This window comes from Vicia villosa, linkage group LG5, assembly GCF_029867415.1.
Source record: "Vicia villosa cultivar HV-30 ecotype Madison, WI linkage group LG5, Vvil1.0, whole genome shotgun sequence".
Taxonomy (NCBI): Eukaryota; Viridiplantae; Streptophyta; class Magnoliopsida; order Fabales; family Fabaceae; genus Vicia; species Vicia villosa.
Window position 1 is genome coordinate 140,087,398 of NC_081184.1, and position 56,629 is coordinate 140,144,026.

Here is a 56,629-nt window from a genome sequence, read left to right on the forward strand (position 1 = left end):
ATACGGTTTATTTTGGATCGGTTTTTGAATATCCAAAATTAGTCCGAAATCTGGTCCGAATAGTTTTTATAAAATAACATCCAAACACATCCAATAATATTCAGTTTTTTGCAGTTTTTAATTTTTTAGATAGATTTATCTTTTATTTAGATCGGTTTAAATTTAAACACCCACTACGCTACAAAGACAATGTGCATCGATGTGACAACCCTTATAATATATAATTAGGGTGGGTTTAGTCGTGAAAAGATTTAGTTATACATTTTTGGTTAAAAATGTAGCATTTTTGTTACAAAAAATATCTATGACATTTGAAGACACAATGATACGGCTAGCAACAAGGGATTAAAATAATTTATAGGTTAGAAATTCAAATTTAATGCCTACACATGAAATGCCTCTAAATAAAGAACACGATTGTGAAAGTCATTCAAATGATGATGAAGGCTATCATTTTGACCAATTGAGAACTTCAATTAGGACCGATGACATTGATGAAGGATGTGAAAACTAGTATTTCCACAATTTAATGAAGTTGTTGGATTTGATAATGTATATCTAGAACTTGGAATAAAATTCAGCACAATGCAAATGTTTTAATCTGCTGGGTGATTATACGACTCACTAGATGAAACACAATAGCGCGAAATGGAATAGAATATAACATAGCGAAACCGAATAGAATATATATTTCATCCAATTGTTTAGTTATTTTATTAAAAATATTTCATTATGAACAAAAAATTAAAAATTGGATAGAATGAGATTGAATTGACTACATCATGTTCCATTCCATTCTATCTATTATTTACAAATCTAAACAATGGAATCTCATTAGTTATCATGATGTTATAATGAATGGACAAACTAATTTCAATATTTGGCTTTAACATAATATTAAAATAAATCTCCATTTAATTTTCACACTAACTAATAAATAAACAAATCATAATTCATAAATAATCCTACTAAATACATAATTTCTACACAATATACAGTCAAAACTTAAGGTGGAGTATCTCTCTTCCTAATCAACATATCTACTGTAGGACATTTTCTCTTCACCCCTCCCCTTGGCCTTGACCTGAAGTCTTCATCAGCTTCTTCAAAATCACCCTATATATCAAGTAAATCTTGATCAGCATTTCAATCCAAACAATAATTCATTACAAATTCGTAAACAACGAGAACAAGCAACAGAACTTACAAGGGTAAAAAGATGTTTTGCCGTCTTTTCATGATTGTCTCTCACGTGTTTATAAGCAAATCTCATGCCACAGTTAGGAAATTCACACACAAAAGGCCTTACTTCAAAGTGTACTGCCTTCTCATGCTTTTGAAGATTAGATTTCTGCTTAAGCAAACCCACAATTAGATAGTCAGAGTTAATAAAATATGACACAAAAATAATTAGAATTAAGGTAGCATGTATGCAACGACAATGGAGGCATCTTACAGTTGAGAATGTGCAGTCACAATCCTTAAATTCACATTTAAAGGGTTCTGATGAAGTGCCGGTTTCGTGTGTACGGAGATGCCTTTTCATGTTCTTCTTCAGTTGCTTAGTCCCACAAGTGTCACAGGTTACATATTGATGGTAGGACTTAACATGAGCCTTAAGGCACTCGGAATTGGGGAAATGTTTCAAGCAACCCGGTTCTAAGCACACCACGTCAACTGTATCCAGCTTAACTGCATAATAATAAACACTTCATTCAAAATTGTGCCAACATATTTCAGAAAATCCAAACATTCCATGGAAAAAGAGCTAATTCATATAGAAAAAACAAAAGAAAGAAAACATACCATGAGAATCTTCATGCTTTTGTAGCTGTGATGCATATCGAAAAACCTTTCCGCAACCCATTTCAGGACATACAAAACGCTTCTGATTATCACCATCCCTAGCAGGTGTAGAATTTTCATCATGAATCTCGTCAAGATGTCTTTTCAAATTGCTTTGCAAAGAGAAATCACTTTTACAATTCTCAATAGGACATTTGAAATTTTTCCCTTGATGCTGTAGAAGGTGACGATTCAAATGGTCCTTTCTTCTGTAACTTGCATTGCAATCCTCAAGTGTACATACATATGGCCTCTGTAACCAACACAAAAAAAAAAAAACATATTAAAGCAAGAAAAATTAAAATAAAGTAAAAAAACCACCGATAAACCATGATGAGAACAATAGAAACACATATGAACAAACTGCCAACCTCGTTTGGAATTGAGCGTGACCGAGGCATACCCCTGATGAAGCTTCTCAGGAGGTCTCCCAACCTGATACTAATCCATCAAGGCCAAGTGTGATGCCTCGCGCATATTGGAGTTCTTTCTCTGGGATCCAAATGCTTCACACTATAATGTCCATAATTATATAGATCATTTTAGTGTCTAAAACATTACTTTCCTGCAAAAACATGTATCTTTAGTTCATCCATATTAATACTTTTCAACAAATATAATTCTGGTTCAACATCAAACATAGAACCCGGCATATGATCTTCATATTTATCCCTAATGACTGAATAAATTAATTAAATTATAAGTATAAACCATGAAAATTCAGAGGCCATAATTGAGATAGAGGAATGAAAAATGTTGTTAATCAAATACCTCAAGAGAATGGCTTTGCATATGCTGCAACAAATAAGCATGTTTTTTGAAACTAGCACCACACTCCTCACATGTATTATCTTTCAAACCAACATCTGCTTCATGTTCAGATTCAACTTTTGCTTTCTCCAACTCTTCCTAAAATACACATAACCATTTTAATCAATCACAAATAATTGAATTTCAGAGATATAATAATAGTAGAAATAATAAAACAAATTAGAAGAGAAAAAAAACCTAAAACTAAAGATGTTGAGTTGTTGAGAAATGGAGAGACCCAATAGTATTAAAATGTAAATAATAGATTGAATTTGAAGAAAAATAGTACCTTGTGTTGGGAATTGATGTGGGAGGTAATTAGGGTTTTTTTGGACCTACAGATGTTGCAGTATGGGCAGAAATAGCGTCTAATATCACTGAATTTTGGTAATTCGTCGCTAAGCATAGTTTCTTCCATCGCTGGTAAAAGGTCTTGCTGCGAAATTGAAATAATCGATTTGAAGGCTTTGATAGCCGCTGAAGGTTAAGCAATATTAAACGCGTTGAAAATTGATAAAGAGATGAAAGCGAAGCAGGTTATGGTGCTAACGGACTGAAAAAGCATAGCAGAGAGGGTGCAGAAGAAGAGCGGAAAAGGATGAAATTAGGGTTATTAAGAAGATTGGTAGTGGCTGAGGTTGAAGATTAAATTCATATCCTTGTTCCATAATATATAATCATAATATAATGATCCAAACAAATGAAGTAGATGTATTATTTTATGATGATCTGTTTTTAAAAATTATTCTGTATTGATGTATTTTGGATAGATATTTGTTAATTTTGTTTATGTATTTTGAATACTATTTTGTGTTGTATTTTGAATAAGCACCAATTATTTTAGATGTATATATAACTATATAAGTGATTTTAGACAGTGTTTTAAAAACCGGACCTCATCGAACCGGTGAGGGTATTGGGTCACTGGTTTATCGGTCGAACCACTGGGTCACTGGTCGAACCGCACGACCAAACCGGATTAAACCGGATAACTCGGTTGAATAAACCTGTCATTATATAGGTATAAAACCGATCGAACCAGATGATTCAGTCTCTAAAAAAATATAACTAGCTTTTAAATTTTTTAAAAATATCATATCATAAATACACAATTTCATAACTTAAATTCAAATTTTAAACAAAGGTATCACACATAACAAAATAGTAAAAAATTGCAAAGTCTAATTGCAAACAAAGTCTAATTACAACATAATCTAATTGAATAGTTTATAACAAAATAACTCCAATGTGTACCAAATTTAATTCAAAATAGGATCCTCCTAAAAAGAAAATCAAATAAAATTCAATATTTTTATGCTATTTAAGAAAATTTATTAGCAAAATAGACAAATAGACAATAAAGTTTTTAATTTGTCACTAAGAAAAAAAACTATGTGAGAATGCTATTTAAGTAATACACTACTAAATATATTAAAAAAAAAGTTAAAAAAAAAAAGTTTAAAAGAAATGTTAAAAAAAAAGTTAAAAAAAAAAAAAACAAAGAAAAAGCAATTAAACCGCCGGTTTTCTGGTTTTCCCGGTTTTCCCGGTTTTTACCGGTTTTCACCGGTTTCCACCGGTTTGATGGCATACCCGATCTGACTATTGAACCAGACCGGTTACCTGGCCGGTTCCCGGTTCGACCGGCCGGTTCGGTCCGGTTTTTAAAACACTGTTTTTAAAATAAATAGACTACATTAAAAATAACATTCATTATAAGACTTACTCTAACTTCTTTGTCTTCCATTACAATAAAGATAACAAAGAATATCATTTTGTATTAACAAAGCAATTACAATAGTTGTGTGAAGGTCAATAAAAGTGTTTCCTTTATCTTGAAAAATATACAATTGAAGAAAAGATTTTAAATTTTTAGTCATTTTCAAATTCATTTTAAAGATTTGCAAAAATGTAGGAAGTTAGTGAAACAATAGAACTCTTGGAAGTTAGTGAAACAATAGACCCAAATATATATAAGGTGGCCCAAATAAGAAGTTTAAGCCTCAAAATATTGGGATAGAAAAGAATTTCAAAAAAAAATCATTTTAATTATAAATTTATAAAATCACATATTTTTCCATAATGGAGTTAATAAAAAAATGTCTTTGTGTTTAGTTCAACCACAATGACAGTTAACTTGACACACCACCTTTAAGAGTAATTTGTCAGAAGGAACAAGTAATGTTGGAGCATTCAATAGAACAAGTAATTAGACAGAAGGTACAAGTAATTACAACAACGTGGCATAAACAAAGGAAACGTCATCACCGTGATCCAACAACACATCATCAACTAAGTAACTAAGCAACTAAACAGTAAGCAACTAGTGTGCCCTCATAGATTGTTAATGGCTAATTTCAGCACTGTCAAGCATGAAATATGATCAGAGAACTATTTTAGAATTTGAAATCCAAAATCATGATCATGAATAACCAAAAATAACAGCAAGACGGGGAAGATTAAAAGAAGAAAAAAATACATGTCAAGAAATAAAACAAGAAATGGCGATTGTAAATAGACATCGTCATAACAAATGCTTTGCACCTAGCAACCGTTTTAATTCTCTCACTCATGCTTATAAGAGAGAGGAAAATCAGTATCAGTAAAACTACAATCACTCCATGGAAATATTCAGCAATTCCACAGTTTGCATGAAACAAATGCTGTCTCCAGGTCTCTCTAATAGGGTCCCAATCTTCCACCAAGACTTAATAACCATTTATCTGAGGTCTTGAAGTAGTAGTAGGACCAACAAGCCGTGAAAAGGGCACTTGTGGCCTTCCATTGTTCAAATCCCTTTGACCTGAAAACTTATCATTTACTTTCGGATCTGACACGGATTTTGAGAATGCTTGAGCAAGCTCAACTGCTGAAGCTGCTCTACCATGGCGTGGGCCACCGGCATCTTGAGATGATTCCACAGGCTTGCGCCATGTTTCAGGTGAAGATTGCCTCTCAGAGACTTGCTGCCTATCAGTTTCCCTCAGGTTTCTCCTATTATTGTTATTATTATTATTATTGTTATCACCATTGCGCCAATTCTTCCTCTGTCCAAGAGCCCTGTCACCATCTACCTTTTGCTCCTTCCTTTCAGGTTTCCGGCCTGTTCTTTGATTGAGACCATCGTCGGTTTTTTCACCATATCGAGTTTGGATTGGTTGATCATGAGGTTTCTCGGACCTCAAAATGTTTTGTTCAACCCTTCACAATACATAGTTTATTGAGAAACATTGAATCAGACTTGGGTCATCACATCATAGAAACTCACATGCAAACAAACGAAAAACAAAAAACAAGTTCTTACCTGTTTGAACTCTCAACCACATCATAGTTTTTGATTGCAACATCATCAACCCCTCGCTCCTTCAAAACCTGATGAAAAGATGAGAGTAACATCAGTGTTGTTAAATAGCAGCTATCGCGCTATATTGGATAGGAATTTGGATAAATTGCTAATACTCCGTAATACACTATTTAGTATAAAATGTTACCAAATAGCAGTACTGAATCACTCGTGTATCAAAAATTGAACAAAGTAGTACTATTTTGGCAATAGGTAGTTGACAATTTAACATTAAGTTATGTCAGTTGCTGCATTTGGCACTAGAAGACCTTTAAAGCTGCCGCATAACTAGTAGGGGTAGGGGGAATTCAATCAAAGAGAGGATAATAATTTTAACAGGACAAAAACTGAACATGCGTGAAACTATAATCCATGCTCATAACAGACAAAACATAGGGGTTGGATCCTCTCCATCCATCCCCTATCAACTCTCGAATTGTCTTATAAACTCTCCTCTCTAATCATTATTTATTCTCACTTAACCGCAAAATGGTAGTAAAGCATTAATTTTAACAGCTATTCAGGATGATAAATAAATAAAAGAACTTACTAATTCTCGAGGGCGAGCTCCACCAAATAATGCGTTCCTGAAACATTTGCATCAGTTGTTCCATTATTAAACGGGTAGCATGGGATAACTAACCAAATAAACTTGCCCATGAATTTCAAGCATACACGAAAAGTTCCAACAAATTAAGAAATCACAAAGCTTAACATAGCCAGCACTTAATATTCACTTGCTTTGAAACAAAAGCATAATTTATTTAGAACCCTTCAAATGGACAGGTCAGGAACAAAGTAAACATAATTCAAGAATCCCAAGAGAAGCTAATTTGTTAAAGGGGTTGGAGCATGTAAAGTAGGCATTGATTGAGAAGCAGCAGATTAAATTAAATAACCCTTCTGTCCCAAATTATAAGATCCTTTTGAAACATTTCTTTCTCTATATATAAGACTCTAAATCTTTAGATATATTTATTGCTCTTTTTTCAAATATATCTCTTATTCATACTACCAATTGCCTTGGAATAATAAAAATCAACATTGAATGTATACATAAAAGGGTCACTTAGTAATAGTCATACACAAATTAGACACATACACATTAGTCACATTACCAATTTTTCTAAATATACGTAAAATGTGTTGGAGTCTTATAAACAGAGACGGGTGAGTATATGTATAATTCGTGATCTGATACTAAGAGCATCGTATTTCCAAATCACAAGTGTCATGTCTGCCGTTGGGACGCTCACCGGCAACAATATTGATAATGACAATTCACAACAAAAAACATGAAACATTCCTCATAATGACAAGAATAAAAGCAAATATATGGGCACTGTTTAACTGTTTTCTAATTCCTTGGTCAATGCTAAAGGGTATAAAAAACAAAAAAATTAGAATTTAAATCAAAGGGCTCAATTCTAATTCAAAGGTCAATTCTAACGAGTTATAAAATGTGATCCTGGACTTTGACAAAAAAATTACAACATAAAAAATTCTAGATTGCAAATGAGCATCAAAATGTTAATACAGGAGAATATTTGGGTACTCTACCATCTACCATCAAGAAAATAAATCTTGTGGACATTCAAGACACTTTGATAGGGTCAACTGACAAATCTAATTAAGTCATCTAAGACTAATATTTTCATAGTGAAGGAGAATCTCCTTCCTCATATGAAAACAAGCAGCCGCATACTTACATGACACAAATGTTCTTATCCTTTCACCATAGACAACCTAAATCTTTAACTGTTTATCATATAATAAGTGGCTTTTGTGTACTTTTAAATTTGACCTGGCCTGAACAGCTGAGTACGCGTGTATCTACCCAATTCAGTAATTTTGGCGTATTTTGATTCAGGTTTAAGTGATAACGGTCACTCATTGTGGTCTTTAACCATAGTATATTTTCAAACATTAATATCTTTAGCCTGAGGAAGTAGACCTATGGCTACAGTTTATGGTAGGTTGAACCATCTAGAATTATTAACACCACATACATACATCCACGTCCACCACAAAATAAATATAGAATAACACAAAGAAAAACATCTCAGCCCACTGTCTCATGCAACTGACCTGTCTCTTTCCCTGTTTCCTTCGGACTGTTCATAGACCTCAGGCCGGGGCTTCAGAGGCTTCAGATTCAGCTTTGGACGCTGTCCTAAATCCTTCCCACTTTCAGTTCCAGCCAAAACTGGCTTCACAAGATTGGCATGCACATGTCCCTGATAAGCAGGTTCAACATGGCTAGAATCATTAACTTGACGATATCCCTGACATGAGAGAAAATGAAAGAATTAAAAATGTGAAAGAAAAAAAAAATGTATGAAAACTGAATCTAATAAGTTGAATATGTGAATACCTGGGTGTGTTCTGTAACAGAAGGTTCTGAACTTTCCAGCGGCTTTGTTCTTGGAAGCAACTTCAGTTTAGGTCGCTCAATTGGTTCAGAAGCTATATGGTGCTGTGATTCAGAGCTAACAACTTTGGCATCAGTTCGAGCAGGCTGAACTCTGTCAGAAAACTGACCTACACTTCTCGGACGAATATCTGAATACTTGGAAACTCCCGATCTATCATGTTCGAGTAATTCATTCCTACCACCTCGCATCTGATTATCAATACCTAAACTCCTTTCAGCATGTCTGGCTAGCATTTCATCAGAATGCTCATTTTGACGCACTACATCCATCCTATTGCTATTAATATACCCATGCGGTCTACTCTCCACTTCGGAAGGTCTGACCGCCTCAACATCTGTCTGATAATGAACCGACTGCCATCTACCAGAAGCCACCTTATCAAGGGCACTAGCATGAGTCAACTTGGAAACAGCATTAGCAGAAGACCAAGCAGCTTGTTCCGACTCAACAGCACCCACCACCTCCTTCCTCGTTGACCACGCATTTGGATAACCACCACCACCACCAGAAGCATTAGCAACCGATCCATGCTCCTTACTACCTCCAAAACTCTGAGAATTTACTCCCACATGAACTGTCTCGGTAAGCCTGGCCGAGTACGAATTAACATTCCCAACAGGTGACACGGGAGCCACCTGCCTACTCAATGAACTACTTCTCTTCACCTCAACACGAGAAGGCAGAGCAGCACGGAAGCTCTCATCACTTATCATTCTCCTCGGGGCCGAACTTCCATCCAGCGGCTTCCTCTCATCCTCATCAAAATTCCTCCCAATTTGAGTACTATGCGGAAGAAACAAGGACTTATCATCGAAATGCCTAGTCGCAGGCGACGTATGTGGCCGAGACCAATGATCCGGCCTCCCCATCGGGGCTCCCCACGACGCAGACCGGTCATAACCAACCCTGTCCGAAGGCCTCACAGTTCTGTTATAAAAACAAAAACAAAAAGCTTAAAATCACCGCAATCTCTTCACATAAACAGATCCATTAATCTAAACAACTCACAACACTGATCACATCAAACGATATAAAATAAAATAAAAATAAATAAACAAATCATGGTAAATAAAAAACCATAGATCTAATTAACAAATTCTCTCTCAAATAACGAAATCAGATTATTCTTACACGCCGGGAGCCGAAGGAAGAGGGAGATCAGAAGGTATAGAACCGCCGTGGAAGTCCTTGAGCGTCATGGTGCTTCCACTAACTTTCTTCTTCGACATTATTCTTCTTCAGAAAATTGAAAAGAAAAAAAAAAAAGAAAAAACCAAAACAATTCAAAAAGAAAAAAGAAAGAAAAGAAAATCGTAACCCCAGAGGTTAAACTTGAGGATGGTTTTTTTGTTGTTGGAAAGAGGAAAGGGAGAGAGGAAACCCAACGAATGGGTGAAAGAGAGAAACGAAGAAGGAACAGAATTAGTGAAATTTGGGTGCGAAAAAAGAAAAGGGAAAAAAAAGTGAAGAGAGTGAGAGAAGGGGTGGTGAATGATATAATTTGATGGAGCGATTTTTGGGGCGTGTTTATGTGTTGTGCGGTTTATCATAGTTGTCCATGGGATGATTGCCACGTAAGGAATGGGAAATTTGGCGTCGTTGGATTGGATTGATTAGAATCCTAGATTGTGTGGGATGCTGAGGACAGGTGGTGGTCTGGTGTTACAATTGCCATCATCACGGGCCCGCTCCTAAAAGTATATTTTAAAAATTATTTTATTAGTATTATAGAAGGATACATTTTTTATTAGTTAAAGATTAAACTTGGGTTTTGTACGGTAAGGTATAATTTTAAGATTATGTCTTATAATTTATAGAGAGTCCGAGAGAAATGTTATCTGGAAGCTAGAGAGTCAGATGAAGGATTTTTATCCGGAACTCTTTATCTGAAGTATGTTTTCGAGGACGAAAATTTTTTTAGTGGAGGAGAGTTGTAACACCCGTATGATTTTAATCTTAATTTAAATTGGAAATTTAATTAATATTAGAATTATATTGATTTATGGAAAATAAAATTAGATAATAAAAGGTTTAAGGCATTGGGCCAATGTATGATGTTAGCAAGGAATGAGGTGTAAGTTAGTAAAAAGCCTTTCTAATTAAAGTTATTTTTCATAAAACAAGAAGGAAATTGGGAAAAGAATAGAACATGAAAGATTGAAGGTTTGGAACACGAAAAACGTGAAAGAGGAACAAAGAGGAAGAGACCAAAGATCAAGAATTTGGCTAAGGTAAGGGGGACTCTCCGGTTAGCATCTATTATCGTATTCTTAGATGATAATATTGATTAGGGATGTCGTTTGAGTCAATTGATTTGTATGTTAGGTTAGGGATGATATGATTGATGAATCTTCATGAATTGTTGGATTAAAATGTGTTGTTTTGATGTGTGATGATGTACAATGATGTAAATTGTGATTGTATGACTGTATCTGGTGCTTAGAGTCGATTTTAGGGCTTGAATGTGTGAAATTGCAGGGTCTGTCGCAGACTTGAGATTTGGTAAAATCGCAGGTCCGCTAAGCGGAGGGGGGTCCGCTGAGCGGAGGACCCGACCTGGTTAGCTTCTGTCTAACGTCGCTAGAGATCCGCTGAGCGGAGGTCTGAAGGAATTCGCTTCTGCCTTGTGTCGCTGAGCGAACCTTGCTGTGTAGAAAATTGTCCAAACTTGAAAATAATGTATCTTTTGGACCGTAGGTCTGTTTTTAGTGTCGTTTCGAATACGGTGAACCTCATGAGATAACCTACGTGTATAAATGATGAAATGAGGTGTAACTCGAATTGTTTTGAAACATGATTTATTTCTTGACGAATGATGTATTATACATATATGTGATGAGATATGTTAAGTACATGTTATGTTTGAAGTAATATTCATGTGATGACTTATGAATGGTATGATGATGATAATTTGATAATGTTTGAATGATGCTAATATATTTAAACATACTTGATGATGATGATGATGGTATAAGTATGTTATATATGTTTGCATTCATTCATAATCATTTGTTGAGGCTTTATCCATGATGATGTGTTGGATCAGTGAAGGGCATGATTCCCATTGTGTGGAATTTGTGCTGGCAGGGCCGTATCTTGATGATGTTGGATCGGTCGGTGGGTTACTCCCATTGATGATGTTTGGTACCACATGCATAGTGTCACTCATTACATATGCATGATTTTCATAACATGATTGAATGCGTTTCAGTGTTATGATTTGATGATGTGCTAGATGTGTGTATTTTGTGGAAATTGTCTGAATATGATACAATTGGGTGAATGATATGACTATGACGTGTTATTATTTATGATGCAATAATATTTGTTAATTGCGATGAGACTCACCCTTACATGTTGTTGTTTCAGATTGAGGTAGCGGCTTTCGACTTGGTGAGGGTTAGATCATAAGTCTTCGTTTAGATTAGCGTCAGGTGTCATGCTCTGATAGATGTAACACTGGGGAACATTTTGTTTTGAGTTTATGATAATAACTCTGTTTTGTTTAATTTATTTTGAGGATTAAGGCATTGATGATGTGATGCTGGTTTGATGATTTATTCTGTTGTGTAAGCATGAGATATTTGTTTATGAGTTATGTTAAGATGTTTCTTCAGTGAATGCATGACATATGACCGATGATGTTTATTTTATTATGAATTGTGACGCCCTTGTGCATGTTACTCTGATTTATTTAATTAATTGCCACGGGGTTTAGTAGGGTGTTACATTTCGTGTGGACCAAGATGCGCATTTGGAGATTTGATTCACTGAAGATTCGTTTCAAGCAAGGAACATATGAAGATTTAGTTCTCAAGATTAGATGTACAAACATTAATGGAACATTATTTTATGCACCAGAATATATGATTTGATTTGCATATTATTTGATTTGGCCAAATTTAATATCTAAGCTCAAAACTTCAATGGCTATAAAAAGAAAGACTATAAACCTAAAGGATTCACAAAGTTGCATGCACTACAGCGAATAACATTTTTTATGATGAAACTTTCATCTCCAACATGCTAAAAACTGAGAGGATATGTCCTAGGAGCGCAATGTTTCATTTTTTAAATAAGATAAACAACATGACGTTGGCGTTTTAAAAAATCGAGGTAACCCGACTATAAATTAATGCCTTTTTTATCCATAAAAAAACCTGTTATCTCGGTTTTTTTGAGAAACAAGGTAATATATCTATAAGGATTCTCACTTCGAATCTCCTTTGACGCATTTAAAACTTTTTTTAAATATTTATTATTTGGCGTCTTTTCTAGAGGCCATGTTTTGCTTTGTTAATTAGTAATTTTCAAAGATTTAGAACTTTGTTAATAGAAAAAAAGAAATATTTCATTGATAATTAAAAAAATAACACAACAAAAAAAATTAATCAACAAATTCAAGCTTCTCAGTGAACTCAACATCAACATCACCCTTAATTATCCCTAACTTATAGAAAACTTCATAAGGAAATCTTCCATAAGGTGTGAGGAAAGTCGTTTCCTCCTGAAAAGTCTTTATCGTTTCCTTCAAGAAGTTTAAAATAGTAAGAGGAAGATTAACTCTGATGTTGTAGGCGAGGAATAACACGAGATTCTTGTCATACAAAGTAATCGTTTCCATTTATTTATCTCTTGGGCGGAGATTTGCCACTAGAAGTTGGAAACAAAATTTTTCATTTGGGAGTAGAGAAGTAGGACTGGGGAGATTATTTTGGTTGGTAAAAACCCGGTGAAGGTGGGTTACGTAGACATTGTTGAATTCATAATGTTCAACATAACTACCAAACTATTCACAGTTGATTGTCATAGCAATCAATGATGGAGTAATGTATAAGTGAGTGGCATTGACATTGCATGTAGCCTTGAGCATCACGCGACTAAAGGACTTCTACATCCCAGACAAAGCTGCATTCCCCGACCTAGCAAGGAAACAGCTGAATGCTTGCCTAAGGGGAGACACCGACCTGTTCGCATGGAGCGCATCAGAAATGTGCAGACTAGACCCAGAGATCGCTTGTCACCAGCTGGCTATAGATCCGGCCATTAGGGCAGTAGCTCAATGCAGGAGGAAGTAATCTCTTGAAAAAATGGAGGCTGCCGAAGAAGTTGTAAAAGACCTCCTCGAGGCAAATTTTATTTCGGAAGCCAAGTACACTACTAGGTTGTCCAATGTTGTACTTGTAAAGAAATCAAATGTAAAATGGCATATGTGTGTTGACTCTACCAATCTCAATAGAGTTTTCCTCAAAGATGTTTATCCCCTTCCTAGCATAGATAAACTAGTTGATAATTCTGCAGGTTTCAAACTTTTATCCTTCATGGATGCATATTCTGGATACAACCAGATCCCCATGGCAAAATGGGACAAGAAGTACACGACCTTCATGACTAAGTCGGCCAATTATTACTACAATGTAATGCCCTCCGATCTAAAGAACGCCAGAGCTACCTACCAAAGAATGATGAACAAGGTCTTCTGAGGAGAGATCGGGACATGCTCAATGTGTACATGGACGACATGATCGTAAAATCCCAAGAGGAAAATGACCATACGCTCCACCTCAAAAAGGTCTTTGACCAAACACGAAAATGCAAAATGTGCTTCAACCCGAAGAAATGCACCTTTGGGGTACGGGGGAGGAAAGTTCCTCGGCTTCTACCTAACAGAACATGGAATCAAAGCCAACCACGAAAAAGTGCAGTTCTTTGAGCTTCCGACACCGAGCTCGAAGAAATCAATCCAAACTATAAATGGGATGTTTACCTCCCTATCTCGCTTCGCGGCGAAGTCCGCCCAACATGTTATCCCCTTCTTCAAACTCCTTCGCAAGGAGGAAGCTTTCTAGTGGACAAACGAGTGCGACCAAACCATCTCCACCTCAAGAAAGAATTACCAAAACCATCGGTCCTCTCCCTTCAAAACAACGAGACCCTTTACCTCTATCTCGTTGTCGCGGTCGAGGCTGTCATTGCAGCCCTTATCCAGGAAACACCCGAAGGGCAGAAGCCCATATACTTCACGAGCAAGGCTTTACAAGGTCTTGAACTCAAGTACCAACAAATTGAAAAAGTCGCCCTGGCCCTCATCAATGCAGCGAGGAGACTAGGACATTACTTCCTAGCCCGCACCATCGTGGTACGTACGAACCATTAACACAAACATCAAAATTTGTTAAGTCAATGGAATCTAAAATTCCATCAGACACTAGTCGCTTAAGTCTATTATTAGAGATGTGATCTAGGCGCTTGTGCCATAATTCTCGTGAATTATTATCATTAATTTTACACTTAGTACCACTTAATTCCACATTTATGGATTCGCCATAGGTAGCTACTGTGTCAAGCAAATATAGATTATCATGACTCATAAGTGAACCGGTTCTAACAATATATAAATAAAAAGATAACTTGAACATATTGTTTCAATATGAACACAAATAACCTGATTGTCCAAATATAAAACTGAAATTAAATTCCGTCTAAATGGTGGTACCGTAAAAGCGTCTTACAAATTTAAATAAAATCCAGTACACAGATGTATCTTTTAACATAATTTGGCTTCGGGTAGTTCATGCAACCCTGCATTAAACACTGATGTTAGTAGTTGCATCTGAGTTTAATCATCAAGTGTTTCTAGGTACTGATGCTAAATTGACCTCAGAACAGACCAAAGTAGAACTGTCAAAATGGACTATCCGACCCTAAACGGACGGGCCCTGGACTTTTTAGGGCTGGGCCAAAAAGGTCGTGTGTAATATGGACTCGAGATTTACTACCTGAGTTCGACCCTATATGGACTTTGTACTACCCGGTCCTAAATGAGTTTTTTTATTTTAAAAAATAAAAATAAAAAGTCCATAATATTTATTATAAATAAAATTAAAAATTATGTTATTTTAAACATAATACATTTATAAGTACTATATTATCTCTTATAAATACTATAATGTGTTTCTAAAATACAATATGTCAAAATTGTATAAAATAATACTTGAATATGTATTATAAGAGAAAAACTAATATAATACGATGAAAAAATGTTGATTATATTAATGTATAATATTTAAAAGAGAAAGATTGAATAGAATAAAGATAAAATTTAGTGAAATGAGAAAAATTAATATGCTATTTTGGAGTAAGATAATATAAATATTAATATATTTTTTTAAATTTAAAATTATGTACCCACGGTCTATATGGGCTAGTCCTAATGGGTAGCGGGCTTTTCAGGGTTGGGCTAAAAAAGCCCTAAAAATATGGGTTCTAATTTTAAGGCCCAAGGCCAATGACTTTTCGGGCCTGACGGGCCGACCCATATGGGCTAGCCCATTTTGACAGCTCTAGACCAAAGTATGAAATGTACCTTTCTTTGCACGTCAAGCGTGATATTGGAGACATTTCTTCTTCACGTGTCCATACATTTTGCAAAAGAAACAATTGCCATCCTATTTTAGTTTCTTTTGTGTTGGAACATTTGCAGCTTCATTCTTGGACTCATTGGTTTTCTTTCTTTTTCCCCTTTCCTTAGAGGTGTCAACAAAATGAACAATTTTTGTCTTATCTTGATTTATTCTTTCCTCTTCTTTCATAGAAAATGAAATGAGCTCATTAAGAGATCATTTCTCCTTTTGACATTTATAAGATATCTCAAAGTGACTAAATTGTGAAGGAAGATAAAGTAATACTAAATGAATAAGCAAGTTTTTTGACAACTCAAGCTTTAGTGCCTTAAATTTTGAAACAATGTTTCACATGCCCTTAATATATTCTCTTATATTTTCTTTTCCTTAATACTTTATGGAAACCAAGTTCTGAAGAAGAGTACTTATTTTGCCTTGTTGCTTTTCTCGAAGCTCTTTTCTATCTGAGCAAGGAAATTTTTTGCATTTGTTATATATTCCGATATAGTACCCTTAAAGACCTCAGGAACGACACGCTTAATGATCATGAGATTCATGCGATTGGAGCTATCCCACTTCTCATAATCTTTTCTTTATTCATAAAGTGCTAGATTCCATAAGAGAAGCAAGTTGATTCATCCTTTATGCAAGTTCAAGATCCATGCAGTCGTGAATAATTTCCATGTTCAATCCTTGAAATTTGCCCATTAAAGACCAGGATTGAATTCAAATTAGCAGATATTGAAGCAATTGTAGTTGAAAAAGAACAATTTTTAAAAAAAAATTTACTCCCATAAAATAAAACTGAATAATCAATATTGTTCAAATAATAACATAACTCATCTCAAGATATCCAGTGCACCATCGATATTGAGTCTTTGAACACTAATGTTAACTGCTAATGATAATTTTGTTGTAATGGTCAAACATTAATAACAAAAATATGTCAAATAATAAATCTCTCTTTGGATTGATTTATTATTCATATGTGAGATCTTGTAATTATCAGATGTTTACCATCACATGCGTGTATGAAATCGTAACATATATAAACCATTTATAAAAATACCTTTATATTCTTTATTTTATTATTATTATTATTATTTAAAAAACTTAGTTATTTAAATAAATAATTTAGCTATTTAAATTAATACATAATTTATATTAAATTTTATTTAAAATACCTCTTTTCAAAAATTTATATTATAGTGTAAAGAATGTTATAAAATTTATGAGTATGTTATTTAAGCATATTTCAACAAAAAGCTTTGACGTATATATATATATATATATATGTATATATATATATATCTATATATATATATATATATATATATATATATATATATATATATATATATATATATATATATATATATATATATGGGATGTATCAAGTAGGAGGAATTTTAAAATAAGAGATAGGAGAATTCATTAATAACCATTGGATTTGATAAATGATCTTGATGAACATTTATTTATATATATATATATATATATATATATATATATATATATATATATATATATATATATATATATATATATATATATATATATATATATATATATATATATATATATATATATATATATATATATATATAACAAATGAAATCCACAATTAATTGTTCACTTTGATCTCAAATAATTAGTATAGAGGCGTAGGTTGATGTAATGTATCTCGTGAAATTTTGTAAGAAGTTGTGGGTTGGAAACCCGTCCAAAACCAAAGTTACATTTTTTAAATTTAATTAATTAATTCTATAAAAAAAATTCTGTGAATAAATAAAAAAATTTAAAATTTTATTAGAATTTATTTTAGGTTTTATTTTTATTTTTATTTTTAAATATAATAATTTATATTATAATTATAATAAAATTAATTATAAATGAGATAGAATTTCATTTATGCCACTTAAAAATCTTGCCACATGATCAGTTAGCTGCCACATTTTTACATCATAAAAAATAACACCCAAATGAAATGAGACTAAAATTTTAATAAAAAAACAAAATAAAGAGACTAAAATTTTGGATTTTAAAATAATTTGACCAAAATTCAAAAAAATTAAAAATAGAGGGACCAAAATTGTAACTAAAGCAATACAATATTTAAATAGTTGATATTGAGATTTGGTTTTTCTAATTCACTCAATTACACCTTTTATTATTAGACATGGTGTGCGAAATAAATGATAGGTATTTTGATCCATATGTTTTGATATCTTCATAAAATAAATGATAGGTATTTTGATCCATATGTTTTGATATCTTCGTAAAATTGTAGACCGTCTTTCAAAATCTTAGAAAATCAATTTGTAAAAATGTCGTGTTATTCTTATAAACTATTTAAAACTTTTTCTTTATTAACGTGCAACTTGGAATTTTTTTGATACTTGGAAAAAAGTCATGTAGAAAACTAATATTATAACCACAACCAAAACCTCGATCATACATTTTTTTCAAAGGTATAAAATCTTTTTTGTTTTAAAATACAACGATTAGGGATGTCAATAGGGCGAGATGGGGCGGAAATATATTTCCGTCTCAATCCCCCCTCTCAAATCTATTCTCTACTTTCGTCTCGGATGTCCGTCACGCGAGATTTTGTCTCTCATCCTCGTCTCTGCAGATTTCCACGAAATTAATTTTTTTTATTTAGTATTTTTAAACAAATTAATAAAAAAAATTAAAAATTAACCAAAAGAAATTAAGATATGAATCATATTTTTTCAACAATACTTGATCTATATTTTGAGAGTCATGACCACAAAATTTTTAAATTTAAAAAATTTAAAATATTCATTGAGATTTCTCTCTTCTACTAACATTATATATTATATATATGTTTTAAATTTAGTTATAAAATAGTTATATAATTACGAATTAACTTACATAAAAATTTAAAAATATATTAATTAAATATATTATTGTATTTAGGAGGGGTAAGGACTTCACGGACTGGAGATATATTTGCCGTCTCCGTCTTTAAAGTGCCTTCGAAAAAATTTTGTTCTCTTCTAAAAAAAATTATAAATACAAAATGACATTCTAAAACCGTGATTAAGTATGCAACCAGACCCTCTAATATTTTATACATGATTACAAAATCCTTTTAATTCATTAAAATAATGGAGAGAATCGCGAATTGAATTGCAGTTAGAGGCAGACACATTTTGTTAAAAGATTTTGTGTTACCAACATAACTCTTATTTAAATATATGTTTGATTTGTTTCTAAAATTTAAATCGCATACTATAAAAGTAAGATTGTCCATAAAAATTTATTAAGTTGATAAAGAATTAATTTATATTTCATTAAAACATGAATTTAATTTTCATTGACCATGTAAAAATCATTCAATAGTAATCAATAAACATTTTAATGTATTTTCTTAGAACCTACTCAAATAAACCGGCTCATCTAAAAATATTTTCATAACAAAAAATTACAATAAAATCAACTAAATAGTTCTATTTTTTTTTTTGATATTAACTAAATAGTTCTTTTTAGATGAAGCATGTTAACTATTTATCCTCATAAATAATAATAAGTAGATAAACATGAATATTTTTAGAATCAATTTGTTAAAAGAACAAGTTAAAAAATTAAACAGTAAAAAAAATTAATATTTATAAAGCACTTTTAGCCTTATTTCTTTTTTTTTTTTTTGGACATATATCCATTTGTCTTAGTTTTTAATTTTTAATATAAATAAAATTTCCAAGTTATTATTAAAAATAAAAAGCCACGTCATTGGAAATGAAAGGAAATGAAATGAAACCGCTTATATTTTGATGAAAAAGGATCGTTACGCTCTCACTGCATTTCATGCTCTCTCACTCTCTTCCTTCCTTTACCCATTGAAATGGATTAGAATCATTCCCATTCTCCTCCTCAATCCTCATTATCATATCTTATGGTTCTCTCTCTCACTCTATCTCTTTCAGATTCACTGTTTTTCTCTCTTCAATTTCACGTATTTTAACTATTTATTATCGTAGAGCGTGTTGTTATTCTGTTCGTTCCACTTTTATTGGATTTGTGTAGGTTTTTCAATTTCTTTTCCATGACGATGATCGTGGAAAACGTTCTTATCTTCACTTTAAGGAAATAACGTAGCATGCATCTTTTCTGTTTCTTTCTTTTTTTTTTTTCTTTTTAAAAGCTGGAATTTTGTAGTAATAATTTATTTAGAGCTATGAAGTACTGACTTCTCGAATACGACTCCAACACCGACACACAACACCGGTAATAATTTGAAAATTGAATCAATTAAAGGTAATTACAAGTGTAGATGTACGTCTCAGTATCCGACACGGACACGGACCAGCTATTCCATTTTTTAGAGGTTTAGGTGCTATGTAGCTTTTAATTCTACTTGCTAGGCGATAATAATTAGTTTAATGGAGTTTAGAGTTTAAATTTGAATTTTGATTCTGTTTGTATTGAGTCCATTGTTCATTTTACTGTTGTATTGTTAATTTGTTATGGATGAATTTGGCTCCTCTAAAGTTGGTAAAATATGAAGCTTGTTTTATTCCAAAACGCGTGAATTGTTATTAAGTTAGTAATATATAAAGTGAGAAATCAAAGGGTCTTGTTCCAATACGCGTGATGTGTTATAAAGTTAGTGAAATATAAAGCTAGAAATCGAAGGTTTTATTCCAAAACGCGTGACTTGTTAAGATATACTTGCAATTTACGCCTTTGATTTATTGAAAGATGATTAATATATTTAAGCCATTTGATTAAATGATGAGCCACTCAATCACAAGTGGAGGAATGTTTGGCTGGTTAAGAAAAATGGTTTGAATTAATAACGGTTGATGGTGCATCTAGATGTAATTTCGTGTAGCAGTTAAGTTTCTCTTTATATATTTGATATATCTGATGACAAAAACAAGGTGCTCTTTGGATGTTATGCATCAAGATTAGATGTGTACTAACTAGCTCTTGTTAGTTTTCTGAAATTTCTGTTTGTGCATTTTTAGGTACATTGGCAGACTTATAAGTATTTCTCAATTTCCATGAGATGGACAGGGATCTATTGTTATTGATAATAGGAATATGTATAGGCTTCGTAATTGGAGCTGGTTTGGGATTTTTAATTTTAGTCCTCTTCATGTGTGGAAGGAAGTGTGTAGAGGAGGAAAAGAGCAGTCCTCAGAGAACTGAGGCCGTTACCGGTCATGTCAAAAGGGTTGATTCCAACATATCATTATCAGACTCCAATGCAGCTTTGGAGTCACCAAGAACATCGGAATGGAGTAACGCAAATTTTTGGTTAGAAGGACTTAGGAGGAAGAATTCAATCTCAGCATGTGGAATTCCCAAGTATTCTTACAAGTATGTTAATTTCCATTGCATTTTTGTTTCCTGCTTCTCTGGATTGACCGTTTTAGCTACTAGAATCTCTTTGCTTCTTGGTTGAGAAAGTTAATTTCATTGCACTTTTGTCTATGTTAATTTATATTTCTCTGTTTGTGTAACCTTGTTATTCCTTTTTCAGAGATATAGAAAAGGCTACTTCTAATTTCACAACAATCATAGGCCATGGAGCATTTGGTTCTGTTTACAAAGCACAAATGCCTACAGGTGAGACGGTTGCAGTTAAAGTTCTTGGTGCTAATTCAAGACAAGGAGAACAAGAATTTTTAACTGAGGTAATACTTGGTGATATGCTTATGTTAACATCAACACATCTAGTTCTCCATGTAGTTTTCTTTGAAAGTTTGCAATTATTTAATGAAGAAACATCTTTTCTATAATAATGGTATGAATTAATTGTTACTCGATTTCTAACTCGCTTTAATTTCCAACAAGATTCCCTCATGCTGTTCTCTACAACTCTTTAGTAAAGGGGTTTAAAGATAGTTCGTTGAAATTAGAAAACTTTCAAGCTTTGCTCTCCTGCTAGCAGGTTCTATTACTTGGAAGATTACATCACAAAAACCTTGTGGCTTTGGTGGGATATGCTGCAGAAAGAGGACAACATATGCTCCTTTACATTTACATGAGCAATGGCAGTCTTGCTTCTCATTTATATGGTTAGAAAGAGAATAATTCTAGTCCTTTCACATTTTTAGGAAAATATTTGTTAGGATAATGATCAATGGAATAGATGTTTTCAGTGTGCAATGGCTCCATTTTTTGTTCCATAGAAAATAGTTTCATGTGAATATTTGTCTGACTTTGTATTGTCTCGTATGAATGATATATCAGTGGACTTGCATAACAATTTTTCATATTCTCAATAATAATAGCTAAGAAATTTTTTTGTTTGGACTCTTCTTTTACCCCTTTTACTTACCTTAGGTTGTCTTGATGATCCAGGAAAAGATCACGAGCCATTAAGCTGGGATCTGAGACTTAGCATAGCACTAGATGTTGCAAGGGTGCTGGAATATCTACATTATGGGGTATATAATATACTCAAAACTTGTTTATTAATTTAGTAAACTTACACGTTGAGAACAGAAAGCATGTTTACTTTTGGTTTTTTCTTTTTCTTGATAATTAACTTATCTACAGGCCGATCCACCTATTGTGCACCGTGACATCAAGTCTTCCAACATTCTATTGGATCAGTTTATGAAAGCCAAGGTAATCAACCTTTCCATTCAGTTTACACAGAGATAAATAGGATTATCGATGATACTTCAAAACATTCATTGGTGCATTATTAATTCTGGCAAATCTTTGGTTATCTTTTCTCCTGTGTTTTATTTTATTTATGCATTGCATTCTCTACATTCTCCTTTTTGATATATATTTCATCAAAATTGTACTATTGTAACTCTACCTTTTGTTAAGATGATGCTACCATTTTACTATTTTATTGGGCAGGTCACTGACTTTGGGCTTTCCAGACCAGAGATGATTAAACCGCGTACATCCAATATCAGAGGAACTTTTGGATATCTTGATCCTGAGTATGTATCTACTAGTACCTTCACTAAGAAAAGCGATGTTTATAGCTTTGGTGTGCTACTTTTCGAGCTTATTACTGGAAGGAATCCACAGCAGGGTCTCATGGAATACGTAAAATTAGTAAGAACAGCATCTCCCTGTTGGCTTCTATACATGCGGTCATGCTGCCGCGCATAAGTTTATTTTGGCGCATTTGAAAATATATGTAGGATTCACAACATATTTCTTGTTGGATATGATTAGGCTGCCATGGAAAATGAGGGCAAGATTGGATGGGAAGAAATTGTGGATCCGCAACTGAACAGAAACTATGATGTCAACAAGCTTAATGATATGGCTTCACTTGCATTAAAATGTGTTAGTGGAGTTTCCAAAACTAGACCTTCAATGAGGAACGCTGTTCAAGCATTATCTAAGCTTTATAAGAAGTCTAGAAGAAATCCTAGCCGGGCATCTTCTATTACATTAAGCGAAGTGTCTGTCGAAGTGGAACAGCCAGGAACTCGTGACTTTTCATCTATTGAGGGTTCACAGGAGCTGCGCAGATTGCACAGCCGATAATCCATGGAGTTTATCGGTGTTCTTCAATGTTCAAACCATCTATCTTCTTTTATTTTCGTTTAATTGGCTTAAAATTTATCTTCAAGAGTTATAAAGTCAATTGTACAATTGGTTTGCAGTGTTCGTGCATAGAAATTAATCTCTCTGTTAAACCATTGGGAATGTAAAGCCCCCTAACATTGTTAAACTGAAGAATATTGTGCTCTTGATGATAAGTTTTTTTATTATTAATGGCTAGTCCACTGATAATGAGAGTTTAATAGTAATATTAGCAAAGTAATAATAATAATATTAGAGGGGTTTAATTAGGTGGTAATACACTAGGGGATTCACAGAGATGAACCTGTCATTCCCTTCTTTATTCTTATTCACTTGATATTTCACTCTAAACTCAACAAACACATAACATGCTTAGAGTTTGTTAGAGAAATGAAAATATCAGAAGTTTACTTCTTCAAGACCCCCTTAGTTTTCAAATACTCCACAGTCTGGTCAAAAGTTTCACCGATACCATACTTGAAACTGAACCCTTCTTTGATAAGCTTTTCAGAAGAGATTATCAACTTTGCCTTGCTAGGGCAATCTTCAAACCTGCAATTCAAAAACGATACTTTGATAAGCTTTGAAATCGGCAATCAAAAAACGATACTGTATAATCATTTATTTCATACAAAATGTATGACTAGAAGCCGGTTCTTACTCAGTTGGAACTTTATACTGAGGGTAACGTTTGCTGAGAAACTTTGCAAGCTCGGGAACACTGGTATTGTGAGCACAGCAAATGTATCTACCAGAAGCCGATTCTTTCTCTGCCACAAATATATGAGCTCGGCAAATATCCTCGACATGAGTAATGGATATTGAACCTGACAGAAACTGCATTCCTTTCAAAGCATTTACGAGGAAATCATTGCCTGCAAGATAAGAAATTGATATTAAAACATTAGAGTCCTTTTTGTATAGTCCTTAAAAGAGTCCTTAATCCATTGAATTTCTCAGCTTTGAACCTGTTATAAGCGACATTGCCAAGCCAACACTAGATGGCATATCTTGGGTGAGATAAGGACCAATTGTTAATGTAGGTATCACAGTGATTAGATCAATGTCATTTTCTTCAGCAAATTTCCATGCAGCCTTTTCAGCTAGCACTTTGGACGCAGGATAACCCTGCAAAACGCGGCGAATGACATTCAAAACTGTGATTAATCGAGTTCAACGAATGATACACCTTATCATACCTCTTAATTCTAAACCGTAACCATGTTTTCTTAACTGCATTAACCATTTAAATTGTTGTCGAAAATTTTCACACCATTTTGTGTTAAAACAATATAATCTTTTGAATAAAGTTAGTTTTTTACCCAAGTAGGTGGCTTCGCCGCATTCAGAAACTCAACATCAGACCAGTTAGTTTCATCCATGACATGATCTTCCCCTTTGAGTTCATTTATAGTCACAGCAGCAGCCGAAGATGTTAAGATAACTCTTTTCACTTCTTTTGCTTTCGCGCATGCTTTCAACACATTCAACACACCTTTGATCGCTGGCTTTATCATGTCATTCTGAACTCATAGTAATAACATAAGAAGCATATACTCAAAAACACTCGATTTTTTAACGGTAAATTTACAATGCAGTTTCAAAACTTACCTCAGGATCTTGAGAAGCAAAGTTCACAGGTGTAGCAAGTTGAAAAACAAGTTCACATCCTGCTATAGGAGCATCAAAATCTTCTTCAACTGTTAATTCTGCCTTAAACAGATTCAGTTCCCCCGAACTCCGCAGTGCCTCGAGGTGTGATATTTTCTTAGTATTATCTGCACAAAACAACAAAACCATAACTATCTTTTTTCATGACAAAATCTTCAATAGTCTTTTCATGACATAGTAAGAAAAAGACCTGGATCTCTAACAGTAGTATTAACAGCATAACCCTTTTCAAGCAACTGTTTGATCAAAATAGATGCCACAAAACCTGTGCCACCAATCACACATGCTTTCTTCTTTCCCATTTCTTTGATACTAGCCATTATGTTAATTTTCACACACACTCTTTTACTATGAAACTTATAAACACTGGTGCAGTTTTTATGTTGAGAAAAGAGAGTTATTTAAGTTGTTAAATAACACTAAATTGTTCAGTTAGTTGAAGAAAAGAAACTGTTATATTTTTGGGTTTAAGGTGAGCACGTGATGGAGTTTGTTCACCAGTAACTCAATATCAACAAGTCTTTGTCAAGTTTGAAAACCATCACTTTCCATTTTTTATTATTATACTATTTTTTTTCTTTGTAAATATTAATTTCCATTGAATGAAAAATCACCACTTATTAATTTTAGAATGGTGTATTCTAAACTACCTACTACTGTATTTTATAGTTAATTTGAAAATGATATTTTGAAACACAATTTAACAACAATATATTTAGATAGTTATAATTTACTTAAATATATGATTAGTTATATTTAATATGTGATAAATGAATTTAAAAATGTATTTGTTTTAAGAAATGAAATTACTTTTGTTAAAATGGTAATTTTAGAAATATTATTTTTAGAATTTATATCCATTAGGGATCCAGAAATATTATTATCCTTTAATAGAAGTTTATGGCAGAGTAAGAATTATACTATTATCCTTTAAGAATTACTATATCAATAATAAAATATTTATTCGATATTTATTTATACGCAAGGTAGGTATAGTACATATAATAAATGATTAATATTAAAATTTTAGTTTATGTATATAGTAAAATAAATACATTAGAAAATTTGGAGCCTATAATTTACACAAGAAAAGAAATTGTCAATAAAGTTCTTTACCATTTAAATAAATAAATCTTTTTTAAATTATATTTTTCTGTTATGTTGACAATTGAACATAGGTAGGCCCTATTTAATCTGAATATAGAGAAAAAGTGTTTGTTGAATGAAAATCTGTAATGCAATATTTCATCACTGTTGATAACAGATTAACAGGCATGCTCCTGATATTTGTTTGTCCTCAGAAGACTCTTTCAAAGTATTTGAACCATCTTCAGCTCCAATGGATTCATCCACTGGCATATTTGCAAACCCTTTGGAAGAAATTAGTAATTTAGTAGCTCGAAATGCACAAACCTATAATTAAAATTTTATCTATCGTAGTAAATTTTAAAACTTTATAAACATTTGAAACTACTATGTATGAATCTTTACCTTAATCACCAGTGGCCAATATTTAAGCAGTCAATACAGTGAAAAATAGTTTCATTACAGAAAAAACACATGAAAATGAATGTTGGCACAATTTTAAAACATTATTGCTAACAGAAAACTAATATGCTAAGTCTTCTCAATTCAAAATTCAATGTGAAAGTTCCATAAAAAATAATGAAAATCTAGCTTTCTGGCACCTTCAATTTGATATAAACTTTATTTGGTCTCTAAAAGTTTCTTTCTCTAAAACACGAATAAAATCAGAAAGCAAAAAGTGTTTTATATGCACACAAGGATTTTCCTCATTCAGGCCTATCTAAATGACCATATCGTTTTTGCCAGTATTGTGAAGCTTCATATCGTGTTCTGAAATTCCAGATGTGTGGCTTTGATTTCTCTTGAGCTTCGAGGATTTCCTGCATGCAGACATACAACTTGTTACTCCGAGAAAATGTGTAAAGTTGTTTGAGGAAAAACACAATTCAAGAGTGTTGTTTTCATTCAACTACTTGTAATGCAAATATATAGTGTAATTCAGAAACAGACTAAGCAACGGTAAACATAACTGCCACTGATATCAACTAATAACTAACATAACAGTAATTAAACAAAATAATATATATTAATCCAAAATACTTCTCCTCGAGTTGGGAAATGAGTGTCTGAAATTCTCGACTTAGACAGTACTAGGCTAAGAGCAGAAACTGAGTAGCTGGAAGAAAGAAGCTCGGCGAGTGATTCTGCCAGCTGATGTTGGGACTGGCTCTGAGGAGGCGCGTTCTTGGATGAATGACAATCAATATTTGGATCGCTCGTGAAATGTTGGACTAGAGACCAAATGAATAATGGGTTGATTATCACAGAACAGGATAGCAGAGTAAATGGTAATCTCAAAACAAGCTAGCAAGTGCTTGAACCAAATTAATTCACCACAACAGTAGCCAATAGCCTCCCTGATATTCAGTTTCAGCAGAAGATCTGAAACTATGGATTTTTTTTAGTGATGTTATTCGAACATCTAAATTTTGACACTGTAGTCGAACACGGTATAAAACGTTTATAATTATTGATTTGATTTGGAGAGAAAAAAAAAAACGAATTAAACAACTGTAGAACCAGACTAAGATGTGAAGGAACCAACTTCACATTGTTTTTCCTTCTGAATACTCAAGGAGAATAATTTGTTTATTGGAGGAACAGGATTATTGATAGGATTTGATCTTTGATTAGTGAATCGGGGTCATTATTGTCCGTGAGGAAACAACTGTCTATTGAATGATATTCACAAGGTTATCAAGATCAAGATCTTACATAAGATCGGGAAAGAATAGTAAGATCGTAAACTATAAAATCGTAGCTAAGATCGGAAGATACGGCCTAATTATTTTTGCAAGATCGAGAGAGGGTAACAAGATCGTAAAACATAAGATCGCAATAAAAATCGTATCTGTGAGAAAATGACTCCTTCATATTCTTTAGCCATGTATGATTGAGTTTTATACTTGTTAGACATTAGGGATATATTTGGTCAATTACTAGGATTATGATAAGTCAATAAGTTAAAACAAGCCTACAAGAGAGATGTTTATTCTCTAAACCCTAAATCTAAAGCTTCATTTCAAAAGGCAGGCATTTGTCTCCGCCGAACCGTAACTATTCGTCTCAGCATCTTGTCAGCTTTCTCACCTTTTAATGGTGGTGCTCGGAAAACGGTCAATCATGGCCGAAACTGGCAAAGATCGAACAAATTCAATGATTTTACGATTTTTTCACAATTTGGCTATAACACAAGATTCTACTTAAGATCGGGATCGTTGGGGTGATTAAGATCGTATAATATTAAGATTTTAAGATCTAGACTGGGATCTTGACAATCATGGATATTCACTTGATTAATTTCGAATGACCATTAAGTGAGGTGAAATGTGTTGAATATTTACATTGATTTTGGGTTTGTTAGTTTTATCATAAGTCAATTAGTTAAAACAAACCTATAAGTGAGATGTTTATTCTCTAAACCCTAAATCTAAAGCTTCATTTCAAACGTCAGGGATTTGTCACTGTCGAACCATAACTGTTGCGCTTTTGCATCTTGTCATCCTTCTCGCCTTTTAACGGCGGTGCCCGAAAAACGGTCAATCATGGCTGAAACTAGCAAAGATCGAACAAAATCAATGATTTTACGATTTTTTTTCACAAATTGGCTATAAACCTATAACACAAGATTATATTTAAGATCGGGATCGTTAGGGTAATTAAGATTTTAAAATCTTAAGATTTTAAGATCTAGACTGAGATTTTGACAATTGTGGATATTCACTTGATTTCTTTCTAATGACCATTAAGTGAGGTGAAATGTGTTGAATATTTGCATTGATTTTGGGTTTGTTAGTTTTTGGGCCTTAGTAATTTTAAGCCTAGATTTGTGTTGTAGTAGGTCCAACTTCTAGAAACCTATTCTAGAGAGATCCATAGAGCTCTCTAGAAGATGTTTTAGTAGGTCCAACTTCTAGAAACCTATTCTAGAGAGATCCATGGAGCTCTCTAGAAGATAAGGATAAGATGGGATTTTTGTAGAATACTAAAGAAAATTCTAGAGAGTGATTTATAGCCACTAGATTAAGTTTGTGGTGGCAAAATCCTAGTTGTTGATTTAGGAATGTCATTAGTATAAATAGAGGTGATGTACTTGAGTTTGTATAAAACCAAAATAAAAAGCACTCAATAATGCAAGTAACCTGACCTTGTCCAAAAATTTTCTATCCTCTCACAAATACTTACATTTCTCCACCTATCCAAAACTTCCTTCTAACTAAGTGGTTCTCTTTGGCCGTGTTCATTTCCAAGTCCCGATGCTTACAAAGAACAGCTACGACAATTGGAGTCTAAGAATGGCGGCTCTCTTTGGCGCTCACGACGTGTGGGAGATAGTCGAGAAAGACCTTGTCAACCCGGAGAATGAAAACACTTCATCTCAAACTCAAAAGGATAGTTTGAGAGACTCAAGGAAGAGAGACAAGAAGGCTCTCTGTCTAATCTATCAAGGAATAGATGAAGACACGTTCGGAAAGGTCTAGAGAGCCAAGACGGCTCAAAGAAGCATGAGAGAAGCTTTGAACCTCTTAACAGGGAAGGCTACTTGTATTATTGACTATTTATAATTTTGTTAATACAAACTCAAGTACATCACCTCTATTTATACTAGTGGCACTCCTAAATCAACGACTAGGATTTTGCCTCCACAAACTTAATCTAATGGCTATAAATCACTCTCTAAAATTTTCTCTACTATTCTACAAAAACCCTAACTTATCCTGATCTTCTAGAGAGCACCATGGATCTCTCGAGAATAGGCTTCTAGAAGTTGAACCTACTACCACAAAAAATTTGGGCTTAAAATTCCTAAGGCCCTAAAGCTAACAAACACAAAATCAAGTGCGAAGACTGTTTCAAGTTAAGATATTTACTTGGAATAGAAAATTCAAGTTTAAGGGGGCTGTTGAATATTTAAATTGATTTTGGGTTTGTTAGTTTTTGGGTCTTATGAATTTTAAGTCCAAATTTATGTTGTAGTAGGTCAACTTCTAGAAGCCTATTCTAGAGAGATCCATGGAACTCTCTAAAAGATAAGGATAAGTTAGGATTTTTGTAAAATAGTAGTGAAAACTCCAGGGAGTGATTTATAGCCATTTGATTAAGTTTATGGTGACAAAATCCTAGTCGTTGATTTAGGAATGTTACTAGTATAAATAGAGGTGATGTACTTGAGTTTGTATAAAGACAAAATTATAAACTCTCAATAATACTAGTAAGTCTTCCCTTTTCCAAAAGTTTCCTATCCTCTCCCAAATACTTAAACACTTTCTCCACCTACCCAAAACTTCCTTCCAACAAAATGCTGATTTGTGGGAAGGTTAACTGAGACTCTTAAAAAAAAAAATCAGTTGAAAGATCCAAGGTTCATTCTGTTGTTAAAATGCCCAAATAAAACATCATGTTTCTGCTGCAGTGCTTCTAGTGCATTTGACAATGGAATTTAATAACCGACGGAAGAAACAGGTCACTATCATCCATCTACCAAGCAGATACAACCGAAGATCAAATTACTTTGGCTGCTGTGTAATCGAGCCATCAACAAAGCCATACTTTTGCTTTTGGCCAACAAAGCCATTTCCCTGGCCTGACTCCAAGAGCTATAATTTGTACTAGTCAATGGCTGAGAAACCAAGAGTAGGCTTGGTTTATCATAAAAGAATGAAGGTGGTAGAACTGAAAGCATCACTAGTTGATTGCAAAGCCATGGACTGAAAGAATACTTGATAAAAAAAGGTTCAAGAAAGGGAAAAAAAACTGGTAACAGTTTGAAGAGAGAAAAAGCTCAAATCACTGTGTTAAGGTGGACGGCGGAAGAAAATGAAGAGAGACGTTCTCATTCAACTACTTGTACATTATGATTCATATTACATTTATATGTAGATCTAAAATTGACTAACTATGGTTTTAGAATTGTAGTTGAGCCTAACTCAACCTTACAAAATCAGCTTGTAATGTGAGAATTGTCCCACTTATAAACATGTTCAGACCATATATGGTCTGATGTGGATCTCTTAACATATAGTGACTAGCAGTAAAAATTAACTGCCGCTAACAACTAACTGATAACTAACATAACAATAATCAAAGAAATTAACCTTTATTATAATCTGCAATAAAAACATAGATAAACTACCATGCCTGATCAGTTAAACCATGCAACTGGTGCATAGTAAAATGATGGATATAAAAACAAGAGCAACATTAAAGAGCTATTGTCAATTTCATGGTGCTTTCATCATTCACAGAAGAGCAATAGGGGCATCATATAGAAAGACAGAAGTAGAAATGAAGAGACTTTTTTTTTTTGACATAGTAATAACAGAGTTGAAAGGGTAGTTTCTTGACTCTCTTCTAGCAACGAACATGAAATAACAAAATGCCAAAATTTTAATACAACCAGCAAGGCAGCCCCATATTGATGCTTTTAAGCATTGCACTGTCAAATATCCATTAGATGATCTCGGTTTTGCTCTTTCAGGCCACAAGAACACACGCATTCACTCGGTTGGAAATATGTTGAGGTATCCAATACATGAAAGATGCAATCACACAACATATCAATTGTTCTATTGAGGTAATCAAACAGCAGAATAATTTGTGGGCATAATCAAGAGTCAAGACCATGCAATGGGGTGGTATCTGACTTTGAGTGCACCGGCAAGGTGGCAAATATGTTGTACAAAATCCTCCAAGCCCACATAAAAAAATGCACTGTGGCTATAACATCCATACAAATAGAGTTGGAAAACAAAAATAGCAAAACCACCTACACTCTTCAATTTTCCCAAACACAATCAAAGGTGCTCTCAAATACAGCAAACGGGACCACATTCAAAGAATATTTAACCCAATGTATTTAAAGATTTTCAACATATATCAACTACACATTAATGAGGAAGAAATAGGAACCAACCTCGACTTGAGAATTGGGTTTGGTCTTGAGCATTAAGCAGTCAACCATTGCTTTCCATTTACCAGAACAATTATCAAGAACACCAAGCCTGTAATACTGCTGCATTTGATGAACTGGGGCTGCACACATTAAACACACAAACTGTATCAGTACTGGGATGGATGACCCATTTGAAAAAAAAAGCATTTTTTAAGTTTTGGGTGAATGGCCCTTACAGTAGCAGAACCAGAGGGCATCAAAGTGAGCAGTGCACGATAGTCTGCGTTTCTCTTTGGAGCTTGAAGCTTCCTTCTCTAACGACATAACTGCAACTATCTGAAAATTGAAGCATCCAATAGCTTATTAGATTTTGAGGCTTTACAAAACAGTCTTCCAAAAACCCCATATCCAATGTTTTTGTTGAACAATGACAACAAATTAATGGACAATAGCCAACGATATAGGGAGACCCATCATGCAACAACAATGCGGCCAAAATAACATTCCATTACAGCAAAACCCAATAAAGAAACACTTGTTGGGAATGAGTAACACGGTTCAAAAATTATTCTTTTACATAGAGTCAATAAGGGTATGACTTGTGAACAACTTTCCAAGTTTAAAACCACAATAATAATAAAAAGATCTAAGTAAAACTTAGAGCATCAGTTTAGGACAGTATTTGTTTGTTTCTAATCTTAGCTGAGGTTGGACAAAGTACCTAAACAATAACAGTAAATTTAATTTGCAGTAACAACTTCCCTTTGAAAAAATTGTACAACTAAATTTGCTACATTTTATTTTCTGACTTTGGAAAGATGGCAGCAGAGAGCAACAGACAGCATGTATTAACAGAATTTAAGCGAGAAATAGATGGCATGAAATAATGGTAAATACGATTGGAACACAAACACAGAGCAGTTAAGAGAGCAATAGGCAGTATAACAATGAACCAAAAACAAAAAACAAAATGACTCACACACACAACGAGAGCACGTTTGTGGGTGGTGAATGCCAATGAGAGCCGGTTCACTCTTGAAGATCCAATGAGTTATTTTCAAGTTGGGTTTGGGTTTCATGAAACCCAATTATTAGGACTTCTACCTGATCCAACCCACTAAAAGCTTTCAATCAATGACTTATCACTGTAGCAGCAAATGGCTGCAGCTGGCTAAACGTTTTTATAAACTTCCGGGAATGGAATTTAGGAGCACCCGATAGATTTCAGAGTATTCTAGGGTTGGCCTTACAATCACTGGACAAAGACTGATTACGGATGTTAATTTAATTCTAGGTTGTGTACCTACTCAAGGTATGCATATTATACCTACAACAACCCTAATACACGTCTCCAACTGCTTCATATTTTAATAATTATATGATTTTTGAATAAATTCCCCGATAAAGAGTTCAATCAACCCAAATCCTAAATCGTAGTAACAGCACTATAAAGTTCAGCTGCTGCTACAACTACACCGTCCGAATTCAATACAAAACATGTCAAAATGAGCACAAATCACACTAGAGCAGCTTACATTAACCTAGTTATGCAGAATAGTTGAGTACAACCATAATCTTTCTGATAACAAAATATGATCAATCACAAGGTAAACAATCTAAGCAAAATGTAACATTAACAGAATGCAAACAAAAATAAACAACAAAAATTCTACTTCAGAAACAAATTAATTTTAGGATTTGTTTCTCCGAGTAATGACAATAATAAATCTACAAGTTTCAAAGAACATCTTCTTTGAAACCTATGAGTAAAGACTACAGAAAAACAAGTCTAACAAGCGTACCTTGATCGAGAATAATTTGAGGATCGGTTTGGGGGAGCCGAAGAGGGATTCCGAGGAGACGGTGACGGAGAGGATTTCACCGATTCTGGATTGGCGAGGGCTTAGTTAGAGTTTGTCAGAGCATCTACATCATCATCATTTGCGTTTTTTAAAATAAATTCTGTTTTATTTTTATATTTTTTTTAACTAATTAAATGATTTTATATGCATTCTTTTGTATTTTTTCAATTAATTAAATAATTCAATTATAATTTTTTAAATATCAATTCAGTCCTTATATACCTCAAACTTGGATTTGAAATCGATTATTGGTTAGGGTGCATGAATATCGAGAGTGCAAGTTTACTGATTTGAATCCGCGATAATCTATTCATTCATTTTTACCAAAATAAATATATACCAATTATTCAACCATTTGGATTCATCCCAAATAATTAGGTTTAATATTATTTTTGTTTTTATTTTGTATGAGGTTTATTTTGATCTTTTATAAGACCATTTGAATCCTTAATTATATAAATTATTAGTCATTTCCATCATTCTTCTAATATTCAATCAATAATTAAGACTATGTAGCACCATTGTGGAATGTCATTTATTTCAGATTTTTTGATTGACTTAACAAAATATATATCTTCTGCTAAAAATTATTTGGGTTTTTATGGTTGTTCGTTCTCCACTTTGTTCCACAAGCCCACAAAATTCAATATGGTTGTCAATGAAAAACTCACCTTTCTCATTCTTTAACACAAATACTTTTACTCTTTTATAGTATAATTCATTGTAGGAGAGTCACGGAGTCAAAATTTTAAAACATTTCATTTCAGGTTCATAAAATAAAGTAAATTTAATGTTTTGTACCTTGATCTGGTGCTCTTTTAGAGATATGTAAGACATACAAAATGAAATCATACTTTCAGATGCTTGGTATGCACTCAAAATGAAGCACTGCACTATAACTAATTGATATCAATAGAGGACGACAATATAAAAGGCCATAGATTCATTGCTCAGTTTGGATCTAAAACTGGTTTGGACCTAAAAATAGCTAAAATCAGTATACCACTATTTCATGTGTACATCATTAAATTGGTGAAGCATTAAATTGATATTTTCAAAGAAATTTCTTTGTACATCTCTTCAAGGTGAATATCATCTATGAAAATCCAAAAATCCTATGTATTTTCGAACGTATTTATTTTGGATTTTTTTTAATGAATTCGGAGAAATATATCTAAAAATATCTTTTTTTTAGATAAATTCAAAGATGTATCTATGAAGATACGATTTGTTTCAATTTTCATCAATTTCTCAACATAATTAAATAAATAAAAATAAATTTTTTCTTAAAATAGAATTTTTTTTATTATTTCTATAAATATAAATATTATTATAATTTTTTATAATAATTATTATTATTTTCTATAATAATTATTTTAATATTAATTCTAACTTTATTTTAATATTATTATTATTTTCTATAATAATTATTTTTTTAACTAATATATATTTTATTATTATTTTCTATAATTATTATTTTTTAACTAAAACTATATATGTATATTATAATATTATTAAATATTTTTATTAATATAAAATTATTAATATTATATAAGATTTTATTCATATTTTCTAGACTAAAATTATATTTTTTTCTTAAAATAAATAATAATTGAGTTTTAATGATTATATAAGTTGCAGATTTTTGAAAGGAATTTCAATCTAATCTATTAATTTTTATAAATTTAAAATTAATGATAGATATTAATAAATTATGAATTATATAGAATGAAAATAATTAATGTTTATCCCGGAATGACCCAATAATTAGGCATTGGCTCAATCCACTCGTGCATCCAAGACGGTCCAATAGCGTTTGCCCAATCAACTGAGGGTAGGGGAAGCCCCTTTCTAATACCCCTCAGCCGAGGTCACACATACGTTTGACCCGAGGATGGCATACCACCTATTAAGAATCCCACATCGGACAATATATGGTCTAAACATGTGCTTATAAATGGGGACAGTCCTCACCCTTCAAGCTGGTTCTGTAGGGCTGAGTTAGATCTAACCATAATTCTAACACCACCACCAACCTCGGTCAGACCCTCTTCCATGCCAGCAATAAGACATCTTCTCGACCCCCTTGTCGTAGACAGATAGCCCTCTGTTCGCTGGACATCTCTGCCGCCCAGAGTTATTCCTCTATGCGCCTAACGGCTAATTACGGAAAGCCTCCCAGAATTCTTGAACATACTCATAGAATTCTGGAAATCACGCGTTTTGAACCTAAATCACGATTCAACCCAAAAACGTGGACCAATGGTCAAGCGTTGAGGACAATATAAAAACCCTCTCATTTGAAAGGTTAAGATAACGCAATTTCAAACCCTAAAAACATTCTCACGTATTTGTGCTCATATTTACTTGATCGTCGAAGTGCCTTGCAGGTACACTCCCTCCTCATCATTACCAACATTGTGCTCGAAGTCGTCGACCCACTTTCAAGTTCTGATCACCCTTCGGATCAGTGGCTGATTAGACTGTCACTAAATCAATTACATGTTACTAGACGAAAAATGATAATAAACCTAATAATTATAATACGCACAATATTTGAGAATTTGGATCCTCTCATTCTATTTTGGTCTAGTCCACTCTCCTTTTCCTAATTTATTAGTTGGTTGTAAAAATAAATAAAAAAACATTAGTACAAATGAAAGAGAATCCTTCTTAGGTAGTCTAATAAAATTAGTCATGTATTTGTCCATATGACATTTTATTAAATGAATGATATTTTTACCAAACATAACTTTTGCGTATATGTATATGAACTTTTATATTTAAAAGTTCTAGTCATTTCTTCCAACAAAATCTATTAAACTTAAAAATAAAATAAAAAACTATTTTTCTTCATGTTTGATACCCAATTTGTTGTATGTTTGAGAGTTCCGGTGAAATTCCTTAAGAATAAGGATTACAACAAATTGATGCATTTTACATATTTTCCGTGAAGTTCTTGTGATCAGATACTCCAATTAAAGTTACAATCGACGCTATCAAATCAAATATTGTTGTGTTCTTCACACGTATGCGAAAGCAAGCGATCTTTGTATTAAACTTCACGTAACAAGCTTGAAGGTGTGAAAGTAAAAGTATGTCTCCTAATTCATAAAATCTTTCATGTTCAATTTTGTGCGCAAAATTTTCACTATTGTTAGAACCTCCCCTCCATGGATATTATAACATTCTATAACTTTTTGCATCATTAGTTTCTTTGACTTCTAAATAACATTTCTCTTTGCTATTAAAAACTAGATCTTATAGTTTCCTCACACATTCTTCTATGTTGAATATTATGATATCACACTCATCCCATACATTATTAAACAATAAACCGTAATTCATGGGTGAATCATGTTATGTAAATTATTCAGCTATTACACACATAGTTTCCATTAAATCATTCATTTACTTGCGAATTTCAATGCATTAAATTCGTTTTTCTTCCATGATTTGTCACATTTCTAACAAACCTTCAAACCCACATTTCTAATGTTAATAGATACCAATAGGAAAATTTAATTTAGTTACAAATTTTTTTTAAGAAATTCGAGTGTCGCAGTTCTCTTTTCTCAAGAACTCAAAAGTTTGGTCTCTCCGTCTCTTGTTAATTTTTAGGATAACACACAACAATATGTATTCTTCGTTTTATTCAAGCACAATGCATAATTGTTTTCGTTTTAACCAAAATAGTTTCACATTATTTGATAATCGAACAATACTCATACACTTCAATCCAACGAAACTCATTTTCTAAATTTTAAAGACAAAGTCGTAAGAATTCTCACAAATGAAATAAATAATACCTCATAGTCACAGTAACGATCGACCGGAACATTGGTATTATATGTGGGAACGAAGTTCAAACCATGCCTCTTAGCCTCGACTAGGAGACAAGTGTTTCGAATTGACCACTCACTGTATGCAGGAACTAGAAATTCACACCGTCATAGTCACAATGAGCGAGTTTGAGGTCATCGACTGGAATAATAACTAACTTAATGACCTATTTATTAAGTAATAAGTTACAAAATAATGTTATTACAATATTTGAAAATAGAATATTTATTTAATAATAACATATAGTGTAACTCATTGATGTTCTAAGATATTTTATTTATATTTGAAATCTAAAACTTGATTTGAATTGCTAGAATGCTGAAGATTCTTTTACAACTACAAAGAAAAATAATCACCAAAATTAACATTAAAAAAATGGTTTCTGCACACCTTATGCATTTCTTGGTTCACAAATACATGCTAAGATGTAGTATTTGTATAATACATAACTACCTACATATAATACTCAAAAGAGCCACCAACATAAACTTGCCTCTATATGAAAATCATAAATGTCTGGTGAGAGTATTTCTGAGCTCACCTTTAACAAGCTTCATATGACAAGAAACTTTCTCAGGATCACTCAATCCAGAACATGAATCACTGAACCCAAACGCAATAGCAAAGTAAAGATAAACTGTACATAGGATAGTTAGTAGAGCTAAAATAGATAACAGAAATCGATGCCTCATAATGAATATTGACCAACTACCCACTTCATTCTTTGTAAACGGCCTCTTGGCAGATGATGATGACCTCATAGGATCTGCTCAATCTGTATAATGTGTCAATAATTAGTTAGACTTTAAGGTAATTCAATGTACAATTGCACCCATATAGCCAATGTACAGATTCTTTGCTGAATTCATATTCAGTCCTCAAATAAAACCCATGATAGTAACAAACAAGAAAAAAAAACCCTCATGATTTGAAACAATGCTTTTAAGCATTTATGAGCATGAACATTTTCAAAATAATTTTTCTCAACCCTCATGATTTGAAACAATGCTTTTAAGCATTTATGAGCATGAACATTTTCAAAATAATTTTTCTCAACTTAGAACCAAACAATCTTAGATCTAGTACAATAGCCATGATTATAAAAAAATAAATCAAATGGCATTTCCTAGTATGGTGACATCCATATTGAGTGTTGCAGATCATGAACGTTAATCTCACCTCTATCCCAATGAAACAAGATAGCTGGAAAGTATGCAAATGCACACATGGGGATTGGGGATACACAACAAATATGACTCAGAAATAGATACATAAGAAATTCACATTAAAGCTAAATGATGAAGATTAAACGACAATGTGATTGGATTAAATGATAAGAGTTACCGAAGAAAAAAAAAAACAATAATGCACGGTCTTGATCCTAGAAGAACGTTTCTTATAATGTGTAAAAAAAAAAATTTAATCTGAAAATAGTTACTATATAATTAATGTCCCGTTAATTTAAATTTATTGTGTTAAAGAATATGTTAATTTAAAAAAGAAAACAATTTCCATGAAAAATAATAGATTCATTTATTTTCAATCTTCATTTAAGTCCTCAACTTCACATAACGAAGGAAATATACGGAACACCCAATGGGAAAGACAACACAAAGACTTTTTTACATAAACCAAAAGTAAATCCCACAGGGTACTATACAAATTTCCATCACTTTAGAACAGGAAATATGAAGAACTGAGAACAGAAGCATGATTTCTACCCAAGTTGCGTCCCCGGATGCACTCCACATCAACCAAGTGCGAGTGGTCGATGAAAAGGTTCACCTGAAAATAAAACACGCACACAATATCAAAAAGCTGCACAATATTTTTCTTTTAGCTATTTCTTGTTCTCATTTAGAGAGGAAAAGGAAATAGAACATTTACCTTTGGCCCATATTGCTTGATAAACCATTCGGATGCATTTTGATTTGATGCTTCAAACATAGTCTTCTCAAGACCAAGGCGGCCTATGATCTTTGCAATAACATCCGCACGTATATTACCAGCATGTTTGGAGACATCATCAGCATCAATCATTATCATGTCAGCACCCGCTTCTAGACACCTCTCAGCTCTCCTAATCAAGAGATCCACATCTTCTACTAACTCTGATGCAAAAGTTTCAACACAAGGTCAAACCAAAATACTAAATTGATATCCTCCAAAGGATACAAAAGATTTCATATCTTATTCCAGTAACCAGTACTTCAAAATTTCTTAAGCACAGCTTGGACAATCAATGTGGCGATATGTTTAAAAATTAAAAGGGAAGAAATCCATAACAGGCCTATCTTCTGCACAATCCATCCGATTATGCAGTTTATTCAAATTGAAACCATAACATTATCAGCATTCTTAACTTGAATATTCTCATTTCCTATGAACATCTATTTATGATGGAACATTTCTTTGAAACTTCATGTTTCTGCAAATTAGAAAAGGAAATTCGTACGGTATGAAGATTCAGAGATATATCTAAATAACACTATCATGCCAGGCATATACAAAATGAACTGTTTAAATAATGTGGTAAAATTACATGTATGATCCAAGGCTCAGAGTTCCATTCAATTTTTTTCATTTAATTAAAACTTGATCGAAGTTATATGCATTGACATTCTCCGGAAGGAAGGAGCAAGGTGCATAAGCATTCATTATTGAATGAATAATATCAGATATCAATCGGTTTGCCATAGATGAGAGAGATTGGATCCATTTCACACATTAGTGCATTCTCTTCATTCATTCATGAAGATTACAACACCACTATTGTATTGCTTGCAACAAATTAACATATCATCAGAATATATATGTTCTGTACCTAAAGACAGGAAAAATTCTCTTTTTAGATTTATTGAATAATGAATGTATCTAGTCTACATAGAAGACAAGATACATTCATTATTCAATGAACCTAAAATGAGAATATTTGTTTATAAATAAGACCGGAGGGAGTATTAATCAGTTCTTTGACCACGACATGTCACGTGTTTTATATTTTATTTGTACAATCAAAAGATAAACAGAGCCTAAATATGTTCAATTCCACCTTTAAAGAGAGATAGACAGTTACATGCATAAAAATGAAAAACAAAGAGAAAAAGGGAGTCAAATATCTTTACCAAATGATCTACATTGCAGAGGAGGAACATACGCCCCATACGCTCTATCACCACCTCGAGGAATTTGAGACTCATTAAACTTAACTTCAAAATGAGGCTTAGCTTTCATGCCACCAGTTTTGACCAAGCGAACAAATCTTAACAGAGTTTCTTCCGGAACCCCAAGAGAACCCACATTCAACTCAATTGTATCAAATCCCAACTTCTTGCATTCCTATTACAAAATATCATATACAATCATGTATAACACTAACTAGTTGGACATATTTCATTACAACACAATCACAGAGCAAACCTCTACATAGTCTTTGAATCCGGATGGACCTTTATGAATCATATGTTCAGCCCAATCTCCCGTGCTAACATACACATCATGCTGATGAGCCGTATCAATGACTTGTTTGATAAAATCTTTCGGCATCAAACTATCAGAACCTCCAGAAAATTTCAAACCATCAACATACTCTCCCATAGATTCAAAAATATCCTACACACAACACAACAAGCTATTTCAACATACTCTCTCATAACTAGTTATGAATGAAAAAGCAAAGGGAAAATTGGTGAACCTGAAGAACATTATGGTTGAAGAGAGTGTAATGAGGGCTTCGCATCTCGGTGACGCCGTAGCGGCGAGGCTTGGAGGGGCGATCCTCGTTCTCCTCGAAGCTTTTCCATCCGTATGCTGACATTGCTGTTGTTAGCGAGTAGAATTGAGCGGAATTTGAATTTCGATTTCGGTTTTCTTTTTCTATTTCTGGTTCTCACTAACTGTGCAAACCGAAAGGAACTTTATTTAGAAATGACCAGTTGTTTCTTGAAGCTAGCCGAAGGAAAAAGAAAAATGAAGTTCTTTCTAGAAAACTCGAGGAAACTGAACCCAATCAAATCTCAAAATGCACACACTCGTGCATTCAAGTTATTATTGACCGTTCGATCAGCATCTGATGGTTCAGTAAAATACATATTTTAATTTTTGTTTTATAATTTTAAATATTAAATTTGAATCGCTACCATCTGATTTTGATCTAAAGGCTACTATTATTCGGAAGGTGTGAATACGTGATTCATTGCAGGAGAACCTGGTCCAAACTCGAACTGAATTGTAGCGCTCTTTAAAAACCGGACCGGCCATCGAACCGGTGAGGGTACTGGGTCACTAGTTTATCGGTTGAACCACTGGGTCACTGGTCGAACCGCACGACTAAACCAGATTAAACCGGATAACTCGGTTGAATAGACCTGTCATTATATAGGTATAAAACCGGTCGAACCGGATGATTCAGTCTCTAAAAAAATATAACTAGCTTTTAAAATTTTTTTAAAAATATCATATCATAAATTCACAATTTCATAACTTAAATTCAAATTTTAAACAAAGGTATCACACATAACAAAATAGTAAAAAATTACAAAGTCTAATTGCAAAGAAAGTCTAATTACAACATAATCTAAACAAAGTCTAATTACAACATAATCTAATCGAATAGTTTATAACAAAATAACTCCAATGTGTACCAAATTTAATTCAAAATAGGATCCTCCGAAAAAGAAAATCAAATAAAATTCAATATGTTTATGCTATTTAAGAAAATTTATTAGCAAAGATAACAAATAGACAATAAAATTTTTAATTTGTCACTAACGAAAAAAACTATGTGAGAATGCTATTTAAGTAATACACTACTAAATATATTAAAAAAAAGTTTAAAAGAAATGTTAAAAAAAAAGTTAAAAAAAAAACAAAAAAAAAAGCAATTAAACCGTCGGTTTTCTGGTTTTCCCGTTTTTTCCGGTTTTCACCGGTTCCCACCGGTTTGATGGCATATCCGATCCAACTATTGAACCAGACCGGTTACCTGGCCGGTTCCCGGTTCGACCGGTCCGACCGGCCGGTTCGGTCCGGTTTTCAAAACACTGCTCGAATGTGTTTGCATTTAAGAGAATATAACACGTGGCATTTTATTTTTGGTGAATTCTTATTTACCCACCTTAAAAAGGTGGGTAATGTTACCTTTAGTGTAAAATTCATTGAAAACATCAAACAATTGTTCTATATAATAAATAATTAAATACATAAAAATTACATGGTATCATCTGATTGGTGGAATGTACGCTACCCATCTTTTTATGATGGGTAGAGAAGTTGTCCCCTTTATTTTTAATTTAACATACCTAAATTTATTAGCTTATAAATTTTTTAAAATTTTATTAAAAAATAAAAATTTTGATTTTATAAAATTTTTTTGTTTATATTCTAAAATTTTAAAAATTAATAATTTTTTTAAAATACTGCACAATATTTATTTACTAAAATTTAAAATTTTTAATATAAAAATAATTAAACATAATTGTTTAAATTTTAAATAATAATGATAAAAATCTCGACTTATAAAAATAATTATACAAGTTGTTTAATAGACCGATGCTCCATGCGTGCCTAAATTGACTTGCAACAATTAGAGGCTAGAAAATATCTCTTGTCCCGGTGCCAGTAGTTACGAATGAGGTCGGTTTGAAGGTTCATCTTGATAAGACGAAGGCAAAGGTTGGGAGGTTTGGAAAGCTTGGAATGCTCGTTACTTGACTCTTGGAGTAGCCTAATCCTGCGATGTCGGAACGAATGGGAAAGTCACTAAGTCTAGATTGTTCATCTCCGGTGGAGGAAGATGAATTTTGTTATCTTCAGTAGCGACAACAACGATTTTGGAAGATCGATCGGGTGATTTTTGAATTCATCATATCTTCAAGAGTTCAATATCAGGTTGTTCAAGAAAATATCAGTGTTCGCTGGGAAAGAACTAGAGATATGGATTCGTTGGAGAAACGATACTTCTTTGTGGAATTCATAGGAGTTAGAAGTTAATTTTCATAGATGACACCACTGATCTGCTTGCGAACCGGAAATGATCTGTGAAACAATGAGATGAGATCTTAGATCGTTGGAGAAAGCTTTCGGTGCGACGAATAAAGAGTTGACCTGCAAGGTTAACACAAACACCTAAGTCAATGAGATAATAATAAATAATGTGAGAGTGAGAATGATTTTAAATATTTGAAAATGTTTCGCTTCTTACATATATAGTGTTAGAGGTTAAAACACGAACAAAACCGTTCGTGTGAGAGAATATGTGTTATGTGAGTGATTGTTGGATCCAATTATTTGGTGACTGTCTAAGAAACAAAACATATGTTATTGGTGAAAAGAGAGACCACCTACTCTATAAGATTTTCGCTTGATGCTGCTCTTGGTTTTTTTGTTATGGACCAAAGAAATGGCCCAAAAAATACTTGTTAAAAACATTGAAATTAAAAAAAGTAGACTCTTTCACAAATGACTTCATTTCGGGTCTGTTTGGCAATGAGAAGAAATTAAAAAGAGAGAAAGAGATGAGAAAGAAGATGATAAGAGAGAAATACATGAGAAATAAGAGAGATTTGTAGTATTGTTTGTAATAAGAAAAGTTGAAGAGAAATAGAAAAGAGAGAAGTAGAATGATGAGACTAATTGACGAAAAAGCCCTCTCTAAACAATTTTTTTAAAAAAATATATAAGAAAATAATTAAAAAACTTTAATTAATTAATTTATATTAATTTTATCATTTAATAAAATTATATTAATTATATCATTTAATTAATTAGCTAATTTTTTATTAATTAATATTTTAATTACGTAATATGGAAATTGACTTTTATTTTTCAATTTTTAAACAATTTTTGCCAATTCTCTTTTTATAATTTTTGTAATTTAGTATGATTTATTATTTTAACATTATTTATATTCTATCATCCCAAAAAAATATATTATATCACCTTATATTAATAATAGTAATCAGACTATGATACATATATACTAACATAAGAGAAAACTTTTAAATTTTTTTACAGATTTGCAATATGAATAAGGGACATTTATGGAAATGAATGGTAAAATAGCCTCTCTCTTCCATTTCTTCTCATATAAGAGAAGACTGCAAAATTTGGTGGGTCCCACATTATTAAAGCCCCTCTTCTCTATTTCTCTGCAAACCAAACAAGAGAAGTGTAGGCTTTCTCTTATAATTCTCTCTTTGTAGACTTTATATTGTTTTCAAAATTGATTTTAGTTTTGCAATTTTTATTTTTAACGTAATATTAAATAATTAAATTTATAGGTCATTTTAATAGAAATTTTATTTTTAAAAACTTATCAATTTATTTATATTAATATTTTATAAAAAATCTTAAATGGACAATTTACATTTATCTAATTCAATTAGCATAAATAAACAAATTAATCTTAAAACACTATTTAATGGAAACAATCATTTATAAAACTGAAATTAAAGTAGGAGGTTCTTCAAGAATAAAGTTCCATTCCACTCTCATCTGCTGAACATACCTGCTACTTTGGGTTTTCCTTGCTGGTGAAACTCTTGTTTCCGTGTTTCCTAAAGGAAGGAATATTAGAAATGCAAATGCAAATAAAGAATAAAGTAAAAATGTGAAGATAAAAGTAGCTTTAAGTCTAATAAGCTAATTACTTCCATATATGATAATGCATCACAAACCTGGCTCAATCTTTATTCTTATTCTTCCAATATTATAATACATGATGCTTAACTATTAAAGTGAGTAGTTACAAGAACAAGGTAGCAAACATCCTTTTTTGCAACACCTTAGAATTTCAGAAAAAATGGTTAGAAACTATGGTTTCCTTGTCTGCATTGTTGTCATTGTCATGGATGTTATTGCTGGCATACTTGGAATTCAAGCTGAAATATCTCAAAACAAGGTACTCTTATATATCATGAACTTTACATCTCATAGACAAATCATACATACTATCTGAATTAAGGATTGAATTATTGATAATAGGTGAAGGATTTGAAGATGTGGGTGCTTGTTTGTAGGGATCCAAGCTATCAAGCTTTCAAGCTAGGACTTAGTGCTTCAATTCTATTGGCCTTGGCTCATGCAATTGCTCACTTCCTTGGTGGTTGCATTTGCACAAAGTCTATAGAAGAATACAAAAGAGCCACATCCAATAGACAATTAGCAATGGCTTTCCTCATTCTCTCATGGTAAGGCTATCAAACGGCGTCACAAAATTTATGTCAGTAGATAAGTTCTAATAAGTCGATTCAAACTTGCTCTAAAACTTGTGGACTTGTTGCTGAATTGGTGTTAGTTGTTTTACAGGATAGTATTAGGAGCTGCATTCTCCATGCTGATTATAGGCACATTAGCCAACTCAAGATCAAGAGAATCGTGTGGGATATCAAATCATCGGTTTTTATCCATTGGAGGGGTTTTATGTTTCATTCACGGATTGTTTACTGTTGCATATTACGTTTCAGCAACAACAACAAGAAGAGAAGAGTGCAACTGACAAGGAAATGCAGTATAGCCACTAGCTCATTCTTAGTAGTTTTGGACTTTTGGTGCAATTTTTTGTTGTTGTTGAAGAAGGGTACTGAATATTTGTATCATTAACTGGTTTTGAAAAAATAATACTTGTTTTGCTAACTTAAACTAAAAAGGGTTTAGTTTCTCAAATTGTTTTTCCTAACACCTTTAATTGGCGTATAATAGGAGAATGATTCTTAGACAACTTTTTTGTCTTATCTATTTAGGGTTAATAGTAATTCACCCCCTATAATGTTATCGAATTTTGTTTTTTCCTCCTTCCTACCTTTTGGCAACGGTTTTTTCAAAAAAACCGTTGCCAAAACCTGCCTTTGGCAACGGTGGGAGATAAATCGAAACACGCTCATTTACAGAAGAGTAAACTACTATTAACCCATCTATTTATTTACATTTACAGCCTATCTCATCCAAGATAAAAATAAAATAAAATAAAACAATCAAAATCTTTTTTTAATCACTTTTATTTGTAGTTTTCAAATTTTATTTATAGTTATCCTTTCATCGTCGGATCGTTAAAATAAGGTATAAGCATAGAAATATCATGTTCACATTGCACCAGGTTTTTAGAGACGATCTCCTGGCTACCTCTCATGGTTGTCATAGGGCACAATGCCTTACCTTGGTCTTGTCTAGCTCCACCCAATAATGTTTGGATAGATTCTCCGGAACTTACGTCTACAAGATGGATGATTTGTCTCAAAGGAGATTTATGTGAAGAGACAATTGGTATTCTTCTTTGAATGCTTGGGTTTCTTCTATGGTGTTTCCTCTTTTGATGTAGCGTCAAAGAATTAAAAGAGGCAATGCATAGAGATGCGCTTGTTGGTGGACTTCGGCTCGAAAGAGTTTAGGCAGACCATTTTTTGTGAGAGACACAGGGAACTCCCCTTTCTTGAACGTTTCTTTGGTGCTTTAATTTCTAACTTACCTACCATCGGCGTGCGAATAAGATGAAAAGAACACCTCAAGTCACCCCTTGTTAGCAAGCACTACTAACGTCCCAACCGCTGGAAGGGCTCCGAGTGCGGGGCTTTCTCCTGGCCGGTTGTATTAGAAGATGATTTGTGCCCTTCTGTAATACGGTGGGAGAACTAACTTTATGAAATGTTGCGGATAGCAAGAGTCGCCACCGACTTTTATTTTATCCAATTTATAGAAAGGCTAAAAGAACAGGAAAATACCTTTAAAAAGATTTTGAGTTCGGGGGGTAGGTTATACAAAGGGAAGGTTTAAAGCACCCTTTGTATCCATGGTTATCCATGGGCTCTTAATTGCTTAGCTCACTTTGTTTTCAAAAATGTTTGAAGTGTGGAAAAAGAATTTTATTTAAGGACTTTAGCTTGTAAATAAGCGTAGCCTTTTCGAAAATTGATTTTGAAAAGAGTGGGAAAAAGATTTTGAATTTAGAGCAAGCAATTAGTAGCAACTACCCTAAGTTTTAAAATTTGTTCTTTTAGCTTTTCAAGGCTATCCATACCATAGGAGGGTAGGAAGTCCTTTCATTGGATTTGAAGGTTCATCGAGATTATCGTTCGCCACAAGACTGTCCCTGCCATAAAGAGGGCAGGTAGTCTAAGGGAAAGATATAATAGTCATTTAATCTTTTAGGCAACAGGCGAGGATACCTTAGCAATGAGGACAATCATCATTTACAAGGCAACCTCGAGGGACAAATTTGATGATGATAATGAACTGAGGGCAACATTTGTTTTGCTTTAGGAATCCTCGGAATCGAGGGACTTGACTATTTTAAAGGCAACAAATAATAAGGCAACAAGGCAACAAATAATAAGGCAACAGGCAACAAGAGAGGCTACCCTAAAGGTGTGTGTGTGGCACAATCACGTGGTTAATTCAGATATTTTATCTTGTAATTAGTTATTCTAATTCAATTAACAGGCTTGCACTCCCTAGGATTACTAACCACGCAGTTTAACAAAAATACGGAAATTAAAGGCAGAATTTAAAAGTCTTACGCTATTACAATAAACACCTGTGGGCAAGGGGAAATAAAGGCAGAAAAAGAATAAAGGCAAGAAAAATAAGAGGCAAAATGATTAATTCAAACGTCTCGAGCCTTCATCGAATCCTTGATCAAACCTGAAAAAGAAGAGAAAAGGTTAGTGCATTAGAGATCAACAACCCTAATTTATCAGGATAAATCAGGGTAAAAATAATTGGCTTAAATAAAATATGGAAAGTTAATAATTTAATATTTTAAATAACCATTAAAGGGTGAGAAAATCGAAAGTTCGATTAAATATAACAATTAAATAATTATTGGATTAAATCCTAATTATTTAATTGATTAAAAGTATATGTGAAAATTTGAATTTTAATATTAAAACAATTATTGATAGAATTATGAAAAAATCGAGTTTTCGATTAAAAATAAATAATCATGAAATTATTATATAATTTTATGTAATAAGTTTTAATAAAAAAAATGATAAAAATAAAAAGAGAATGAAAATAAATAAAGGATTGTACAATTAAAAAAAAAGAAAATACTTAGCTCTGATCCAGTGTGGCAGATGGCTGGAGGTCCATGATGCGTCTTCAGCTCGAGATGCGTTGGATTTGAGGAGAGGATGATCTGAAGGCTGTGATGACGCAGTAACATGGCATCTGTATGGATGAGCCACACCAGATCCAAGGTGAAACCAAAAAGAAAACGCGTGCGCGCTTCTTTTGAACAGGCTAATGGATGGTTGCCACGAGGTCATCACTAACCTCCCTCCTTCGTCTAAGCCCTGTGCGTGCTTTTACCTATGGTTCACCACCGTAGCCATAGCCTGCAAGTTACGAATACAAGAAAACACAACCAAAATGTTTTCGCGACCACACCATTGTAATCGTCCAAACCTCACGAGCATGATGATACCTGTTATTGATCCTAATTTTGCCTAGAACGAAAAATCCTCTTTGAAGGTCTTAAACCCTAACAATGGCACATGGCTCATACAAGCGCAATAACATAATTAAAACTCCAGAATCGATCAAAACATCAATATGAGTGTAAATATGCAAATCATAAACCAATGAGGATGCGTATAATTATGCAATCGAGTTTGAAAAAAAATGGACAAACTGTGAGCAATTGGAGAGGTTTTTGGAGGTGTTGATTGCGTGTGAGGATCTGGATCGATTCAGAATGCCTTCAGGAACGTGTTAGGAACAACAAAACACCTTCAACTGGCTTGCAACCTAGAATCTGAATTTGACTTTTTCTCCAAATTTTCAAAGCTCTATTAGGGTTCTTAGGGCCAGCGATTCGTGAATTCTAGGTCTGCAATGCTTGTGTTTATATATTGGAACAGATTAGGTCAACAAAACAAGAACAAATCTCATTGAATCTTTGATTTGCAAGTTGGAAAATTTGATTGGAAATATGACTTGAATCTTTCTATTTTTGACCTGAAAATGATCCAATCTAATCCAATCACATATGCACGAAATTTGATTGGCATTTAGGCATAAATGGTGATTATATTTGATACTTATGGGATCTCTAACAAATATTTGATTTTTACTTGATTAAAATCACTTTTTAAATGATTAAAAATTCATACCAAATCAAATAAATGTTAAAAATTCGTGTCAATTAGATTTGAGGCCTTGGATAATTTTATGATCAAGCTTGGGCCTAAAAAGATTGGGTCCCTTTGCAAGAAGATTCATTTTGGAGCCTTTTATTTCACATTTTTCTTCTCAAAATTGTCCAACTTTGACAAGGCATATCTCCCTAAATTTTTAAGATATGGAAGAGTTCTAGGACTTTTTGGAAACCTCAAGATGTCCTCTACAAGCCAAATTGGAAGATTTTTTCCATATAAGGATTTTATCTTGATGATATGGGCTTTGACAAAAAACTGCTTTTGGTTGACTTTCAAAAAGGACCTATAATCTTTTGATCCATATCTCACAAATGAAGCCTTTTTAGACTTGGCATGTGAGAGACAAATTTGTAGAGAATTCAATTTCCTTCAAAATGAGCTTTGGATGGAAAATTTATGATGTTCCATGAGAAAGTTATGGCTGGTCAAAGTTCAGTTGACTTTTAGGTAAAAAACTCTAATTTAGAAACTTTGAGTTTTGTTGATTTCTGAACTTTCCTTGATGAATCATGATCAATCCTTGATCAAATGATGAATGATACTTCAAAATAAGGATGTTGACAAAAAATCAGGAATTTTGACTCTACTTTGACCATAGTTGATTTTAGGTCAAAATGGTCGACTGTTGACTTTCTGAGAAATTGACTGAGCAATCCTTGGAATTGAAGCCTGAATTTTGTCATAGAGATAATTTGAAACATCATGAACCATCTGAAATCCATTGGGGACCTTGATTTATTAATTCTCTTCAGAGAAATCAAAACCCTAGTTTAGGAGGTCATTGTTTAGGAGAGTATGTCCCTGAGTCTTGAACCTTGTTATGAGTTTTGAAAGGTGAAATGAGATGGGCAAATTTTGGGGTATGACACCTTCCCTATGAACGGCTAGGGGATTCAGATTGTTATTCTTGAGCTTAAAGTGCTTCATGAAGAAGGGTCGCCTGTTAGCTGGCGTCGGACGCTTGAACAAAACTTAAGGGAACTTGGTTCTATGGGAGGTTATGTGTTGACTTTAGTGACCTTTCGCTCTTAGCTTATTTCCCTCCACGGTCTACAAACGTTTGGGAGTTTTAAACTTCTATTTTTGAAAAGGATTACATATACTTCTCTAAAAATAAAGAAGTCATTCGTCATAAGGAGTTAGTAGGTCTGGTGTATCATACACGTCAAAGGTAGACAATTTTTACATTTGGTGTCGTCGGGGGGAGTTTTATTGCCTAAGTGAGAAGGGATTCAAGAGGCCTCTATCTTTCTTTCAAACATATGGGCCACTGTTAAAGATTCCAGGTATCCTAGTACGTCGACCGAGAATATACAATCACTTGTATAAGTATTGAAGAAGAAGGATAAAGCTTCAGCCCTTACACAAACATCACTAAACAAAGCCAATACCACTCTTGCTAAGGCAAACACGACATTGGATTCTTCATGTAATATAGTTGAGGATTTGGAGGCATCCTTGAAAGAAGCCCAAATAGGTTGGAAGAAAAGCAAGGGCGACCTTTGAGAGATGCGTCATGAAAATATTTCCTTGGCTAAAAAAGTATGTGAAGTCAGTGGAGCAAGGTTTCTACGCCATGCATGTAACTTTAGAGAATGTGTTGCGGCGTGTGAACTATTTTTATCCTAAAGTGCATATGTCGCGAGAGCAAGTTTGTCATGATTAGAAAATGGTGAATAATGAGTCAGTCTCTATTATGAATGATTATGATGCATAATCCCCTATTGTTGTTTTTCATATTTGAGGTGTTCGTACTCGGTGCAAATTTCAAAGCATAGGTAAACTTCATGCTTGGCAATGTATATTTTAATTTTTTATTACTTACCATTATTTTTTCCTGTTAAGGTGTTGTTTTAAGCCTCGAGTTTGTTTCTTTAAGGATAACTTATTTTCCGAGGTCGTACTCAAAGTTTCATCAGACATTTCTATGGATCGTGCCTAGTCAATGGTCGATTCCCCTTCCTTACCCCTAGGTGAAAACCTAGTTCGAGGTCGATGATGAGATCTCAACAAGTGTATAGATAGTTTTGAAGTAATAAAATAAGATCGTATTTATATGGACTGTTATTTAAGAAAATAATAGTTGTGCAAGTTTAAAAAGCTGCTTTTAAAGCAGTCGGAACGCGTCAGAAAAAGCCCAAAAAAAGGGTTCATCGCGTGCATCATGAGATGTATCGCACGCGCGATGCTGCATGTACAAGCGTATCATGTGCGCGACAACGCGCGATGCAACGTGTGATTTTTCAAGTAGCTTCCACACTTTTGCGCATTTTTCCCTCCAATTTTCACCAAGTCCCTATTTCTTCATACTTAGTGATTTTTACATCTTTGTTTGGCACTTATGCTTCATATTTGCTCATCTTTGGCTGATTTTTCTGTCATTCCTCGATGAAATATATGTAATTACAGAGTGTCATTAGTTGAATTAATGAAGACTCACCTTTCCTTATGGAATGGCTAGCAACCAAGAGGGGTGTGCCTTTAATCTCCATTTTATGGTTTGTTGTCGTTATATGTATGATTGCACAATAGAATTTTGATTGTTTTAGTCGCACACTGAGGAAGTTTGTGATAGCACCTCTAAATCATTTGCATTATGAATTTGATTTCTTTAGCTGTGTGTCTAGCGTCGATATCACCCCGGCCTCATGGATACCCTTTACGATCATAATGAAATGAGTTTAAAATTATTTATTTATTTATATAAAAAATAATTTACATCTGGACAACATATGCATTTTATATGTAATAAGAGGAAATTTAACCAAGCGGTAAGATCTCTGCTTATTGGCCTCCGAAGGCATTGGTAGAGTGCGCGGTAGCCGCCTTCTGCTTTTGTTTAGATTCTTCTCAAGTTGCCAGGTTAGATTTATTCACTTTAATTGGTAGGGCTTAACTGTCATGTCTCTTAATTATATAATGAGGGAGGCTACGTTGGTCTCAATTGTCTTTCATTTATCGTCCTTTTGATCGTATTGTAGAGCCTTGTGTATCTTTTGTGCCCCCAGTAGGTTGGCGTTTATTGTCATCGACTCGTAATGGACATTGTGATACTTTAGCTTAAGATGGACTTGGGAAACTACTATATTTTGGGTGGTTGTGAAAGTGCTACCCAAAATATAGTTATAGACGCTTCTGTAAGGAACTACCATAAATTATAGGTCATTTATTCAAGTGTTTCTCCCATATCCTAAGGTGACCATCAGTTCGATATATCTCCAAGGGCGGTTTATAGTATCATTGAAAACTTGCTGATAGAATCTCTCACAGGGCCACGACTTCTCTTTTTCAAACTTACCTTTTTAAAAAGCTATGCGTACAAGATGTCACAGGAGGTTTCGTCGTCAATGAAGATCGTGGATACATCAAAATTGGATATGATAGTTGTTATAACCAAAGGAAATATCTTGTACGGGATCCCACCTACCTTTTCGCTATCCGAAAATCCAAGGATAGGTTTTTACGGCTCCCCGGTCAAAGTCTTTCTCTCTTCTTTGGTTACAACCATCAGCTTAGTTATTCTCCTCTTTAAGGTTCCCTTCGAGGGGTTCTTTGCTCTTGGGAGAATACAAATAATGGATGCAATGTAGTAGCACTCCTTTTTACTATCATCCCCTTCTTCGTTGTTACTATCTTTTTCCCAATGCTCTAGTCACAACCTCAATAGCTTTCAAGGAAACGATTTTTCCCGGTGAGGGGACTGTTTCTCTTTGGTGTTTCTTCTCGCCCCTTACGCTATCTTTTTTGGTTTTGACCACCTTTCTAGTCCCCGTCTCAGGTACACTCAGTAAGTCGCCCCTTTCTAATTAGTTCTTCTATTGCATCCTTTAGATGGATACCATTATTGGTATTATGGAAGTGACTTTTATGGAAACAAAAAATATTTGGACTTATCAGTCTTGGACAATTCTCTTAATGGGCAAGGTTTATTGATCTGGACTTCATTAAACTCGGTTTTAGTACACTCTCTCTAGATTTCCTTCTTAATGTTTCCAAAGGAGAGTAGGCGAAGAACCTAGATTAGGGTCTGCGGTCCCTGTCTTCTTTGCGGTGGTTGTTGTCTCTTTTTGGAGCCAGATCGCATCTAGAGTTCCCTGCTCCCCGACCCATCTCCCCTTCTTCAGTTAAGAGTTCTTCTTTGTAATAGATATAGGGTTGTGTCCTATTTAACAAATCACTTATATTACATGCCTCTTTTGAGCCCTAAGTTCTACCATAACATGCAATCTGGCCTCTGTCTCTTCTTGAACAACCATAATTTCAGCTTGTTATTCATGCCTCCTGTCATACCCCAAAATTTGCCCATACAATTTCTCTTACACAAATACAAATCAAAGTACAAAGCTTCAAGACACACTCTCCTAAGCAAAGATCAGAGAATTAGGGTTTGGCTTATTCAAAGGAAAATCAATGAATCAATGGCTCCAAAGCATCTCATATGGCTCAATACATTTCACATTATCTCTATGACAAGTATCAAGGCTCAATTCAAAGGAATGGTCACTCAACTGTTCAGAAAATCAATAGTCGACTATCTTGACCTAAAAGTCAACTGTGGTCAAAACAAAGTCAAAACTCCTGATTTTTTGTCAAGATCCCCATATTGAAGTATCATTCACCATTTGATCAAGAATTGATCATGGTTCATCAAGGAAAGACCAGAAATCAACAAATCAAAAAGTTTCTAAATTAGGGTTTTGTACAGGAAAAGTCAACTAAACTTTGACCAGCCATAGCTTCCACATGGAACATCCAAAAATTTCCATCCAAAGCTCAATTTGAAGGAAATTGAATTCTCTACAACTTTGTCTCTCACATGCCAAGGCTAGAAATGCACCATTTGGGAGATATGAGCCAATACATTACAGGTCCTCCAAAAAGGTCAACGAAAACACCTTTTGGGTCAAAGCTCATAACTTGAGCATGGAATATTTAATTGAGATGAAACCAAAAGCATCATTTAGAGGACATCTTGAGCTTTCTAAAATGGCAAAGAACACCTTCATATGATAAAAATTGAAAGAGATACGAGGCTCAGAAGTTGGTCAACTTTCAAGGAAAATGCAAAACCCTAATTGTACAATGTGGTATTCTTGGACTAATGGGCTTAACATATGGATCCTAAAACGTGTCCATGGACTCTTTTGGTACTCCTAGACTAATTATTTTATTTTTATACTATTTATTTTATTTAATTGAATTTTAATTCATTTAAATATTATTAAATCATATAAATATGGAATAATTAAGTTTAATCAAAGATTTTATTTTTTCATCAAATCTAAGCATCCAAAACATCCTATTTTTTACTCAAATTCGTGGCAAGAGATTGGAAAAAGAAAGATGGAATTTAAATCAAAAATAAGAAAGATTTTGTGCAAATTTTAAGTAAAATCTTTTCCAATCAAAGCTTGATTCTTTCTCCAACGTTTTAACCTAAATCCGAGCCCTATATATACATGATACATTCAGCAAATAAGGGGAGGAAAAAAACACGTTCTTGCAGCCAAGAAAGGAGGGTTTGTAACAAAAAGAAAAGTTCAAGAATTAGGGCACAATCGTGAATCTTCCTCAGCGAGTTTCAGTCCCTTCCAGCCATCCCAATTCATTCCTGGGGTATTGAAAGGTAAGATTGGATCGAGAACCATGCTTGATAACCCCTGAAACGCATGTCTCATGTTCATCATTCATATTCACGTTTTGATTTTCAAACTTATCATGTTATTACGTTTTAATGAAAACTAACGTTCTATTTGAGTTACTGGGACTGTTTAAGGAAGGTTTGAATCATCATAGAGGAAATTTAACGTGTGGAACGAAATCCACCATTAACAAGACGTGGAAGGTTGCGTTCTCGTGTTGGTCCTTGCAGCGCTTTTTAGCTAATATAAATGCCACCATTGCAATCGTGGGCATCAAATTAGTGGGAATAGGTCCTTTGGATGCATTCACGTGTGATTTTTTGCAGGTTTAAATTCTGGAATTTACAGCTACCAAAAACGTTGTAGCAATTTTGTAGCAATTTCGTGGCTGGCAGTTTGTAGGTTTAATGAAGAAGATGATGACTTTCTGGGAATACGCGCGCGCATGTGATTGGGTAGTCAACAAGTTTGGAATCTCTCTCTACCTCTCATTCGTTCGCGCTTAGAACCAGGGGGCCCACTCTGACTGCCTTTGACTTTTCCTCCATTAGACATTGTTTTTTTATATATATTTTATTTCGTGTGTTTTGTTTACAGATTGCATAATCAGTACAGTTGGCTAGAGCAAGGAACTGATGTTTTAAGGGGAGCAGGTTCGAACCCCTTGCGTGACAATGTTGTTTTTACAAAGAATTCCCACAGGATCCAGCGCTCCTCACGCAAAGGCACACATGGTGCTCCCTCAGCGCTCCACCATCAGATCTTCGTCTGGACAGATCTAACAGCCAGGAAGCGTGACGTCCACCATAGATCATCAATGGACCACCACACCAGAGCAGCGCCCCAGCCAGCTAAGTTTTCTAAACCTTATTTTCCTTTTTATTATTATTATTATTATTATTATTATTATTATTATTATATAACTACTATTATAATTCTTTTTTGTTCACTTATCTTTATTTATACAATAATTGAGTTTTTATAATACTTTTATATGTATTTATTTTAATCGAAAAAACGATTTTTTTTTTTTATAATATAAAAAAAATAATAATTATTATTTTTTAAGCTAATGATTATTTTAGGCTAATTAAACCCTACGCCTTAA

General features: G+C 33.5%; 7 protein-coding genes across 8 annotated transcripts; 2 read left to right on the forward strand and 5 right to left on the reverse strand.

Moving 5' to 3' along the window:
* Positions 1-826: 826 nt before the first annotated feature.
* On the reverse strand, positions 827-3,332 carry LOC131602774 (transcription factor IIIA-like). The gene is made up of 6 exons (XM_058874959.1): positions 2,945-3,332; positions 2,617-2,754; positions 1,807-2,098; positions 1,457-1,692; positions 1,208-1,351; positions 827-1,116 (listed from the first exon to the last, which is right to left on the reverse strand). The coding sequence occupies exons 1-6, from the start codon at positions 3,071-3,073 to the stop codon at positions 1,006-1,008; spliced, it is 1,050 nt and encodes a 349-aa protein (XP_058730942.1). The 5' UTR covers positions 3,074-3,332; the 3' UTR covers positions 827-1,005.
* A 1,762-nt stretch (positions 3,333-5,094) lies between these two features.
* Positions 5,095-9,928, reverse strand: LOC131602773 (uncharacterized). The gene is made up of 6 exons (XM_058874958.1): positions 9,565-9,928; positions 8,373-9,360; positions 8,087-8,283; positions 6,549-6,585; positions 5,960-6,027; positions 5,095-5,856 (listed from the first exon to the last, which is right to left on the reverse strand). Exons 1-6 carry the CDS (start codon positions 9,660-9,662, stop codon positions 5,364-5,366), a joined length of 1,881 nt encoding a protein of 626 aa, XP_058730941.1. The 5' UTR covers positions 9,663-9,928; the 3' UTR covers positions 5,095-5,363.
* Positions 9,929-19,656: 9,728 nt separating this feature from the next.
* LOC131602775 (calcium/calmodulin-regulated receptor-like kinase 1) lies at positions 19,657-23,564 on the forward strand. Its single transcript, XM_058874960.1, has 8 exons — positions 19,657-19,761; positions 20,834-21,188; positions 21,352-21,505; positions 21,763-21,889; positions 22,176-22,261; positions 22,374-22,445; positions 22,689-22,892; positions 23,016-23,564. Exons 2-8 carry the CDS (start codon positions 20,875-20,877, stop codon positions 23,331-23,333), a joined length of 1,275 nt encoding a protein of 424 aa, XP_058730943.1. The 5' UTR covers positions 19,657-19,761; positions 20,834-20,874; the 3' UTR covers positions 23,334-23,564.
* A 37-nt stretch (positions 23,565-23,601) lies between these two features.
* LOC131602777 (anthocyanidin reductase ((2S)-flavan-3-ol-forming)) lies at positions 23,602-25,429 on the reverse strand. Its single transcript, XM_058874961.1, has 6 exons — positions 25,234-25,429; positions 24,984-25,150; positions 24,695-24,895; positions 24,341-24,500; positions 24,034-24,247; positions 23,602-23,924 (listed from the first exon to the last, which is right to left on the reverse strand). Exons 1-6 carry the CDS (start codon positions 25,361-25,363, stop codon positions 23,780-23,782), a joined length of 1,017 nt encoding a protein of 338 aa, XP_058730944.1. The 5' UTR covers positions 25,364-25,429; the 3' UTR covers positions 23,602-23,779.
* Positions 25,430-26,555: 1,126 nt separating this feature from the next.
* On the reverse strand, positions 26,556-33,983 carry LOC131602778 (uncharacterized). The gene is made up of 4 exons (XM_058874962.1): positions 33,825-33,983; positions 32,259-32,358; positions 32,044-32,162; positions 26,556-26,950 (listed from the first exon to the last, which is right to left on the reverse strand). The coding sequence occupies exons 2-4, from the start codon at positions 32,344-32,346 to the stop codon at positions 26,837-26,839; spliced, it is 321 nt and encodes a 106-aa protein (XP_058730945.1). The 5' UTR covers positions 32,347-32,358; positions 33,825-33,983; the 3' UTR covers positions 26,556-26,836.
* A 4,499-nt stretch (positions 33,984-38,482) lies between these two features.
* On the reverse strand, positions 38,483-41,670 carry LOC131607548 (protein HEAT-STRESS-ASSOCIATED 32). 2 transcript variants are annotated; one of them, XM_058879542.1, is made up of 6 exons: positions 41,422-41,670; positions 41,148-41,339; positions 40,853-41,066; positions 39,615-39,838; positions 39,449-39,512; positions 38,483-38,502 (listed from the first exon to the last, which is right to left on the reverse strand). In XM_058879542.1, the coding sequence occupies exons 1-6, from the start codon at positions 41,542-41,544 to the stop codon at positions 38,498-38,500; spliced, it is 822 nt and encodes a 273-aa protein (XP_058735525.1). In that variant the 5' UTR covers positions 41,545-41,670; the 3' UTR covers positions 38,483-38,497. The 2 variants fall into 2 exon arrangements, with proteins under 2 accessions (XP_058735525.1, XP_058735524.1); XM_058879541.1 differs by lacking the exon at positions 38,483-38,502 and having other exon boundaries at positions 39,236-39,512.
* A 3,750-nt stretch (positions 41,671-45,420) lies between these two features.
* Positions 45,421-46,334, forward strand: LOC131607550 (protein DESIGUAL 2). The gene is made up of 3 exons (XM_058879543.1): positions 45,421-45,627; positions 45,711-45,916; positions 46,035-46,334. Exons 1-3 carry the CDS (start codon positions 45,529-45,531, stop codon positions 46,222-46,224), a joined length of 495 nt encoding a protein of 164 aa, XP_058735526.1. The 5' UTR covers positions 45,421-45,528; the 3' UTR covers positions 46,225-46,334.
* The last annotated feature ends 10,295 nt before the right edge of the window (positions 46,335-56,629 follow it).

What these genes read in the sequence shown, in the direction of transcription:
- LOC131602773 (XM_058874958.1), bottom strand. Translation starts at nt 9,662, where the DNA reads ATGTCGAAGAAGAAAGTTAGTGGAAGCACCATGACGCTCAAGGACTTC. An exon ending in GGAAACAGGGAAAGAGACAG is followed by an intron (nt 6,586 to 8,086) that starts GTCAGTTGCATG and finishes CAAATGTTTCAG; the next exon opens with GAACGCATTATTTGGTGGAG. An exon ending in GAGCTCGCCCTCGAGAATTA is followed by an intron (nt 6,028 to 6,548) that starts GTAAGTTCTTTT and finishes TCTTTTCATCAG; the next exon opens with GTTTTGAAGGAGCGAGGGGT.
- LOC131602777 (XM_058874961.1), bottom strand. Translation starts at nt 25,363, where the DNA reads ATGGCTAGTATCAAAGAAATGGGAAAGAAGAAAGCATGTGTGATTGGT. An exon ending in TACTACTGTTAGAGATCCAG is followed by an intron (nt 25,151 to 25,233) that starts GTCTTTTTCTTA and finishes TGTTTTGTGCAG; the next exon opens with ATAATACTAAGAAAATATCA. An exon ending in CGGCGAAGCCACCTACTTGG is followed by an intron (nt 24,501 to 24,694) that starts GTAAAAAACTAA and finishes CGCGTTTTGCAG; the next exon opens with GGTTATCCTGCGTCCAAAGT.
- LOC131602774 (XM_058874959.1), bottom strand. Translation starts at nt 3,073, where the DNA reads ATGGAAGAAACTATGCTTAGCGACGAATTACCAAAATTCAGTGATATT. An exon ending in AAAGCATGAAGATTCTCATG is followed by an intron (nt 1,693 to 1,806) that starts GTATGTTTTCTT and finishes ATTATTATGCAG; the next exon opens with TTAAGCTGGATACAGTTGAC. An exon ending in GTGACTGCACATTCTCAACT is followed by an intron (nt 1,352 to 1,456) that starts GTAAGATGCCTC and finishes TTGCTTAAGCAG; the next exon opens with AAATCTAATCTTCAAAAGCA.
- LOC131602778 (XM_058874962.1), bottom strand. Translation starts at nt 32,346, where the DNA reads ATGTCGTTAGAGAAGGAAGCTTCAAGCTCCAAAGAGAAACGCAGACTA. An exon ending in TGCCCTCTGGTTCTGCTACT is followed by an intron (nt 32,163 to 32,258) that starts GTAAGGGCCATT and finishes TAATGTGTGCAG; the next exon opens with CCCCAGTTCATCAAATGCAG. An exon ending in AACCCAATTCTCAAGTCGAG is followed by an intron (nt 26,951 to 32,043) that starts GTTGGTTCCTAT and finishes GTCTGCATGCAG; the next exon opens with GAAATCCTCGAAGCTCAAGA.
- LOC131602775 (XM_058874960.1), top strand. Translation starts at nt 20,875, where the DNA reads ATGGACAGGGATCTATTGTTATTGATAATAGGAATATGTATAGGCTTC. An exon ending in ATCAGTTTATGAAAGCCAAG is followed by an intron (nt 22,446 to 22,688) that starts GTAATCAACCTT and finishes TTTATTGGGCAG; the next exon opens with GTCACTGACTTTGGGCTTTC. An exon ending in TCATGGAATACGTAAAATTA is followed by an intron (nt 22,893 to 23,015) that starts GTAAGAACAGCA and finishes GGATATGATTAG; the next exon opens with GCTGCCATGGAAAATGAGGG.
- LOC131607548 (XM_058879541.1), bottom strand. Translation starts at nt 41,544, where the DNA reads ATGTCAGCATACGGATGGAAAAGCTTCGAGGAGAACGAGGATCGCCCC. An exon ending in TCTGCAATGTAGATCATTTG is followed by an intron (nt 39,839 to 40,852) that starts GTAAAGATATTT and finishes CTTTTGCATCAG; the next exon opens with AGTTAGTAGAAGATGTGGAT. An exon ending in TCAAGCAATATGGGCCAAAG is followed by an intron (nt 39,513 to 39,614) that starts GTAAATGTTCTA and finishes TTTTATTTTCAG; the next exon opens with GTGAACCTTTTCATCGACCA.
- LOC131607550 (XM_058879543.1), top strand. Translation starts at nt 45,529, where the DNA reads ATGGTTAGAAACTATGGTTTCCTTGTCTGCATTGTTGTCATTGTCATG. An exon ending in CTGAAATATCTCAAAACAAG is followed by an intron (nt 45,628 to 45,710) that starts GTACTCTTATAT and finishes TATTGATAATAG; the next exon opens with GTGAAGGATTTGAAGATGTG. An exon ending in GCTTTCCTCATTCTCTCATG is followed by an intron (nt 45,917 to 46,034) that starts GTAAGGCTATCA and finishes GTTGTTTTACAG; the next exon opens with GATAGTATTAGGAGCTGCAT.